At 40.4% G+C, this 67015-nt stretch overlaps 2 protein-coding genes across 2 annotated transcripts in view; both read right to left on the bottom strand.

Moving 5' to 3' along the window:
- The window catches only part of ALDH4A1 (aldehyde dehydrogenase 4 family member A1), a 27393-nt gene extending 27262 nt beyond the window's left edge, over window positions 1–131 (bottom strand). The window contains exon 1 of the mRNA XM_032787557.2: window positions 14–131. Coding sequence (XP_032643448.1) covers window positions 14–63 — 50 coding nt within the window. The 5' untranslated portion in view covers window positions 64–131. The remainder of the gene's footprint in view (window positions 1–13) is intronic.
- A 10392-nt stretch (window positions 132–10523) lies between these two features.
- On the bottom strand, window positions 10524–56665 carry IFFO2 (intermediate filament family orphan 2). The gene is given in 13 exon segments (XM_032787540.2): window positions 10524–11419; window positions 11866–11996; window positions 12768–12860; window positions 16535–16655; window positions 20168–20310; window positions 22243–22383; window positions 24833–24928; window positions 25763–25823; window positions 56069–56329; window positions 56331–56383; window positions 56385–56399; window positions 56401–56517; window positions 56519–56665. Coding segments are annotated over 13 exon segments (1485 nt in total). The 3' UTR covers window positions 10524–11313.
- Between the last annotated feature and the right edge of the window lie 10350 nt (window positions 56666–67015).

Raw genomic sequence — 67015 nt, 5'->3', positions numbered from 1 at the left:
CGCCCGCACTCACCCAGCGCGGGGGCCGCCCAGCAGCGCTCTCCGCAGCGGGGGCAGCAGCATCGCCTCGGGGGCAGCGCGGACTCGGAGCCGACGGGCCGGACCCGGCGCAGCGCACGCTAAGTAGGGGACCCCCTGGGCGGGCTGTACCATCTCGGGGGGGGGGACCGGCTGCAGATTCCGGGAGGGGACCCAGCTGCTGCCCCTCCCAAGGCTAGTGCATCCAGCGGAGCGCCCCACGCAGCCGCCGGGTGGGGCTTGTCCCAACCCCCGTCCCCCGCGCCCATTCCCCACGGGGCGCATACTGTGCCGCTAACCCGTTCCCCCCTCTCCAGCACATGGTGCAGTCCGTTCTGTCCTAGGGCGGTGCTGTATCAGCCAATCAAATCATAACTTGGGGGCCTTCTGACCAATCGGCTGCTGCTTCATGGTACCACCCGATACAAAAAGAGGGAGGTGTCGGTAAAGTTCTTTAAAGGGTCACCCAGGGGTGGGGAAGGAGGGAGTTTGGATAGACCAATAGGGGGAGGGGTGGGCTCAGGCCTCTCAGCTTCACCCTGTACCCGCTCCACACACCCCCGAGGGTCCCCATGGGGGGGAACAATTAGAGAATAAAATAAATTGATATATGGAAATGAGAACTAGGATGGGTAACTAGAAACTGACCAAACTAGTGGCATGGGTACACCTCCAGATTCCCATGAGTTACCTGGGCACAGCACCAGGCTTGGATCTTCAAACATTTATATGAAAACTGTATCCTCTGTCTGGAGAATATAAACAGGCAGATGTTGGTCCAGGACAAATGCTTCCTGGCCCACATTTGAATAGTTAGCTAGCTATTGGGACAAATCCATGGATCTGAAGAAGTGAGGTCTTTTACCCACAAAAGCTTATGCCCAAATAAATGTGTTAGTCTTTCAGGTGCCAGCAGACTCCTTGTTGTTTTTGTGGCTACAGACTAACATAGCTACCCCCTGATATTTGTGCCCCAAAGCCACTCAGAACTCTTGCAGTTGCAGGGGGAACCCCTGTCTTCCCACTCCAAAAACACAGGGCTCAGCTGGATGAGCTGAAGCAGAAATCTCTTCACACTAGGAGTGTAAATGAGATGTGATTCATGGGGGCTTCAGGATGGACTGTGAAACAAAAAATACACAGCCCAGCATAGCAGCAGAACTGCAAGGCCTATTTGAGATTCACCCACTAACCTTCCTGAAATCTGTGAAGAGGGCAAATAAGCTACACCATTTAAAAAAAATAAGTGCAAAGATTTTCAAAAGAAACTACTCATTTTGGGAACCTATCTTGATATATCTGAAAGGGGTGTGATTTTTAAGAAATGCTAAGCCTTCACCCTTTGAAAATCAGGCCCTTTTGACATGTCTCAAGCCAGGCAGCCACAATCACTATGTGTTTGGAAAATCTTGGCTTCTGAATCTAGAAAGCCCAGTTAACCATGTATATATCATTAGTTCCTGTGTAAATACAAAAGCAGGCAGCAGAGAAAGTTACGCTGTTTGTTTCATGTTTAAGGGGAGCACTGTCTAAAGTTTAGAGAGCAGCTCTCAACTGGCCTCATGCAAAAGAATGAGAAAAATCTCTTCCTCTGACAGAGGAATGTTGACAAGCCCCTGCTTGCTTGTCTCCCCCTCAAAAAAGGTGAAACAAAGCAATGTCTTCTGGGCTTAACACAAAGCCTGTTTTTCCATTGAGCTTTTGTAGGGGGAAGGAGGAGAGGTCTGCTGAAGACTTTTTCCTTTTTCAGCTGCTGCTTTCAGTTTGATTGTTTTTCGTAACTGTAAAGGAACCTAGAGCAGTTTGTTATAAATCTAAATACAATCTTGGTACTCCTTTACTGTTAAGTTACAAACTTGGCTTTGAAGTATTCCCTCCCCTTTGTGGACACTTAAAATTGAGACATGCACCTGAAAACAAGGGAGCTCTGAGTGTTCCTGCAATCTTTGCTATTGCTCTTAATCCACACGAGAGTAGATGAAACAATGGAGAAGTGAAATAATTCACCATCAGTGCTACTGTTGTCTCTTTTGAATGAAAAGGGACCATGGGCAAAACACACAAAAAAAAAAAAAAAAAAGGAGGGGGAGAGAGAGAACGGAGAGCTTGTGGTAGATAGTTGGAACAATTTATAACGGTTTGTTTAAACAAATGTTGTCCTACTTACAAACTAGAGCTTTGTGTAATTCATCAGTTTACATAATTTTGAAGCACAATGATGGACTTTTGACCTAAAGTAGAAATTTTGTCCTAGAGCAGGCTCAGTTACATTCCACAGAACACAGGTGGCTTAATTTTCATGCACTGTGACCAGTATGATCCATATAGTTTCAAGGGGTGAAGAGGATCTTGCCCACTCTTTTAGATAGGTCTGTTGTCTTTTAGAAAGATGAGGACATGTTTCCAAAAAGTGAAGTTCAGTCTTGCCAACTTCCAGCAGTAAACAGCAGCAGAGCCACCAGGAGGAATGTAGTAGAAGTACTTCAGAAACTATGGCTCTGTTTCTTTAAGTCAGTGGGATTTTTGTTTAGTTCCAAGAGTATTTAAAATTCAGAGACTATTTTCTAGGACAGTATAAGATGCAAGTTATCCCCAGCCTTGGACCAATGTCCTTTGGTGAGCTTAGTGTAGAAGGAAAGAACATAAAAGAGAAAGGTATTCAGACATATCAGCCAGTTGTGTGCAGGCATGTTCCTTTTTCTGCCACTATTCAAATTTTTAAAAAAAAGTTTCTCATTCATAGATAGGGCCCTACCAAATTCACAGCCAGGAAAAACATGTCACAGACCATGAAATGTGGTCTCCCAGCGTGAAAATCTTTTCTTGTGTGTGGTTTTACCCTATACTATACAGATTTCATGAGGGAGACCAGTGTTTCTCAAACTGGGGGTTCTGACCTAAAAGGGAGCTGGGGGGTCACAAGGTTATTTTAGGGGGGCCACCCTTACTTCTGCCCTACCTTCAGTGCTGGGTGGCTGGTGGCCAGGCATTCAGCTCTAAAGGCAGCACCCCACCAGCAGCAGCACAGAAGGCAGGCTGGCAATACCATACCATGCCACTCTTCTATGCTGCTGCTGGTGGTGGCTCTGCTCTCCATCTCTGAAAGCAGCACCGCCACTGCCACCAACAGCAGCATAAAAGTAAGGGTTGCAGTATTGCAACCGCCCTTACAATAGCCTTGCGGAACACCACCCCCCACTGCTCTTTTTTGGTTCAGGACTTCTACAAATACAATACTGTTAAATTTCAGATTTAAATAGTAAATTTCATGATTTCAGCTATTTTAAAAATCCCATGACCATGAAATTGACCAAAACGGACCATGAATGTGGTAGGGCCCTATTCATAGCAGAGGCTGCCATTGTCCTGCACTGCATGAAGCCTGATATTAAGTGACAAGACAAAGCAAGCATTATTCTTCATTTCAGCACAAAGACATTCTAAATTAAAAGTTCAGTGCATGGGACGGGCCATCAGAGCTCCTGCAGTCTAATCCTAGCTTTGCCACTGTTTGGGATCATTAGCCAAGATCACACAATTCCTGCCTCATTTTCCCCATAGGTAACATTGATATATCACCTTCATTACAGGGCTGTTGGGAAAACTAATAGTTGTAAGGAGCTTTGAAGCCAGTGAATTGCTATAAAGTGCAAACATTGAGAGGCTGCAGGAGGAACCTTTCACCTTCAGAGAACTGAACTGTTTAGCAAACATTTTATAGCATTTTTTGCTCTCACACATCACTGAATGGTAAACAGACTTGGGTTTAGGTACAGTATATTCGAATGGCTTAGCTCAGTAGGACAGCCCTATCTGCTTTGCGCCTTTGGATTTGATCTGTGAGCGTGAGTTAGCAGTTAGTCTTACCTCTATAAAATGCTGCTAGCTTATGCTTCTCAGGTTAGTTGGTGTGCCTAGATTTTAGAAAATGGGGAAGGGGACCATTAAGAACATTGAGGGGCTCTTTCTTTTGAAGGTTGGAGGGCTGGATGAGTGACTCAATGCTGATGAGCTTCTATTCCAGGGAAATGTTTACTGCATTTATGTCAGGTGTTATGGAAAAACAGTGTTGGAAGACCAGAACTGATGCACACAAAAACAGACAACCAGGAAGTTTGGCATTTATTTTAAGGGGTTTTTCCTCGTAACCAGACAATAACCCGTTTTCATCAACGAGCTTCAGAACAGCCTCTTTTCACAGAGAAGCCCATTTGGTACATGACTTGGAAATCAACATTCATAGTTAGAATTTTTATAGATCAAGAGCACAAAGATGAACCAATATCCCAGTGCTTCTCGGAAGAGCAGTACCACAGCACAGGATGGCTGAGAATGATGGAGGCGGGTAGGTGCTTGGACTTTTGCCCTTTCAAGACAGAACAAGAAAAAAAAAAAAAAAAAAACAGTATACAGGCAGCTAGATCAGATCTACAGTCGCTAGTTTTTGGCACAAATAGGGGAATTGTGAGTTCCAGTGCATTAGCTCACATTCCAATGCTTCAGGTTCTTGCTGTGCATGTTTCCAGTGCTCCTTCCAAAATGGGTAATTCAAAAATCGTGGACAGTTTATAAACCAACTGGTCTGCTTTTGAACTGAAGGACAGACTCCCAAACAGAGGAGCAATCCACTTAAATCTGAACTCAGGGCAAGAAACCATGGCCCTTCTGGAGCAAGCTTAGGAATTGGTTCATCCTTGGATCTTTCCTTACTGGAGATCAAATAGCATCATCACTCAAGTCATTTTTCCCTTTAAAATAAGCTAATATACAGAATATAAAGCACAATATTTACAACAATACAGTAAACAGTTTCATTTCCACTCTGAACAGTAGTCTGTTTTAATGAGTATTAAAATAAAACTCTTACATGATCCAAAAAACCCTAACAGACACAAAGTGACATGGCATGGAAAGGAGTTAATTAATGTCTCCCATTTAAACACTTTAAAAAATAAATACCATTTTTGGCAAAACTTAGCTAAAAAATATTTTAATCCTAGGGACAGATGACTTTGTATATTCCTTTCGGTGAAACCATATTATAAAGGAAGTGTGGTTAAGTGCCCAAGCTTTTAACCATCTTAAACATTTATTTCTAGAACAAGATTTAAGATTAAATCTTTGTATGGGTTGTCACTTCAGGAAGCCAACAAACTAAACATGGCCCAGATTTGCAGCACAGGGGTACATGTATGTTCCACCATGGGAATAATTTGGACTGTCAGTTTCAAAACATTTGGACAAGAACTGCAATGAAGTCAAACACCTAACTATTTCTTAAGCAGTTTTTCTGATGTTAGCATCACTACCTGCCTGAAAAGACAGACCTATTCCAATTTAAGACCATATCTTGTTTGTGAAAGTGCTTCATTATTGAAATGCCACAAGTCACAGATAAGGAGACCTGACATGCTCTTTTAAAGAGTTGAGGGCCTCATCAGCATCCAACTTCATCCAGCCTCTCAAAATCTCTGCTACTTCAAAAGATGAGCTTTTTGAAAGGCTGCTTTAAATACAAAAGATCAAGACCCCAAAGCTACGCATAAATGCATGTGAAGACATTTTAAAAGGAAAATTTAAGCTCAAATAAGAAGCTAAGTTCAAAGCTTGACAAGTACGTCTTTCAAGTACACTTTTAAAAATGGTATTTGATACAAACCTACATGTGTAAAATTTGCTTGATGATTTGGGATCTTGGTATTATCTGTTAGTGCCCCACGCCTCTGGTGTAAAAACCTATTAGGCCAAAGTTTGTCTAAAATTTAGGTTTTGTGAAAATGAGATCTGACAAAAAACTTAAGGCCAAATGTTTCAGTGATTTTTATATAATTTCAAAGGAAAATTTTTCAAGTATCCCTTTACTGTATCTGCAATCCAAATACTGCATCTTTGTGCTAGTGCACCAGCATCTTTAAATGAACGTCTCGAAACAAAATGTGAAAGAAACGATCTGAGTATTACCTTGGATCCTTGGTCAGCCTTATTATCCAAGCAGAGTTTAAATTCCAATAAAACAACTTAGGTGAAAGACCTTTTTAAAGTTTTCCTCTATTATAAGCATTAAGAGTTTAGTCAGCAGCATTCCCTTTCAAACATTACGCTGCTCAAAGATGTAGCATTCACAAAAATGAAGCACAGTCAGACGCCCTTCATTAAGATGTTCTTCACTACATGTTCCAGGTACAAACATTCTTCCATCAATATCAGCTTCCCACAGTTTAGAAATAAGGAAAACATAAGCAAATATCTGCTTCATTTCAACAGGTTTATGGGTGTTCCTGGTATGGCTGTAAGCACTCCTATGCCACCAATGCCATCACTCATCCTAAGGGCCCGTCTCCACTTACCAGTAGGTGCAGATCCACCGAGGGTCGATTTAGCGGGTCTAGTGAAGACTCACTAAATCAACTGTCGATCACTTTCCCATCAACTCCAGTACTCCATCAGAACAAGCAGCATAAGGTAAGTCAACATGAGTTTCTCCCGTCGAACCAATGCGGGAAACATCGCAATAAGTCAGCCTAAGGTACATCGACTCCAGCTACGTTATTCACATATCAGAGTGGTAGTCGTGTTAGTCTGTATCAGCAAAAAAACAAAACGAGGCATTCTTGTGGCACCTCAGAGACTAAACAAAGTTATCTGGGCATAAGCTTTCGTGGGCTAGAACCCACTTCATCAGATGCATCTGATGAAATGGGTTCTAGCCTACAAAAGCTTATGCCCAAATAAATTTATTAGTCTCTAAGGTGCCAAAAGGACTCCTCGTCGTTATTCACATAGTTGGAGTTACGTAACTCAGGTCAACTTAACCCTGTAACGTAGACCTGCCCTGAGTCTGGACTGACAATGGGAATTTCAATTTTTGATAGCAAGTATTTTATGTTAATATTGCCTTTACCATATCGAAATTGCAACAATTCTAAAAAGCCTTCCTACATACAGAAAGATTCTGATCTCCAACTGGTATAATTCCATGAAGTTACTCCCCATTTATACCGGGGTAAGGAAATTAGCAATCAGGACCCTCAAGTCTGAATTGCAGTCCAAATATATTCTACCCTGCTAGAGGGTAAAATACAAATCTTATTCTAGGTCAAGTTTAAAAAATACCTCTGCAGTATTATTTGTGGTGAGCAGAAATGATGCCAGTCCATGGTCACCCTCTAGTTGAAGGCATTGGAATCAGTGAAGATGGGGAAAAATAATTCTGCAGTTACAGTAACGTTCACAACATACGTTTTTCTTGCTATGAGGAAGAGATAGGAGGAGTGTTTCACAGCCAGCCACACCTGTTACATTTGTTTCTCATGCTGATACTTGAAAATGTTGAGAATTTGGAGTCCCATCAAAGAGAATACTTTACAGAGGAAGACCTGTATTTGCTGACTTCTGTTTGCACGTTTAAAAAAATCCAGAAAATATACTGTTATTTATAACTAGATTACACATTTCTCTGAGTTGCATTTAATGTTTTTCCAACCCATCCTTTAAAAAAAAATGTTTTCATTCCTTGTTTCTTGCCTGACCTAGTGTGGTATTTGTTAAATCCTTGAAAAATGTTTGTACCACATGATTCTTTGGACTTTTTGAAGAACATGCATCCACAAAAGCACTGAGATTTATTTACTGAAAACACTGTTTTTGTACAAATCCATTTTAGGAATTTGATCTACCTTATTACACTGCTAACAAGCAAAAAAAGTTTGTTTTCTTGAAATCCTCTTAAAAAAATGAGTAAAAAACAATGAGGATTTACTGATTATAAGTCTAAAAAAGTGTCAATATGACACTGCATTTAGAATAGAAAATAAAAAAAGTATTTACAGCTTTACAAAGGAAAAAAAAGAGGTCATCAAAATGATTTCCAGCATTTTCACAATTTTTCTTCTGGCAAGCTTTTGATCTGGTCACTACAGATGTGTTAAATACAGACAAAATGGACCACTGTCAGCTAAATCAGCAGCATCATTTGAAACAAAACTAAACAAAAAACCTCATGGGATCGACTCAGTAACTACAAAGGGGCTGACCCTGCTAGCTATCAAGTTCACTGCCTTGACTAAGATATAACCCCAAGCCCAAGTATGAAGATAAATTTAAAAAATGGATTACATATGGTTATAGAAAAAACAGACAAACAACAACCACCATAGTCATTGCTATTACCATCATATACATTTCATCATACACACACATTATTTCTTATTCTTTACTATACAGGTATCCCTCCTCCACTTGAAAACAATGCAACCTCATTACAGATGGTCCTCATAATTATGGCTATGAGATGAACTGTAGGTTACAGATTACTTGTATCAACAACTAAGTTTTGCTTCCTCAAGCGGTTCACTCTATTAACGCAGGATACTCTCTTCTCTTTCCCTGCCTCGACATGCCAAACATTAAAAGGTACAACACTGACCCAGTCTCCTTGCAAAGCACTGCATTTTACAAAGAAAGCAGCCGCAGCTAAGTAGGACGGCTGTTTAAACTGTTCCACTTCTCCACTACAAAAGAGGTTTTCATAATCAGAGGACAGCTGACTGAAAGTCTCTAGGAAGGCTGTCTCACTACAGGAGCAAACTCCTGTTATAAACAATGTTTCTTCCAGAGTCACTAGAGTACTCACTACAAACATTCAGCTTTGGCAGGTGGTCTCTCAACCTTTTGAGAAACCTAATATATTTAGCAGCTGAGGTTCAAAGAGACTTGGTAACCTTAAAAATACTTGAATTGAAAACATGGAGTCCTACTCCCTTATCAAAAGGGCATGACTGACACGTATTTTTCATTCCACCATACAAAGCCCACTCCTAGTGAACAACTTACTGCTTTGGCCAGATAAGAGATGCTAGGAATGAGCACTTTGGAATACAGGTTTCTTTAAAAAGAGACCTAAACACAAAATTACACATGTAAATGAAACATTTTGAAAAGGCCACTGAGGTACAGTATGATTGATAAGACAGCTCCTAACAAGAGATTATGCACAAGTGGCTTGAATGTTTCAAACAGCAAGAAAACTAAAATTAATAGCGTGTCCTTGCATTACAGTTCTTTTCATGGACGGGAATAATTTAAACTCACATTGTGGATCCAGAAAGGTCTCATCACAGTAGTTCTTCCCACCTGGAAAGATATGGGGGGCCATATGTTTCAGATGGCCCACACAATTCAGTCTGGGGCTAAGTAGTCAGCTACAGGACACTCAACAGAAAGAGCGACAAAAGAACTACAGGTAGCAGTGCATGGAACCAGAGTCAATAAGATTGGTCCTGTACACAAAGCTACTCTACAAGCAAGGATCTGTCAGGGTTACACTGCCCCCAAAGTGAAGCAAGTTGTGCAAAATTCAAAGAGGCATTCTCTGCCTAATACAGACACTACTTTAGTGAGGCTCGTGCTCTGTTATGGAGAAAGCAGCACTCTGATGTGTACTAGGTTTTGTTTGCTCACAATGCCATCCCCCTGATCTTATTTCAAGTTGATGGGTACAGAACAGCCATCTTAGCACCACTTAACACTGAGAGGATGCTAAAACCTGACATTTCTCTGTCCAATCTATATGGGAAGAAAACCACTCCCACTCCCAGTATTTTTAACCCCGCTGTGGGAGGAGTTTCATAGGGGGAAGAGGGAGATAATTTGAAATTTAGTCTCAATCTTAAAATGGTCATTAGCTACACAGTTACTTCTAAGAGCTATTATGTCTTCAACAGTGGCCTGTAAAACAAAAACAATCTGGTACTGTCTTCCGCTTGCTTAAAGTCAGAGATTTCCATTCCCCTTCTCTTGGCTCAGTTGTGACAATTCTTAATGATAACCAAGAACAGCCCATCTCATGCCACCAGCTCCCTGAATAGGAAGTAAATAAATTTGCTGCTGCTTTCTCTGATTTCAAATACAGAGGAACAGACACGTAAGGCCTAGGTCTACATGCTCTCTCACAGAGAGAGCACATGGCTGTTATTCCCTAATTCCAGAGCAGCAGTAGTTTAGGGTTTGTTTTTACTGTGCCCTAAAAAGGATTACAGTATTTTCTGATTTTCAGGTTTTCCAAAGAATAGTGGTCTAATGTCACATCTCAAGCCTACATCTACAGCACGGTGTGTCAGTTTACCCTGATGCTTTGACTACGCTGCTCATGAAACTGCATTTTATGCTGCTTATCTCCCAGGCAATAAAGTAAGACCTGGAACTATTATGGTTTAAAAAAACAAAAAAACAAAACAAAACAAAAAAACCCACAGTATTGTGGAAAAAAATTCAGGAACTGAAGGGCTGATCCCCCTCCTAATCCCATCCCAGAAAACAAGGGCATTATAACAGACATTCCTCCACAAAGGAAGCTCTACAGATAACTAATATGTGCAACTGTTTTTAGTTTTCTTTCCACCAAGAGATAACTCTAGCCCAGCAGGGACCAAACATTCCATATAAATAAGGCAAGCTTTTTTTTTTTTTTTTTTTTTCCTGTGTTGTCAGCTCCTCTTTACTTCCCCTTGTTCTCTTTTTTTTTTTTTTTTTTTTTTTTTTTGCATAGTAGTTTAACGGTGATATTCCCACCCCCGTGCATCCTGTCCATCTGCTTTGCCACCGAGCTGAGAACTGCTTCTTGGGATTCTAGACTCAGCCAAAAAGCTTGTGCAGATTCCAAAGGTCCCTCCACCCAGACACATGGCATAAAGAGATTCCTTTGGATACTTTACAATTGCATGAGCCTAAAGTCTGCCTCTAACCCACTGCTATTTTTAAATGGGGTTAAGAGCTACGTTTGGAGGTGTTTACTTTTTTTTTTTTTTTCTTTGCGCCAGAGAACTATGGTCGTCAGATTGTAATTGTGTTGCGGTCCATGCTCATTTTGCCACAGTGTTCCCTCTGCCAAACAGTGCAGCCCTTCAGTAAGTCATAAGCCTACTGAAACACCTAAACATTTGCAGCACCATTCTCTGCTGCAGCCAGATTTCCCACCCCCCCCCTTTTTTTTTTTTTTTTCTTATAAAAAACAACACTTGCTATTAATATTCCATTAGAGTCAAAGTGGCTCAGCTTGGGGCAAAGGCACCATTAAAACACCATGTTTTCTTACAGAATTCTGCATTTGTAACTGGTAGAACAGTAGAAATATACAGCACCAATCCTCAGGTGGGGTGGGGACGCGTATCGGAATGAGTCCTCAGGAACACCCTGTGCCAGGGCCTTTTAGTCTGTTCGGTCAGTTTTCTATTTTTTCCACCTTTTTTTTTTCCCCTTTCTGTATTTTCCCTTTCACTGGAATGCTCTGATTATGTATCAGCTGACCATAGGCTCCACGTCCGCCTCTCTGTCAAACTCATCTTGAATCTCGTCTGTGTTTCCTGAGTCACTGCTGGCTACAGAGCTGGGGGATGGAGAATTTCTGCAGAGAAAGATTTAGATAAAGTTCAGCAAGTGATGCTGTTAAACACAGCTCTCTGTTCATTTTAAGAAAAAAAAGGTCCCTTTCCATCCTCAAGTAAGGTAAAGTGTCCTATGTCACTATCTGGACTTACGTTTTCTAATTAGTATTAATAGTGATATCTAGCACTTCTCATCCATAGAATCTCAGTGTTGTACAAAGGTGAGTATCACTAGCCTCGTTTTACTGATGGAGATGCGGAAGCTGAGCGCGCAAATGACATACAAGTCTTCCAACACAGCAGTGAGTATCAAGCCTCTTTGGAAGGTGCGTAAAACTTCCTTTCCGAACTGAAGAAAGTACCAACAGGAAGTATTTTCCTTAACTGCTTTTTAATGGACTGTTAGGCAACGTGTCTGCAGGAAGAATTTAGAGAACAGCAGAGAACCAAGGAACATCCTATTTACCTGTCAGCCGAGCCTTTGATAAGTCTACGACAAGTTTCCATCTGTACATCCAGGCCCCTCTTCATGCTGCACATTTCCATGTATTCATGGAGGTGGCGATTCATGTCACTCTTGGCTGTGGCTAGCTCCAGCTGTCCAGAACAAGAGACAATGGTCAGCATATAACAAGGAGACTTGCTAAATCCCCGTCCTGTCCAGTTTTACGGGTTGTTGCCATGCTTAAGGTCATGCAAGCACTCCAGTAACCTATTCTTTACACATTCATGAGGTCCACAGGGCATCTTTACTTTCCATCTTATCTGAGGTTGCCATATTTATCAGCTTCTACCCAATACTGCAATCCTGTTTAGTTTTGCTGCTTTCAACAGCTCTCTGCTACTAATTGTTTGCATCCTGTTTTTCAATGAATAGTGATTCCTTAAAACTGCAAACTGCCTGTGAGATGCTATTTATATTTTATGGCTCATGGATGGAGCATAAATATCTTGAGAAGCTATACTAGTACAGCCTGACATTCTCTGAAATCATTCCTTAGCAACTAGAGGGATTTCCCAAAGAGACACAGAAAGGATGTTGTTGAAAACTAGCAAAATCTCCATGTATTTTTATTTATATCCATCTGAGCTGTCCTTTACCCATTAGTTACAACATTACATTCACTCTATATAGTAGTCTCAAGTAGGTTATTGCGCTATGGAGGAAGGATGTGCCCTACTGTGTATGATGCTGAGGGTCAAGTTCCACAATTACATATATACAATCCATCATCTTCAGTGGTTTGCAAGAGAGCCCACAGTCTGGGCCAGGGAGTGTACCCACAGTACTGAAGTTCATAACAGATTTTTAGGCTGGTGAATAAATCCTTATGCAGAGTATTTTTCTTTCACAGGGCACTTTCTCACCTCGATCTGTCCTATTGTTTCCTGATATTCTTGGTCTCTCGTTTTGAAGAAAGATTCTGTTTCATGGATCAAGTTTCCCAGATTCTCCTCCTGCTACAGAAGAACATTACAGGCCAATTAGTGAGGACACATTAAAATGGTTTATGAAATAGCTCATTTAGGTCCCAATCATGTAGCCCTTTAATTACACAACTAGCTCCCTACTCCACCCTTAATCCACCATGACTGCTTGTGGATAACAGCTTCAGGATTTGTCCCATAGGAAGTCACATTTTTCAAGGTGTTTAGGCACCAGTGGGATTTTCAAACACCCTTCGGCATCCAAAACTCATTAATTTCAATGGGTGTGGGTGCTTAAATACTTTTGAAAATCCCACTAGGCACTTAAAGAACTAAAAATCTGGCTTTTAATGACTTTGTGACTAATAAAGACCTCGATGACTTCAGCCCTGGCAGCTCGGAGCTGCAGGGTCCCGCCGCCTCCCACAGTGGCAGAGAGCTGTGAGGTACCCCTGCTGCCTCAGGTAGTGGGCCCTCGAGCTCTCAGCTGCCATGGGCAGCAGGGGTACCCTGCAGCTTCCCACCAACTACAGAGGACAAGGGGATCCCTGGCAGCTCCCCAGCCACTGTTGGGGACTGGGAGACTCTGGAGCTCTGAGCCTCAGAGCTCCTAGCCACCCCACAGCTGCCCAGTCCTTTCCCATTTTATCACGGATATTTTTACTAAAAGTCAGGGACAGGTCATGAGCATCCATGAATTTTACTTATTGCCCATTGCCATGGCAAAAGCTTAGCCTTAATTATGATTTGAAATAATTGTTCACAAGTGTTACTTGATTTGTAAACACGGAACACTGCTTTGGAAATCTGGCTTATAGATTAAGTTATTTACTTGAGACTCCATGATTTTGGCACTGTACAGACAGGAGAGACATCCACAGCTCCAAAAAGTTTGCACTGAATAAACACTAGCAGTATAGCCAGTCCCAGACAAGCCAACCATGATATACTGGAGATATTCTGGTAGATTACTGGAAGGCTTCATGGAAGCCACATGGGGCTTTTTTTTTTTTTTTTTTTTTTTTTTTTTTTTAAGTTTGAGTATACAGGAAGTAGTCTGATTCATGAACTGAGGAAAGCTCCACAAATGAAGGGATTAGCACAAAAAGATGAAAGATTATTATGCAGTATTGTATTTCCATAGCATCTATGAACTGCAGTCCTGGGCCAGGACCCCAGTGTGCTAAGTGTTGTACAAAGAAGTAGTAACAGATTTTAAAACCAAGAGAGACAATTTTGATCATCTCATTTGATGACCCGCATAACACAGGCCAGAGAACCTCTGCCAGCAAATTTCTGTACAAAGCCCACAACTTCTGTTTGAGCTAGGTTTGTTTAAGAAAACATCTAGCCTTTAAACAAACATTTTAAATGACTGAGTATATCACATCTCTAGGTAAGTTGTGCTAATAGTTAATTCCCCTCACACTTACTTTGTGTAGTTTTAGCTTCCAAGCATTTAATTCCATTATACTCTTTCTGCTAGATCAGAAAGCCATCTAGCATCAAAAATCTCTTCCCCATATAGGAAGGCCATTATCAAGTCACCTCTTAATCTTCTCTTGGATAAACAAACTAAATGGAGCTTCATAAGTTTCTCACAAAACGGCATATTTTTCAGACCTTGAATCATTCTTTTAGCTCTTTAATAACCCTTCCCAGTTTCTCTACATTCTTTTTGAAGTGTGACACCAGAAATGGACACAGTAGACTCCAGTAATGGTCTATTAACACATTGTTCAAAGGAGCCCACCTCAACAAGCAGTTCAAACCAGTCTGTACAACTGACCTGTTCATCATTATTTACCACTCCAATCTGTGTATTATCTGCAATTTTCTTCCAGAACATTGCGCAAGGTTTTATATCTTTATCAATGAACAGATCGCTATAAGACACTCTAGAAACAACCCTACTCGATAACAATTACCCATTTATAATTACTTTGAGACCTATCAGTTAACCAGTTTTTTAATCCATTTAATATGAACAACATTGATTTCAGTATAATGCCCTTTTCTTAAAAAAAAAAAAAAATCAATGTCAAAAGGGACTAAATCAAATGCCCTACAGAAGGCTAAGTAAACCATCACGGTTAAATTTTGTTTGACGAAACCTATTTTCCATAAAACTATGATGATGATTGGCATTAATTATGCCACCATCCTTTAATTCTTTAACTATTACATCCATATCAGTCTTTCCATGAGTTTGCCTGGGATTGATGTCAGGCTAGTGGGCCTATGATTTACCAGAGTTCTCATTTTCTTTTTTTCTCCCATGCAAAAGGGTTTTAAGGAAGGCAGCCATAAATGAAGGTGGCTGGGGTGTGGAATAAGAATTCCACTGGTGGAGACTCAGGCACGTAAACCACTGTGATGCTAACGCCCAGGCACATACTCAAACAGTCCGTCTTAATTCAGAATCTCCATCTACAAGGCAAATCTACCCTTTCCTTGTGTAATATTTTCATTCAGAAGGATTTAAGCCTCTTAAAACCTTTAGAGTTACACCACAGAAGGTCTGAGTTCTGTAATATGCCACTGATAACTGAGCTTATACATGCACACATGGCTATATGCAAATAATCTGTCACTAATTCCAGCACACAGCTATATTACTTTATCATTCTGGCACTCTCCCGGCTCACCAGAAGACATATAGCTAAATATGCAGTATTCTGCAGTCTCAGCTCTTTTAAGTAATCTCTGCAGTTTCAGCATGTGCCATATGATACACAAATGGAAAGATGTAAATTAACACACTCCTGGCAGTCAACAAAAGACAATATTCAGGAGACAGCTGCCTCAGCATCTTTATATTCTAGTGGTGACGGGGTGGGGGAAGGCAGAATTCCTACTCACTCAGAGCTGTCATGCTATTCAGTAATGGAGTAAGTGTATACATCTCCAGGATCCCCCTGTTTAAATCTTCTCTCTCAAAGCCTGTCTTAAACACCCAAAATTTTCTAAAAGAGGAAGCTTGTAGCAATCAGATTTATTTCAAACAGACTAAGACTTTGAAAGCAGCTGTGTATTAACAGCAAACTCCATGAGATTCTTGCCAGGTGCCCTTAATCAAAAGGGGAGACGGAAACACAGGGACCATTGTTTCAGAAGATCTCTGAGACTTTATCCAGCCCAGTAATTCAGGTCTTTTGGCTTTCCATGGACTACACATAAAGACATTTTATAAAAATACCTGGATGGCCAAGGTCCTCAAGCTCATCACATCTGTGGCATGTGGATACTATTCTATACAGATTATCTAAATAGATATTTCCACAGAGGTACATAGCACTTTACACAGAAAGTGAGAACAGCCCCTAAGTGGAGGCGCTTACAGCCAAAGGTACTTAAACAACTTCAAGGGATGATGAGCAAGTGAGAGTATGGGAAGGATAAGATTTAAAGTAATAGATCATGAGATGCATTAGTTTTAAAAAGTATCTTTTTAGTTCCTTTTGCCTTGTATTTTATTTTTAATGTTATATTTAAGTTTTGAGGGAGCAAAGAGACAAGACTGATGGAGGACAGATCAGTATCAGAAAGCAAGCCAAAACTGTTAGAGGAGCAAGTTTTCATGGCAAACTGGATCACCAGCCAAAGATCCAAAGGCTGAGAGTGGCTATACATGATAAGCTGCAGTATGCCATCCCCTGAAGGAAAGAAATGGGAAACAAGTGAAAAAACAGAAAAACTCAGCTCACTTCTCCTTGCAGGTCAATTGAAGGATTGCAGTTTGTGAAGTCTTCCCAGAGAAGCAGGGTGTCTTCATTCTCCTCCCATGTTAAACTGTCACAGTCATCATCAAAATCAAATGTCTCACGCCTGTTAAAAGAGCAGTAAAAAGAAAAAAAGGGTAGAAATTATTTCAAACCATGTATTTCCACAGTCTTGGAAACACCTCCAAAAAGAACAGAAACACTACATTAAAACTATAGGAGGAAAGGAAGAGAAACAGCAATGCAACAGCTGAAAAACCTAAAGGCTACCAAAAACAGGCTTGCTGCTCTGTCTGCAAGGTTCTGATACCTGGGCTTCTCCCCACCTGCAACAGAGTACTGGAATCTTGTCAACATTCATTCTACTTTAAACAGACAATTCCAGTTTTGGCCTCTAGATGGTGCTTTAAGTTTCCTATTTCAGCACTGAACAGTTGCTAAACCACAAGAATGCTGTAAACTATTCTGTTACGCAGGAGTAAATCAAGTTTTACTGAAAATGCAGTTTTAAATGTTCCCAAAAGCAAAAGGCCAACAGAATGTTATGTTTCCCATGGTTTTTTTTTTTTTTTTTAAAGTGTCAGCTGGAAAGTTTTTACACAAACATTCCTCCTGCAGTACTTGCAAATCAAATGTTGCAGTTCCAAGAAAGAGACCAACTGAACAAATTAAATAGACTTCACTGATTTTCATTCGCCAAACAGTGGCACAAAAGTGCATGAGTAAACAATCCTGTTTATTTTCTTATTTAAATTCCATTTTGAGTAACAGTTTCATTAACATAGGTTAAAAATAGCCTGCAATTATTTTTAATCTGATAAGAGTCCCTTCAATTTGGGCAGTTACTAAGTAAATTAAAGTTACAAGAAGAGACTTGAGACACTTGAACAGAGCAGAATGGAAATTCTACTCTAGCTACTTTGTTTCTTTTCTTTGATAAAGCAGGGCCTGAAAAAAAGGGCTTCTTGTTTTATAGTCCCTCTCTTGTTTCAGGCTTAGACATACTTTTGTTTCCTCAGTTCATTTCCTTTTAAGATGATCGCATCAAGCCGGAAGTTGAGTCCAACTCTATCTTATGAAAAAGTTAAAGAACTTGGCAAGAGGACACACAGGGAATGTACGTCTACTGATGACCAGCCTTGCTTATTTTTAAAACTTCCAGTTTAATGCACCCGCCCTTCAAAGGCTGTTCAATCATAGTTCTTTTCACTCTAAGAGCTCACTGTTTGAAAAGACAAAAGCCACCCAATTTAGAACTGCTCCCTGTTTTAGCTGTATTCATTGTTCAAAGATGGTTATTAGTTTTATTTGAACACTCAGGACCTTTCACTAACAGTGCTTTAATGATCCACCTCATTAATTACAGCTCAAAAAACAAATTATTTTCATCTCTGGTGTTGGTATGAGTCAGATTATTTGGTGGTGTATATCCCCCACACCTCCCACCCACAAATCCATCATCACAAAACCCAAAGGGATGCAAGTTTGAAATATCTTTGTTTATCACAGGTCACTTAGATGAACCTATGACCAGTGTTATTTAGATCAACGACATTTGAAGTTAATGACAGGATTTCTAGGTGCTGCTGCTGATACAAGAGTTTTTTCTTATTAAAATCACGTTTACAAAAACAACCATTGTAGAAGCCTGTTGCATTTTAATTAAGACATAAATTACTGCAAAGCTTGTGTCAGTAATTCATTGAAAGGAAAAAGGAAAGCAAAACACACACCAGAAGCATGACTGGCTGCGTGGGAAGAGATAAGAAAGACACAATGAAGACGGGTTAGCGTCATACCCAAGGATCCTCAGAATGATGTCACAAATGAGTCCCCCCCCAGTAGAAAGTTTTGTAAAGTGTGTGTGTTGTGGACTTGGAAGATTTATTTGCTAATTAGGAGAGTATTAGAGAAACAGTATTAGGAGGACTTCACCATACAAATCAAATCTTAAGTTCCTTGTTTTTTAAACTAGTGTTGGAATTAGTGTTTGTATCGTGTTTTCAGTACAATACTGTAAATGTTAAATACTAAAAAACTCCACAAAAATAATCTGTTGGTTTGCAGTTAAGTACACTGAATTTCAGCAATGAAAGAAGTAAAGAAACCTAAAATGCATTTCTATTACACTATGAAAGAACTGCAGTTGGCTGAACGTTGACAAGGAGAAGAGGGCCAGAGGGAAGTGATAGTGAGCATCTAAGGTCCATGTTTAGAGTGGTATTAATAAGGGAGCCACCAACAGCTCTCCAGCTCAGGGAGTTCCCATTATGTAAGACTTGAAAAGCCTTATAGTGACTATTTCGGTAGCATTCAACCAGGGCAGAAAGCAACAAGCCTGAACTCTAGCGATTATGAAATTTACTACCTAGGACAGGGGTGGCCAACCTGTGGCTCTGAAGCCACATGCAGCTCCTCAGATGTTAATATGTGGCTCCTTGTCTAGGCACCAACTCTGGGGCTGGAGCTACAGGTGCCAACTTTCCAATGTGCCCGGGGGTGCTCACTGCTCAACCCCTGGCTCTACCACAGGCCGTCCCCCCACTCCACCCCTTCCTGCCCCCTCCCCCTCCCCTGAGCCTGCCATGCCCTCACTCCTCTCCCTCCCACCCAGAGCCTCCTGCACACCACGAAACAGCTCATCGGGAGGTGCGGGGAGCACATGACAAAGCACCCAGAGCATGCTTGCCACAGTTGGTGGCAGATGCCAGAGAAGCACATGCCAATCCTCTCTGGAGAGGCAGTAAGGAGCACTGCAGAGCTCATAGCCCCCAGACTACCTGAACTACCTTGTCCTACACCAGCAAGATGGTTCTGGAGTTTCTGATGGTAGCAGAGAGCTCTGCTACCACCACCCCAACTTTTTTTTTTTATTTTGGGAGAGGGAGGTGTTTAAAGCAGGAATTTTCCCTACTAATTCTAATCCGCAAGAACACACCAGTCATGAGCAAATTTGTTCCAGCATCAGTGTCCTTCAAAACCAGAATACCTAGTTATGGATGTTGAGTTCCTAGACATGATCACCATGACTGTTGACTAAAGTTAATTCCAAACCTTCCTGCCAAAATTCTGTATTCATAGCATGAACTGTGCATTTAGCAAACAAGTTATGGAAAAACAATTACATCAATTCAAATCTCACACTCTCACACTCCACTCAAAGAGGCAGATGCAGGAAAAAAATCTCACAACTCTGGAAATCCTTAACATTTACGCCAGACCATATAAATAAGGACAGAGTTTCATTCTTGAGCATGCTACACATTAGCGAAAAGCAGGGCAATTATTAAATAAAAGCTTAGTCTAATTTCACCATTTATTGCTACTTGCTTTCTGCATTCTACTCGGTGAGGACAGTGAAAATAAACTGTTCAGTTACACTTTTGTTTATATCTAAATTTCACTGAGAGAGTCTTATGTACTACCAAAATTCTCCAGTCTGAGTTCAACTAATGCTGAATATTTGGTGAAAAACTATTTTTACTGGAAGTTTAGAAAGTTTGTGGAAACCCCCCAAGTTTGTGGGGTCTTGGATTGCAACAACAAAAATCTGAATTTGGCATCTCAGTTGACCTGAAAGTCCCACAATAAAGACATCATACTCTACAGAATACTCACAGCTGATTAAACATTCGCTTCATTTCATCTGTAATGTTCAGAGAACAGCTGACTTCGTCATCTGATAATCTGCTGTTGTCTCCATCCTGCTCAGACAGGTCTTCGTCAGATGTTAGCTTGCGTTCTTTCTTTTTCGAAGCCACCTTAATCAGAAAGAAGGGCAGTGACTGGAAGGTTCAATTGAGGTGCTGCACCAAAGGGTGCAGAGATAAGAAAGGAGAGGTGTTAGGTTGGGTGGAAGATAATGGTTCATCAGTACTCAGTGATTCAGGTGCATGAGTGACTGAACGCACTAAGGACAGGAATTGCATCTGTTAAGTGGTGAACGTAGAGCAAAAGGAAGCAGTTCGAAATGGCACAGAGCAAAGCAAGCTGCAGACTGCCAGAGCTCTACGTACAGGATGTACTCGCTGGCAACATTATATGGCTTACAGAAGAGCATGCGAAGACTATAACGATACAGGGACCAAGCATAAGCTGGCAAGAATGTCCAGGCAGCAGGCTTGAGAGCAATGACACACTCTCCCTTTCTTGCCACTACCATCACAAGCCTGGTGTTTTCAGAGCTGAATACTCACAGAAAGTACACAATACTCAAAGGCAATCTTGATTCCTTTGCTATTCCCACCCCACTATCACAAGCACAGATTGCTAATCATCACTTTGACAGTACAAGAGATGTGGGAACTGAACTGTGAAAATATTTGAACAAACCCAAATAAATGCAGTTGATAGATGTGCAAAGAGACCCAAAAGCTAACCCTGCAAAGTGAAGGATCATTCTTTTGCCCCGTGGGACTTCAGCACAAATATTCATGAGTATTTACAGATGGTGTGATATAGTCTCACACACTTAAAGCACAAAATAAATGCCAAATCTCCTCTTTAATTTTCACTAATTTGCCGTTGTTGCTCTTTGTGTTGATGATTTTAACCACTGCATATTTGATCAAAACCATGTACTCAATTTAGAGCAGTAGCACAGTTTTACCACTTATCAAAGTTAAAAGACAAGATTTCTTTAGAAAAATGGAATAGTGATGAACACAGGGGAGCTACAATTTTCTCCCCCATCAAGTAGGAAATTTGAATCAATTTCTGTCCAGATTACCCCTCACCCAAAAATAAATAAATAAATAAATGCTAATGAAAACTCACATTTACCTTAGCTAAGCATTTTATAAGACACATTAAAAAGTTGATTCGGAATAGAGGAGAGTTTACTGTTCATCACATTTAAGACATATCCATGTGAAAGGCTCAAGAGAAGGGCAAGGACTTTTTTTTTTTTAAATGTACAGTGCAGCCCTAAGTAGCTACTGTACTAGAAAGATTAAAAGAGTCAGACCTATTTATTCGAAGACAGAACAGGAAGTTGAGGTAAGTTGGAAGGGCCAGTGATCAATTTAAAATGCAGTTATGATAAAAAAGACTGTGCTAAAGGCACTCGATCACTCAGTAGCTCTGTTTTTTGAGCTATAACTGCTTACTTTTGGAGCAAAATAAGTTACTCTTTTTCCACTGTTAGTATTACACAGCCAATATAGCTGTGGGAAAGTAAACTGTATTCTATTCACCCTCACATATCAGAGTAATTGTAGTTTACTAACCAACCATCAGTCACAGAATTTATTTATTTCTCATCATGGTCTATGAGCCAAAAATAAGGGCTCAACTTGGAGATCACAGGATGCAAGTATACCGCATGAAGTTAAAATCCTCTTACTTGGAGAGCAAATCTGATGTAACTGTTTAGACGAACATGGAATCCCAGGATGCTCTTTTGTACAGTTACTTGTAAACTATCACCAAACTTTAAGAGTATTTTTCAGAGGACATTTTGAGCTCTCTTTGGAAGGTTTTCTATAAACTCTCAAGTCTTAATATCTGGATCATTGCTACAACTGGAGACAGATTCAGGAAGAAAAGAAGTCTACTGAGGATAAATTTCAAAAGAAGTTGAGAATATTAGATGAAGTTTGAGCCTGAACTAAACTCCCCAATATTCCATCGCTTCCACCCCCACTCATACTGCCATCTTGTCCTGCCCTACAGAAAATTCAGGGCCTAATCACCTGGAATATCTTGGAAACGTCTTCAGAGTTGCGCTGCTGTGCTACATCGCACAGCTTAGCTGTAATATCGATTCGACGGCAGATGTCCATGTCCACCTTCATGGCCTTTTCTTGGATCTTTGTATCCAGGTCTGTCATGGGCTGCAGGAAGGACAGTAGTTGATTATCTTCTATTGTTACAGTTCAGGAGAGAAGAGATACCCACTGTATCTCTATAAACCCAGAGCACACCATTCTTACATCACATGGAGCCTGTTCTCCAGGGAAAGGCAGCACAAGGATAGTCTAGATTAGACAACTACTGGAATTAACACTTTCAAATCTGATTCCAATAAATACAAGTGTTTGAGAATGAACACTAGCTACTGAGATACTCATTCCCACAGCAGAGAGACTCCTAGACCTAGCAAAAGTCAACCCTTATGGACTCAGTGAAGCTATGAAATGGAGGGAAAAAGACTTAAATCTGTTAAGCAAGCAAAGAACAAGATGGGGGATTTGATGATACTTCATTTTTGCCCACTTCAGATAGGAAGTTAGCACTTCATTGTAAAGAAAAGTTAGTCAGATTCTGCTCTGAAAAAATTGTGCACCAACTTCATATATATCACCAAAAAAGTTAAAACAGGGCTAGGTCTATAGAAGTCCATGTGAGTGTGATACAGAGCAAAAGTAATACCCACATTAATCTATCTTCTGTCCCAGCAGAAAACTATGCCACTCCATCATATCGTGCTGCACATTAGATAGAAGTTATATATATATTATTTTTAAGTAGCTACTCCTCCTTCCCCATTGGCAATGTTGCTGCATGACTGAGGAGATTTTCTCCGTTTACAACTGTAGAGTTTCTGTGCTAGAAAATATTATGCTGTGTTGAGAAGGACTGGCCTGAATGCAAGTGATACTATCTGGGAAAACACCAGTCAGAGACATGTATTACTCTGTAAGCACTACTTTCGCTAACAATCAGAAAGGTTTGTTTTGTTTTTAATTTCCTCCGTCCGGGGTAATCTGAAAAGTAAGTAGACTAGAGAAGATGGTTTTTTATCAAAGTGTTTGTGTTCAGAAAAAAAAGTTTACACAAACATGAAAACTTTTGTCAAATGTTTTCATAAAGAGTATTTATATCTGTGCAGTTTGTCAACAGGACAAAAAACGTAACCTGCAAGTCATTTAGTTAGGCTGTTTTTCCTGAATATCATTGGGTAACAATGCAAAAACAGTTACAGCCTTCCACACAGCTTTGTGGCACTCTCTACCACTCTGTTTAGCTCCACTTTGCAGAGTTCAGAAAGCCTGGAGGAAGTACCTGTACTTCAAATATAACAGGATGTTGTATTCACTGCCTCCCTCAGTATGCACAGTAGAAAATTACAGTGGAAGGATGCAGCTGTAACAAATAGCTCACATTCCAGGTAACTTTCCCAGACATGAAGAAGAGCTCTGGCATAAGCTTGTCTCTTTCACCAACAGATGTTGGGCCAATAAAATATATTACCTCACCTACCTTGTCCCTCTAAATTGCTCTCCTTCAGACTGTATTTAACTCAGCAAGTATTTCTATTTTTGATAAACCACCCAAAGAGGGAGCCATTGAATGGCTGCATTTTTTTTTAAGGAGGAGCAGGCCTAGCAGTCCTGAGAGAATGGATGCAACTTCAGGGAGCAGGTTCTGCAGCTCTGCATCAGACTTGGGGGCAGGAGGGGGCAGAGATGATAAAATTCTAATAAAATGACAGACTAGATATGCATCATGAATGATCTTAGCTACACTGCTGGCATCAGCAACTCTTCAGTAAAAGAAGCCAGGTGAACCTTAAAATCCTGCTCTTTCATCTTACTTATGCATTTTCCTCTCACCTATATTTGCACACTAGCCCTACACACCCTACACATTGACAGTCAGACAATATGCTATGACTATAGCCAGACTGTAAGATAAAGTTCTCAAAACTGCCAGTCATAACAATACCAGATCCCACAGCTTTGGGGGAAACTGTAGACTCAAAGAGGACAATGGTAGAACTCAGATATACACAGTTTATAAGTTTTCTAAAAGGAGATAGCAGCACAGCAGACAAAGCCATATCCTGGAACCAATGACACAGAAATTACGATAGTCTTGATAAGAGCCTTTCACAAAGGTAGAATTGGGACTGCCGTTTTAGATTTCCTTTCTGACAATAACTGCTTGTAGGACTCAAAACAAAATCACCCTGTATTAGAAGAGTACCAATGGCTGCGTAATGGTTGAACTTTTACTCTAATAGCATATGGATTCTCCAATGCATCACTTCAAAGGCTGCAAATTTGAATGAGTTCGTTGCTAGCTGGTGAGAAGGGAATGGGAAGTCAGGGTTACGGGCTAAGCAGCAAGTTTAATGCATCTCTACACAGACCAGACAGGAAGCGGGGGTGGGAGGGGGTGATCTGTCTGATGCATTAGATCATAAAGGCAGCCATAATACTAACTACAAAGCAGCACTCATTAAAACCATAACCTTTTTATGAATGAAGCCATTTGCATGACAGATAGATTTCACAAAAGCAGGTGGGGATGGGCCACTCTACTTCCCAGGGTACTTACATCACTCATCAGACCCTTAAAGACAACAAGCTCTGCTTTCAGCCGCTCAATCTTTTCATTTAACTCTTCCTGGACAGCTTCAGCTTCTTGAGCCTCCTATGAGAGAGAAAATAAGGAAAGAGCTAAATATCTGGAAGCATTTACTTAACTGCTAAGCTTCACAAAGGTGGAAAATAGCTGGCAGCACTGAAAGCCTGCCTGTACCACCTGCACCAAGCTCAATAGCCCCACTGCTACTCTGCTACAAATGCAAGTGGTGGAGGGAGCATGGGTGAGTGTCAGGACTGGCCTACCTTGCTGCTCAACCAAGAGAATAGTGGGAGTGAAGGAGAGGAGAGGAGAATATTTAGATGAAGTGTGGTCTGGGGGTTGCATCATATCAGCATATTTTCCCCTACTTCAATCTGACCAATAGGAACTTCCGATGTTAAGAGAACCCCAATTCAAGGATTGGTTTTGTTCTATTAAGAAGGGTTCTCATGATGATGAGAGGCTAACGGCTTGGACTACTGTAGCTCAACACTCCAAAGAAGCAACCCTTTACCTTCATTAAGTTAAGAGATTGCCTTCTGTAAAAGAACTGATACAGGATTAACATCCCATTCATTGCATATACTGAAGAATAAAGATGCATTGCTTGAAGACTGAACTAGATGAATCAAGGCACTCCTCCTGCTACAGTCATAAAATTCAACATCAAGCAGCCTAAGGTTTCAAATATTTAACAGCTCTATCCAGCAGGAGGTAATTCAGCTGCCATAACTACAAGGGCTCAAGACTCTTAGGATCAAAGAGTAATTAATCAAAACAAAATATTAATTTTAAATTACCAGATTAAAGGGGAAACCCTATACTATGAAGTATTCTAGCTCAAGAGTTGGACGAATAGTGGTCAGTACTAAGGAAGTCCAGATCCCACTCAAAACCCACCTCTTGCAGGGTTTCCACCATAGACTCCAGACTCATTCTCTTTGCCAGTTCCTCCTCCCATCTGAAAGAAAAAAAGATTTGCAGACAGAGATTAGATCAACATTTCTGATTCAGTTTATTCCAGCCAAAGATCTTACCTTACCATTTGTAATAAAAAGATTAGATAGTTATTGTAGATGTCGAGTGGAAAGTTTCCTTTAGTCTCAGCCACATGTGCGCACACATACTCAAACTGCCAATTTTCAAAGTAGCAATTAGAGTTTAAATTAGTTTACCTGCTAACACTATTTTCATTCTTTGTAGCATGTCGACACATAAAAATGGGAAACTTCCACTGAAGCAGAAATAGGTTGAAAATCTAGACAAGTTAGCAAATTTGCTACTTCTGGTATTTAGCCCTATAAACTCCAGGGACTAGTTATAAGTCTTCTTCATGACAATATCTTCAAATGCCTATATTTATTCCAGTCGTATCATAGTAGTACAGTTCCAAGCAGAGTATCTATCCTGCACGGGTGTCCTTGAATGCTGTATGAATGCATGACATATATGCCTGGTTACTGGCACATACAAGCGGCACAACCATAGTGGGAACCAGGATGGCATTAAGGGAGGGTAAAAAACTTTCCATAAGTCTCAGACTGCAGGGCACACACTATTTCTAAAAACACTGCATCTTAAGGAGGGACAGTCCCAAATGATTTTCACATTCCATCTCATCAGTGCACCTCATGCTTATGACTCAAAACTCAAGTCTCCAAGCACAGAAAATGGGGAGCTGGTAAACGACAACAGGGCATTTGGTCCACCAGGAGAGAAGAGGAGATGAAGATTGTTTAACATTATCACATGTGGAAAATGCTAAAATCATGGACCAACTTACGCAAAAATAGACTAAGATGCTTAAGCTACCTCTTACCAGCTAATATTTTAAATAGGCATTAATCCCAGTGAATAGGACCAATTTAGGATGAGCGACATTGAGCGTAAATATATACAAAATGAATATTTCTTCATGTACATTTATAGATCTGATCTGTCAAACTTCGGGCCTGTTCAATAAAAGCAGCAGTTCATAAGTCTGAAAATACTGCCGTTTGCTGACATATCTGACAAAAATAATTGAACATGAGACGCGAGGGAGGTCAGCAAGAAAAAATAGAGCAGAATCACTGAAATAGAAGAAAGAAAGGATGCCAAGAAGTCTGTCATCAGGCCCAGATCCAACCCTTTCCATTAGCGGATTTGAAGAAAATCTTGTGGGGCTGTTTCATTTCTTTTTAAAAGGTTTATTGGTGCTAGTTTAATATTCACTGTCCTTTGAGCTGACGTCCACCATAAACCAAAGGAGGTATGAACGGAGTTAGATAGCTTTTTAGCACCTGTCTCCCGTTTGAGTGTTCTGGACTTCAATGTTCCCCTCATGTCTTTTCCAAGATTTCCCCTCATCTTCCATCTCTTTTGATTAAGATTATTCTCCTTTAAGCCCCTGCATCATTCTTGATGGCCACCAACAGTTTTCCCATATTTATCATATAGCAGAAGTATGATATTGGTGGTAAGCACTCCACCAACAGGCTTACCATCAGAATTTCCAGGTTTTCTCATTTATCCTTGCCACACATCTACATTGTGTTCCTATTCTATTCAAATCACTCTGAATTATCCTCCTCAATTTTCTTAAGTCTTAAGGTTCATCACTTAACTGCATGGTTTTATGTTCTTTCTTCCAGGTTGCCAGCAAACAAGTCTGGTCTAATACTGACAGGAACACAGGCCAGGAGAAACAGTTACTCCATCAGTGACCAATACCCATCAGTCCAGAAATAGAATCTCATCTTCTCCAAAAAAAACCATAATGCATATCTGCAGCATTACATGATTTGCTATACCTTCCTTGCAATATATGCAACCCTTACTCTAACACTGGACTACCTAGAAGAACCAGGAATTGAAATTAACTAAACATTGTTTATATTTCCTCCGATCAACGAGAGATAAGTAAAAAAAATTCTGTAATCCGTTTTATTAAACGTTATTACGTTATGCTCTTTGAACAGTCTTTTTAAATTAAGAATTTATTTTTAAACAGAGTACCTACTAAACTTTCAAATGCTCTATGATAATGTTTATAAATAGCACATCAAAATAAGATGTGCTATTTATAAACATTAAGACATTTTAAAAAATTATTAAAGACCGTGCCCCTTTAAGAATATGCGCCAAAATATGGTAATAGATTTAATCTGGCAATTCATAATTGACACTTTAGTTTAACATTGTTCAGTTATGAATCCATCATTGGATTAGCGTGAAAATATCTGGCAATCATCTTCCCTTCACACATGGAAAGCTATATGTGGTGAACAAACTATTGTAGAATTATGCAAGGTAAATTCTAAAGAGGATGGTGACAAGGTTTCTTCAGTGGATTTTTAACATGTACATGTACAAGATTGTTGTCCATCACCTTGCTTAGGCCAAGCTTGTGCAACTATTCTTGAAGAGAAACATTCCTACAGACACTCATTCACTCAAGTTTAGTAAAAGCCAAAGCTTTATCCCTGGAAAAAACAGATGCATTCCCAGCTCACTAAAGCCAACTGAACCCCAAGAAACAGTAGCTTCATCAGGCAACAAGGGATTCTCCCATTTAGAATAAATCTTCTTTTTATAGTTTAACAGAAGTTTGGCTTCTGGCAACAGCAGTTAAAAGGAACCAGGGTCCACTGACTCAGTCAGCTAAACAGCCAACAGAAAGTTTCCGTTATGTAAACCTTTGGAATGCAGCAGGTCACAAAATCTGCACAGATCTTTCACTCAACAAATCCCCTGACAGAGCCTGGGAATTTGAAAGGCTAGTTACAGAGTATGACTGATCACTGCCATTAAGAAATTTGCCTGCACTAATCCAGTAAATACAGTCTACCAAATGACAATTAAAAGCCCTCTTATAATCCCTAATTATAAGAAGGTATGTTATTTTTGTTCACACTCAAACAAATAGTTTTACAGCTAAAATTAGAAGATGCAAGTCACGGATATGGAGGTCTACCCCCAAAAAATATTTATTTATTTTAATCCAAATATGATAGGATTAAGAATGTTGAAAGGAGAGGAAAGAGTGCATTTTCTGGATCAATTTCATAATCTTGCCAGCACAGTGTTAAATCTTGCAATAGGAATAATTTCACCATATTTTCAAGTTTATAAAAGAAACCTAGTAAAGTGACTGGATTTTATGGGACGATTGTGACACATTAAACAATTCTAAATTCACAGAGTGTATCATAAGCCCCAACACCCTACCTCACAGACCGCAATAGGTTTGCATTTCAAATGCAGTTGAATGCCAAAGGATCATTGCAGCAGGGAAGAACAAAGGCAGCTGTGGATATGCTGCAATTCTCCATCTTAATCCAGCACCTGAATTTATCATATCCTAATACAGTAGCAGCAGCATTGACTAGGCCCTGCACTAGTGCATTACAATATGACAGGCTGAGCTCATTTACTCTTCCCCTGCCACTGCAGGGCAGGGATGCTTGGCATGGTAGCATTACGTCAATTCTCCAATATGTAACTGAATGCTAAAGTGGTACGGAAAAATATTACCAGTGTCTTTTCTCTGCCAATTATTTACTGCCAAACAATCTAAAATATTTAGGCTGAAATTTGTATTTGCCACAAATATTTTAGCTTTCATTTCCAATGTCCTATCTGCATTTAGGCTGCTAGTCATAAGTACAAGTAGCATCCTTATTTTTCAGACCTCATTTGGCCATCTCACCTTCTGGACTGTAATTGACTGCTTAATATTAAATTCACTACATGCAATATGGTCCCCTTCTGCTACACTGAGGACATGTCATATGGTTTTAGTCATTCATACTGCACTGCTGCCAGCACGCTGTCAGTTGTGAATGCAAGATAGCGAAACTAGATATTAGGAAAACTGCAGTGCGCGTCTCAAGAGAGCTCTGAAATGTATTACTTAAATGCTGAAATGTTGAATACTAATTCTATTTAGGTGAAGAGATTTAACCCATTATTTGCATTCATGCTCAAACACACAATACAGCTCTGTGGGAAAATTTTTAGTAAATATTACATCCATATATTTTTACTAGTTGTAAGTCAAAAGCAAACAAAATGCTTCAGCTTCCATCCCAAACACTTCAGTCACTCTGGAAAACTCAAAATTATCACTCAATCTATGCACAGCCTATGCGGTAACAGCATTAACTTGCATCATTCCACTCAGTTCCACTCGTTTAGTTTTTCCATCCTTATGTCATAATTTAACTGCATTTCATAGAAAAGAAGCATAAAGCACCGGTTCCTTTAAGTAGAAAGCACAGATACTTTTTGTGGAGAGTGGAAGAAGGGTGCCATCTTTTAAATAATAGATTAAAATTATGTTCTCAACATATATTTCTTCATTTCTCCAATGGAAAAAGAAACCTGGGCCTTTTAAATATGGTGGTAATTTTAATCTAAAATTAAGTTTTCTTCTGAAAGTAAGCCAGGAATGACATTAGACTGATAATAAATCAGGGTTCCCATCATAAATCACTGATCAATAAAGTCAACTTGTTCTCAGTTTCAGAATGCATTCCCTACTGCCAGGCTGACTTGTCTCATGTAACACCTGGAAAAATGAAGTCACCAAGTTGACATCTGGAGAAAAAAAACAAAAAAAACAAACTAACAAAATCAGTCTTCATTTTCCCCACCACTCTTAACACAAACCTCTGGAGATTTTTTCAGGCGGGGGAAGAGGGAGAAAAAATGGAAGGAGTGGGGAGAGAAGAATGATGATTGAATTGAAGACCGAATCTTCCCTTAATGCTTCCAAGCAAATTAGATAGATTGTTTTTTGACACTATCATCCTGTATTTGCAGTAACACAAGTATTTTAAAGGCAATTGCTGCTACTATACATTCGAGTATTGCAATAAGCAAAGAGACAGCATACCCTTGGGAAGTTGCTAACTACTGTGCATTGGCACAGACATATGAAACATGTACTAAGCAAGACTACAGAATTTTAGGCTAGCCAATTTCTGCCCACTCAATTTTTCTTCCAAGAGCTGACCTGCAAGTCAACCACAGCACGTTTCAGATGCCCTTAAAAATCCTCTGCTTCTAAGCAACCTGATAAGCTCTGCATGTAAGTGGTGCTGCTGTTAGAGACCTATGAAGATGCTTCTGTAGCACTTCAATGCATATGTTGCTTCCTTCCCTCTCCTCCAAGAAAAGAGAAAGCCAGCCTGCTTAATCAGCATCACCCCTGCAGCATAAATGGAGGCCTGTAGTTTCCTGGCAGGACTATAATGGGAAACCAGATCAGCTCTTCCCATTGGAGCAGTGATGTTTGCTGCTCTGAAGAAACAGAGGTGACAGGAATTACCAGAACAATAATGCACTGAAGGGAAGTGAACGTACAGGCTACCAGGCTGAAAACAGCAGTCCTCATATTTGTGCTGCAGGATATTAACTAGACAGCTGCTTCTACTAGTCTCAGATATAGCTATTTCTGGGCTCAAACATCAATTCCTACAATTTCCAGATGCAGCCAAAGTAGCTTTCAGAGCTGGAGACGCAGATATTGCCAGCCTGAATGAACAGACTGAGAAAAGGCTATTGCTAGCCTACACCAAGGTTACTTGGATTGTTTTTAAAAATAAAATTCAGAAAGGGCAATTTCAGCACTGACTATTTATATGTTATGACTACCTTCTAAATTCACAGATTTACAGGCTTATATTATAGTTATTAGAACATGAAAGGCCAGTCAAGATAAAACTCAGAATACATTTCCATTTTTCCAGATGCAACATTACATTCCAACTGTATTCAATCACTGCAGTTTCAGGCCTCAATCTGCCTCTGCAATCATGTGATTAAGTATTTTACATAGCTTGGCACAAAGGGAAGAGCTGTGTACCTTTTAAAGAGAGAAAGTAGCTATCGTATGAGACATTGAACTAACAAGATAGAAGGATGCTGAATAGCCTTGCAAGGACTAACACTGCTTTTATAGTACAGCTGAATCACATTTCCAACTCCCATGTTTCCTTAGAAAATGGAACAGTACACAAGAGGTCACCACTTAGATGAGTTGCTATTCAAAAGAAAATGGGTGGAGATTACAAGAAAATTTGATAGTACCCAGGTGTCAATTTCTTTAAGCTTCCACTACTGATAACATTCAATGGACTCAACTGAATCATCTATACTGAATTCTTATCGACAGATAATTCACAACTAAACCAGCTTCCTGCTCCATGGATCACCAAGGCTAAGCAACATGATCTTGCACCATCTCTTTACCAGTATGAGCATTTAAAGTTTAGATATGATTGAGTGGTGTGGGAAATTGCCATTTAGAGCCAGACTATCAAAAGAACTCAGCACGTTGATAAGCCAAAAGTTGTGTCTGAACCACATTATCAACTTCTTAACTGCCAAAAAAGATAACCAAGTACTCTTCATACACCATTAAATGAGGATTCCTCTTTTGTCAAAAGAATTTCAAAGAAAAAATATTAGATATGAAAAAATGTAGCAAAGAAACACTGCTGTAGATGTCGTGAAGACAAAAAGAAACTCTTCCCATGGTACTGTTGAGGTTTTCCCTCCATCCTTCCATCTCTATGGGGTACCACACGAGAGGCTTGCTTAAGTTTGATTATTGCTATGCTTTCTTGTTGTCATTGTACATGGGAACACACAAAAGAACATCTCTTTGAAGCACGAGAGTTCACCTGAACACTATCAATATGCTACCAGTGGAAATACTGGCTGCAAAAGCCGGTTAACCCTAACTTAAGTGTCAAACCATTTCACAGTACAGGAAGCATACAAAAAGACTCAAAAAAAACTAAAACTCAAAAGATGTCAATATTTCATTTGGGTATGTGAGACACACCTAGTACTGCTCATCCTTTGTATGTGAAGCATCTAAGATGCATTCTCTGTGATATGCCCTACCTGTAAGGACAAAGATGGGAAAATATGTGCATTCTATGCCAGGCTCAGTTAATTATACCTTAGATGTTCCGCAATCACGGGTTAGAGACACGTTTTTTTGCTCTTATAGCAACATCACTTGTTCTTTTGTGGTTTGACGCCTTTTGACACCCATATTTTGTTTAGGTATATTCTGATGGGCAGGGCGTGCCCCATCATTCACTAACGCTGGCATGAGATTTGATGTTTTGCATGTTCAAGCCCAACCAATTTAATAGTTTGAGATTACTCATAGTAATCTCATGTTTGGGTCTGTAGTAACATGCCCATTAATCTAGTCTCCCCACATCTATCCAGTGATATCTAGATATCGCCATTATGGTTTATAATTGTGGTTATGATGCACTGATTTCATTCTAATTGGCATATTGCCCCAGGAGTAGCATCCATGCTGCCATACAAAGAATCCAGTTTCAAATCTCACATTTGGTCAGAGAAAGACCATTGATGATACTACTTCTGGTAGAGGATACCCCTGCCTATGAGGAGGATACCCCTGCTTATGAGGAGGAATGTACTTCAGCAAGTGGAAAGATCAAGATCTCTTGGTCAAATTTTCTAACGTGGAAGTGTATAAATTCTTCCCCCTGCCCCTTTAAGAGTTGGCAGCATCCTAGTTCCCTTGTAACACAAATCCTGCCCCATACTGAACCCCATATTTGTGGGCAGGTCAGGGGAAGAACCTGTGTATAAGATGAACACCAGAATCCCACCAATTCATTGACGGTGACTAAGGACATACATTGCAGGAAAGTCTGAATTAGCAATTGGCAAACAATATTGAGGACTCAAGGATGTTGCAACAAAAGATGCATTTTGTCAAAACACCACAAGTATTTGTTGTTTACAAAGCCACACCAAGTCTTTTGTTAAAATAAGATTGAGGTATAATATTACACCTCAGAGTGCTGTCTGTTATTAAACCCTTACTTATATTGCAAGATCCTCAGGACAGGAAACTGACCCATTCCATGGTCTGCACAGCACTGAGCACATAGTACTCCGATTATGTTGGGATGTGGGACAAGAGCTGGGATTTGTGAAAAAGCTAGGTGAGCATTAATGAGGTTCTGCTCTACTGTATAGCGATTCTCCAGATTTTTCTCAGAGACTGACCAATTTCAGGCCCAAGAGCCCTGGTTTCTTACTGAAATACAAATTAAATGCTATCTAATGAATACATTTTACATTGAGCCAATTTTATCTGAATGTCTGATTCCATGAAGCCTGGCTCTAACAACTTCATTCAAGAATGCTGTGCTGTTATCTGTGGCTTACTATTTCTCAATTGCATCTTTCCCACCCAAACAACAAACCTGTTAGCCAAAGAATTGATCATCTCAACAACATATTCCCCAAACATCAGACTGTTGTGGCCAGCATTCATGTGTAATTGGTTTCTGTGTTGAAAAGAGAGATTAATTTATATCCTCAGAGCTAAAACACAGTAAATGTGTTTTGGTACAAATGCAGACACCCCTTTTCTAAATGGGAGCAATCGTTAAGAGATTCCTTTGCTCATTCAGGACCCATTTCCCTTTGCCCAGATTCACCAGTATCTGTTGATACTTCTTTAGTTTAAGTCAACTTTACTAGTCCATATTCAGTTTGGACATGCAGCACTAAATGCTTATTGCTGCTCTCCACTGAAAGACTGTACAGGAGGTTGTAGCAAATCAGAGCAACTCAGAACAGAGCAGAACCCTCTGCATTTTGTTCCCATGTAAGCGAAGAAAGGACATCCTATTTTTGGTGAAAATGTTAACAAGTACTGGCAATAAGGGCTTTCTCCATACTTAAACCATGCAATTTCTTAGTCTATCAGGTTTTAGAAATCATCTGGCCTTGTTTTAACATATTAAGAGTCCAGAGAGCAGTTGTGGAGTAAGCTCAGTAGATAAGACACAGGATGTTGTGTGGTAAGAGTTCACTGTGGTGTAAAAAAAAAACACACCTACTAAAGACCAATATAAAAGCATGTTTGAGACGTGCTCTGTTTATACTAGAATGCAGACCTTTCAACACCAGGAATTCCTTGGGCATGAGGTGTTAAATATAAACTTCCCCCTTTGCAAAACATTGTGCAAATATGTATTGATTAAATTTACGTGGAAAAATGCTTCCAAACCTTGTCATTGGAGCAATAAAAATCTCTTCCAGTGAAGCTGTCAGGTTTTGCTTCTGCTTGTTCCTGAGAAGAACCCTAGCATAAGGTTGAAACGAGTTCAGTCACCCTTGGGACTGTTACCTGATATGCTGAAATTACCTCGGAGCCATTTTCCCTGCCAGCTTGGGACTCTAGAACCCTCCCTGGTTCAGCTAGACACACTAGCCTGCTGTAACACAGACCCAGGGTCTGGTCCATGCCCCCAAAGCTCCAGACTTAACAGGTAACCTGCTGAGCTGTTTTCAATCTTCAGCACCCAGACACTCAGTTCCCAATGGGTTCCAAACACCAAAACAAAAAACAGTTTTACTCTGGATAAAGCTTATACAGGGCAAATTCGTAAATTGTCCACCCTCTATAACAGAGAGAGAGAGAGAGAGAGAGATGGAGATGCACAGCTGTTTGCTCTTCCAGGTATTAATCCCTTACTCTGGGTTTATCAATAAACAAAAGTGATTTTATTAAGTATAAAAAGTAGGATTTAAGTGGTTTCAAGTAATGACAGACAGAACAAAGTCACCAAGCAAAATAAAGCAAAACACGCAAGTCTAAGCCTAATACATTAGGAAACTGATTACAAATAATCTCACCCTCAGATGTTTCAATAAGTTTCTTTCACAGACTAGGCTCCTTCCTAGTCTGGGCCCAACCCTCTACCAGGTACAGTCCTTGTTAATTCTAGTAGACATCTCAGGTGGTAAGCAGGGGGTTTCTTATGACTGGCAGCCCCCTTTGTCCTGCTCCACCCCCTTTTATAGCTTTGGCACAAGGTGGGAATCTTTTGTCTCTCTGAATCCCCACCCCTCCTTCTGAACGGAAAAGTACCAGATTTAAGATAAATTCCAGTATCATGTGACATGGTCATGTCAATGTAAACCCCTAGACTCTGTTCTTCCTGGGTTGGCCCACACATATGCAGGAAGGCTTGCAGGTAAATAAACCATTTACAACCACCTTGTCCTAGTCAATGGGAGCCATCAAGATTCTAAACCACCATTAATGGCCCACTTTTTCCATCATTACAGTAGGATCTCAGAGTTATACTTCATATTTCTAGCTTCAGATACAAGAATGATACATGCATACAAATAAGAGGAATATATTCAGTAGTTTATAACCTTTGTTATACCACGTTACAAGAGATCTTTTGCATAAAGCATATTTCAGTTACATCATATTCATAAGCGTACTTCCATAAAGAATATGGAGAGCAATGTCACAAAGGTTATCAGAGCTTTAATGTCACATAGAAGCAGAAGTCTTGGGTGCATTCTTTAAAATAAAACATTGATGCTTTTAACAAGCAAAACACACCCATCAATGGCTTATGGGTAAGGTTCATAACTAATTAAATTATTTCAAGCTATTTTAAACTACATGAATGTCTCATGCATGATAAGCTCTTTCCAACAGCTTTAATAGGTATAACAGACATTCAGGTATGAAAACAAAGGAACTTTATAGTAATCCAATGAAGTAACATCAGGGATGATCTGTCCCTTTCCATACAGAAAGGAACCTGGATTCTTCCAGCACAAGAGGGAAGTGAATCCAGTCATTTAAGAGGTAACTGCTTACTCAAGAAGGCTTTTTGGTACAACGTAGGACAGTTGGTTTGTTGTATGTGCTACAGGGTCTCAGCAATATTTTTGACAATTTTTTAAAGAAAAAAAGAAGTGGAGAGACAACCTGCTGAAAAGGAGTTTGCACTGTTCAAGTTTAAGACTGATATCTGAAATAAGTCAAGTTATATTCAGCTTTGTGACAAAGTCAGCTGAGAAAACTGAAAAGTCTTAATTTACCAACAAATTCATGATTGTTACCATTTATGATAGATACTCACAGCAGGAGAAAAAAGCAATAGCAATTTAATTTGAAAACAATAGTGTTTTCTAGAATGAAGGTCATGAAATCAATCCCTTATGCTGGCTGAGGATCATACTGTAGTAATGGGTAACTTATGAAGCCGTCAAGCAGTCTATATTGCTGGCCTCTAGTTTCAGCAAGGGACCAAATTCACAGATCCTAGTCTCCTTTATTTTCTAACTACTTAGTTCAGGGATTCTATGTCAACTTGCATTCAGATCATGACTGTAAACGCCTCAACTACCAACTGACTTAAAGCAAACTCTTGTTCTCAGGGAAAGCTTTTATTTTCTCAAAATTGTATAACTTGTGTATTGGGAATAATTGTTCTTAATTATTCTATAAGAATGAGCACAGAACCTCTGCAAACAGATTTTTTGCAGACTAATACACCAGACTAATTTACTGGTGGATTAGAGAAAGAAGGTATGCGAAGTATTATCTTTTATTGAATCAACTTCTGTTGGTAAAAGACAAACTTTCAAGCTTACACAGAGTTCTTCTTCAGGTCTGGGAAAGATACTCAGAGTGTACTGAATTTCTTTCCTTTCCCCCTCTTCCTACCATTTCACAGGATTCTCTGTAGCAAAACGGAGACAAAGCTAGGTGAGTTCCTTAGCTAGTAAGTATGCTATCCGAAGAAGTGAGCTGTAGCCCACGAAAGCTTATGCTGAAATAAATTTGTTAGTCTCTAAGGTGCCACAAGTACTCCTGTTCTTTCTACAGGAAAGAATTACCATTAAGACTTTATCATATACCTGGGGCAAAAATACATGCTACATTGTTCCTATAGCATTTTAACGGTCATAACTGGACATTAAAATGAGCCAAAATAATTCTGTTTGTAATTGGTAATCTATCTGAAAAGCAGAAGATTAAGTTACTGTAAACATCCAGGATGCACGTTAGGTATTTATAGAGCACTTTCTTGCATAAGCAACACTAAGGGTATGGCTACACTTGGAATTCCAAAGCGCTGCTGCAGCAGCGCTTTGAAGTGTGAGTGTTGTCGGAGCAGCAGCGCTGGGAGAGAGTTCTCCCAGCACTGCACATAAACCACATCCTTTACAGGTGTAGCGTGCAATGCTGGGAGCCGTGCTCCCAGCGCTGCTGCCCTGATTACACTGACGCTTTACAGCGCTGTATCTTGCAGCACTCAGAGGGGTGTTTTTTCACACCCCTGAGTGCGAAAGTTGCAGCGCTGTAAAGTGTGAGTGTAGCCAGACCCTAAGATAAATTTTGCCTGCTAACCCAGCTGCTTTTAATACGTGTATCAAAATACATTTTCCTACTTGTCCATCAGCTGACTATTTTAGAAATATTTCAGTATGTCAGTAGAATGGTGTTCTTGAGACAGTTTCCAATAATTTGGCCTTGGAGTGGTAGTATAAGATCACATAGATGCAGGACTGCTGTTTATTAAATGGACTGGCTTGGCCATTATTTCAAATGGGAAAGTCTCAGAAGGAACACAACAGGTGCTATACAACCTTAATGAGAGGTTAAACAGAAAATAGACATTCAAGACCCCAAAGAAATGCATTTTTACGTTTATTTGTAAAGTTACATCACCTGCAAAGAAGGGGGTGCGGGAGGGTGAAGTGTCATCTGCACTCAAATCTTTCTTTCTGAGTAGAATGGTGATGCCACCCCAAATGTTTATCTAGATAAGGACTGCAAGGCCTCTGGGGACAAACATACCTCTGAATAATATAATTAAGTATCTTTATACTAAACTGGTTCAGCTTCATTTTCTGGGAGGAAAAAGAAGGAAGTTAAATCTGAGTGATCGAGACAAATTATCAATACAATCCTATTGTAATAAATAGAATTAATATCAAATTTAAATATTTTGATAGATATCACACTGTTCATGTACAAACATTACGTATTTGGAGAAACTGAGGAGCACAAGTGAAGTGTTTTGGAACACATGCATGTTGCTCAGTCAATTTCCAGGCCTCTAATATTATTCAAAGACGAGAAACTTAGCCCAGTGTTTCTAAACCTATTTTGCAGTTAGCATTTGTGCAGATGAACACCCAACATCTGAAATCCCTTGGAACATCCAACATATGGAAATGATCTGCCTGCAAGTGTTAATGTATGAGATTTCTGAATTAAGACCTCCTAAACTGAAAATGTCACTTGAAACAAGCTTTTAGAGGCCCAGCATAGGCAGAAAGGAAGCTGCTACTGTATTTTCCACTCCATGCATCTGATGAAGTGGGTTTTAACCCATAGAAGCTTATGCCCAAATAAATTTGTTAGTCTCTAAGGTGTCACAAGGACTCCTCATTGTTTTTGCTTGATTAGTGTGTACTGTGGAATACAGTAGGCTATTATCATAGTTCCCTGGTAATGCCATGTGATTCACATTGACAGCTCATCTCTGGTATCCTCATCATTGCTGGAAAAAACTATAGGGTACAGCTTAACAGAGCAGGAAAAATAAGCACATTTTTAAATTTTCTGAAATATTTAAACAAATTAGAAGTGAATAAAAATTAAGATGCTTACATGAGTTATCAACAGTGAATATTTCCATGCTCAGTTTATCAGTGACAAAACAACAAACAGAAGATACAGTTGTGACAGATATTCCAATCCCATGCAATATCTTTGGAGACCATACTGTATTAAGTTTATGAATGGTTTATGTATCAATGTAAGCCAGGGACTGTATGCAACTCCGGGTGGAGGGTCATCATAATCCTCCAGGAACTGTTCAGAAGTAAGAAATCGCATGAGCTTCTGTGGCTCAAGTACTACCTTAGGGGTAGTAAGATTAACAAACAATGCCAGTTGTGACTTGAACATCTACAATTCTATCATTATGCAGATACCAACTAGGAAAGAGTCTTTCAGCAGTCCTCTTAAGTATACCACAATTGGATAAGATTTTCAGCTCCTATCAGCCTAAACTACAATTAAAACTAAACTAATGACCTGCCCTAAGAATACTTTTGCTTTTTAAAAAGTTTGATTTTCCTTGAAATTCAACATTCTAAGCTCTCAAGTTGTCCATGGGAGTTAACTTTCAAAGACTGTGGCTTTTCCTCAAATACCAAAGGGAAGCATAGTAGTTTAAAGAATCTGATTTAGGGTTAAATTTTTTACTATAGGAATAAAAACTGAGAAGAGAGTCTTCACAGCCATTAAAGATAGTTAGTGCTTTTTCATCCATTCACCTCCAAATAAGAGGGTTTTGCTTTCACTACAAATATGTTTTTAAATATGCTTTGCTATCTCGCTTCCTTTATTTAAGAATGTACAAAAGCTAAGTGACATCTCATTTGATTCCAATTCAACATTTCCCCACACACAAGTCTGAGATATCCTAAAAGTCATTGTTTCTGTGACAGCTAATCTTGATGTATGGAGTTCTGATGGACAATAGCTCAAACTGAGATACCAAGACACCTGGGCTCTGTTATACTAGGATGAAAAGCACTATAAAACTTTTCGGTTACAATCTCTTATAACACTTTGCATTCTTGTCACTGCCAACTCCAGGTATTTTACAAAAGCATTAGTTGTTCCACCAGCGATGATGATATTTAGCTTGACTATATTTGTTTTGCTGGGTCTTACAAAGGTTTATCCATATCTTGGTTAAAGTGCAGTTTCAATAATTCTGTTCCCCTAACTCTCCCTCAATTGAGTGCCCTGCATTTGAAGTTATCTAAAAGACCCTACTCACAACAATGCTAGGTGCTGTGTAGCAGAGTTGCTTTAGGATCTCAAAATATGCTGGTACCATCACTGTTGTAAAGTGCTTGGGCATGGATGCACCAAAATGATTGACAGACAACATTCCCGCATGAGGACTCAAAAATGTTTTCAAGGAACAGCAAGGGCTCGTCTACTCTGGCACTTTACAGTGCTGCAACTTTCTCGCTCGGGGGTGTGAAAACACCCCGCCCCACCCCACCGCTGCAAGTTTCAGCACTGTAAAGTGCCAGTGTAGATTCACTGGGAGACCCTTGTGGAGGTGGTTTTTCTATAGCACAGGGAGAAAGTTCCCATTCCAATATGAAATCTAATTGGAAGACTACAACGGTGGTACCTGAAAAGGAAGTTAGCAACAGAGCCCACGCAGGGAAGCTGGATACTAAACTGACACTTTCTGGAGAACTATAAGGGGTAATAAATTACCTCCTCACCAATCTATTGTTTTTCAAGATATCTTAAGGAATCATTAAGTTTTTTCATTGCAACTGTGTGTCATTAACAATATAGGAGACTCTTTAATAGCCAGTAGGCTTCCAGGTTGAAGTAAGGAAAGAAATGCAAACCAAAACAAAAAATTAGTATAAAGGTATTCTGCAATTTTTAAAATGTAATTAATATTTCCTGCATTTTTACAGCACTCATTTAAAACAGTCCATTTATCACGATCTCAACAGATCATTTCAACACTGAATCTTACCAATTCCTCACCACCTGATTGCTGCAAGGAGCTCTTGGGAAAATAAGGGTACTTAGCATTGAAATTTGGCTGCCGGGGAGACAATGATTGCAGAAGAGACTTAAAACCATAAGACTACTGAAGTATAAACAACTGGGAAATACAAGGAGACAGACAGTCAAATTAGGTCTCTGAGCCCCCAAATGAAGGTTTAGGATTTCAGCATATTGGTACAGATGCAAGTCAGTCCCAAGGTAACATTCTATCCTCGTGGTTGTTTTTTCTGCAGCAATTTTATAAATTCCAGATTAACCTCACAACACTTCATTTACAAACAAAATCCAGTATCCACTAATTGAAGATACAACAGCAGAATTAGGAGCAAATAATCAAAGTCTCACAACTGGAATACAGCACAGAGATATCTTCCTGTTAAAGAAGCTAGCAACATCAGGTTATGTGAGCGGCCCTGACTATTCTCTGGTGGGGAGAGCTGCAGTTTGCTTGTTGCTAGAAATTGTAGCTGCAAATAAACATTGCTGATTTTTCAAGTTTCCAACATGGTGAAAGCAAGTTTAACAAGTACAGTATCTCTAAATCTATGGCAGCCAGAAATACTGCAAATCACAGATTCCAGACAAGTTTTCCACATCTCTCTGCACTAAACATACCGATGAAGAGGACAGGTCACCCCTACCTGAAACAAACACATTTAAGACAGTTAAGTTAGCAAAAGCCTCTTATACTGGAAAATGTTTGTACAGTCTGCTCTTTTCCAGTACCAAATACCTAAACTGGGGTTCTCAAACTGAGCGTTGCATCCCCTCAGGGGGTCACAAGGTTATTACATGAGGGGTCCTGAGCTCTCAGTGTTAAATACATTTTTTAAAGTGTTTTTAATTTGTAAGGGGAGAGGGGCTCGCACACAGAGGATTGCTATGTGAAATGGGTCACCAGTACAAAAGTTTGAGAACCACTGACCTAGATTGTATTAACCCCATTATGCTGTTCCATGCACACACTGACAAAAGCCAAAACTGCTCATCAATAAATGTAATCTGTTGCAAGGAACAAGCACGTGAAGTACATGTGCAAGAATTATGCATTTCTATTTCTAAAGTTATCAAGAACACCCAGATATTAGTGTGATATTAATTGAGTTCAACTAAAGTTCCAACCCTAAGGAAGACAAATGCAACGCTGCAAGGGTTACAATCTGAGATTCTTTTTGTTTTAATGCACAGACAGACAAGGAGAACAGTGACTGAGAAAAATCACCTCATTCCCTTCCTTGTGTTTAGAACACCACACAATTACAAGAGTCCTATGCTTTGAGTCATGTGTCAAAACCCACAGAAAATCAGAGTCCAGTAAGCAGGAAAGCCGCACATGCATGGCACAGGGAATAAATCCTATCCAATCAGCTAAAGCTGCTAGTCAGTTTGGGGCAATGGGGAAAGAGTAACACAGTAAATGTTTCATGCATTTCTTGGAAATAAAGTTGACTTGTGTATTTGAAACCAGAACTAAAAAGGTGTATCTCTCTACAGCAGTGACACCAATATACAGCTAATTCTGCACATGTGCACTTATTTTATAGCAGCAAGAGCCTACCCTTACAATATCTTGTGGTGATCTTGGAATCTCAGGGAAATAATCTTGTATGTGTTAACCAAATAAAAACAAAAGGTCAAAGAGGTTGTATCAAATTTCAATAACTACATGGAATTTATCAACTAAAAACTTCCCACAATACGCTGTACAAAGGGATAGACTAATCCAGTACCAAGAAAGAGGGAAGAGAAGCAGAGGAGCTTATGGAGCAGAATTTTGATATCTGCATATTAAGATACTACCATTGAGAGTTTGTTACATTTCAGTACTAATTAGGGAGACAACTAGCTTATTTCAGCCACAAAACATACCTCTTTAAAAGGACAAAAGCCAAGCAGCATCCCTGAAAATGATATTTAACTTCAGCGTACCTGTGTCCCTTTAATAAGGGCTCAACAGTCACCGACAACTAGCAGCTGTTGCATTGTGGATAAGAATACAAATTAGCAGAAAGGGTGTTTTACTGCGTATTATAATATACCTCTACCCTGATATAACACAAGTTTGGATATAACATGGTAAAGCAATGCTCCGGGGGCCGGGGCTGCGCACTCCAGCGGATCAAAGCAAGTTCGATATAATGCGGTTTCACCTATAACGCGGTTAAGATTTTTTGGCTCCTAAGGACAGCATTACATCGGGGTAGAGGTGTACTTGTACTTAACTGCTTTTCATTTAAGAATCTCACCTTCTTTTATAAGAAGTGTTTTTAAGTATTATCCCCATTCTACACATGAGGAAACAGACAGAAGTTAAGTGACTTACCCATTATCACACAGACGCAGCAGCAGAGCCAAGAACAAAGCCCAGCTTGCCTGACTCCTCCAGGATACTGTCAACTGGCCAATACTTCCTCTCCCTCCACCAAAATAAAAAAAAAATTTAAGACGTTCTGCATATGAGTAGCTCTTTGTGATTTCATTTGTGCCAGCAGTTAGTTTTTGAAACCAACAAAGTATGCCAACAACTGCTCGATATCATGTATAGATATGATTCACTGGAATCACACTACGTTGCCAATCAGTAAAAATACTAAGCACTGACAATTTGATTTCCCAAGATTTGCCATCTATAGTTGAGAACAAAATTGAGCAGGTGATTTAACACCTGTTATGGAGAAGACAATTATTTCCTCTTTTTAAAAAGAAAAGAAACAGGAGATCTTGAATATTTTAAAAGACTATTTTAACAATTATGCCCCATTTGTAATAGAGGGACACCTATTTTGAGTTTTAACATAAGGCCTGAGTGGGATGAAATTGTCTTGGATCCAACTTCTGTTTAATGATGCTTTAGGTGTGAGAAAACAGTGTTAACCTTCAGTTATGAATATAAACAATGTACGTTAAAAACCTTAATGAAAACTATTCTATGCTAATACAACAAGCATCAAAATATAACTTGCATTTTACAAAATACTGGGGCGAGCTGCATCCCAAGTTATGTTTGATAGTTTACAGTAACTCTGCATGTTGAACTCCCTATCTGAAAAACAATTTAAACTGGGGAGCCAAAAAATTATCTATCTTGTCTGGGTAACAACCAAAGAAAAAATTAAATTACATTTTTCAGACTGTCCATAATGCCAAGCTTTACTTTCAGTTATAATTTTAATACATATCCAAAGCAACTCCATGAACATTCCATCAGATTAAAGACTAACTAAATTTGGAACCACATTACGAACAGTAATGATGCAAACTATGTTAGATCCCATGCGTCTGGCCCCTTTATTAAGGCAATATACCTTGGAAATTTCCAGGATGATAGAAGCCAAGGCTGGAAAGACTGCTTTTGGAGAGAACTCTAATCCACAAAAGAGTACTGAGTTTCATCAATCTAACCAGAAATTTGATCCAAACCCAAACGCTTATTTTCAAGCTTTAGTTCATAAAACTTTAAATAGAAACAGCCATCCTAACAGATGCAACTAATTTTCCTTCACCAGACTGTGTTAATTTGAACTCTTTTCCAAGCAGTAATCGCTGGTGCGCGTTGGATACGTGAACTCCAGCAGGATGTTTCAGATTTAGAGTTCTGTGTCCAGTCATTGTCAGTCACATGGTTATGAATTATGCAGGGATGGAAGTGCCCAAACAAAAAGACTCAAGACATGCATCATCTGTGATTCAACTTCACATAGTAACAATTCAACTAGATTGGAGTTCTGTGGTCACTAACAAGCAGGACACATTGTTAATGGGCACAGAGCACCATTCTTTCTGGACTCTCTATGTTCTTGTTATTGAAGTAGACCCAGGGGCAGGATTGATGTAATGTTTTGTATACAGATCAACAACTCAATGAATACATACAAGGCAAACAGAGAGACTTAAATACATTTTCAATATTACAGCCAGATATGAGAGTAGTTTTATTAAAAATTATTTTAACCAGATGCCATATTAATGTCACGATTGTGAAAACAGTTACAAATTGGAGGATCTTGCTACTGAAGACTCCACTCTCCATAGCAGAAAGTAGCATACCTAGTCCTCCAACACAACATTTCAGAAGATTCTATCTGCTTGCACACCAAATCTCAACATGTGCATGCGTAAAGAAGCTGAAAAATCTGATAAACCGCTGGATTTCTAGACACTGGCATTTGATGACATAGCCAGGTGCAACAAGAAAACCTGTATAAAGTTCAGTCTGAAAAGCAGCCAAAGCATTATCCCTCCCTTCATTTTGGAAAGAAACCCCACACTCCTTCCTATAGCACTTCTCCAGAGCGGACATGAATACTGATTTCTGGGTCACTAGCCAATCACTTTCACCAATGGATCCCAAACAATGCAGTAGAGTTCAGATATATTGTGAAACTATCATGTGCTCATCTGACATGCCATCATACATTATAATAATCTTACATTGTTCTGCTAGTCAAAACTGAGGTTAAAAAGAAGTTTTTTTCCTTAAACTTCACAAGTCAAAAATAAAGAAGCTTCCATACTTGTGAGATACACAGAAGAGGATGAGACTTAATTGATGCTAAAAATCTTAAGAATTATACATATATATATACATACACACACACACACACACACACACACACACACACAGCGCACATGTGAGAGTGGGGATTCTGAGTGACAGATCCTTTTCTCCCTCTCATATCAGAGCATTTGTTTGGGGGAAGAACCAAGTTCATGACTGTTACAAGCATAGCCTTGGGATATGCTGGTTCTTTGCCTTGCTTACTAAGCCAAATCCCAGTTGAAGCCGGCTGATCTGTTTGTTACCACAAACTAAGTTCACAGAACAGTGTTAGATAACCTTTTACTAAGCAAAGGAGGCATGTCTGGGGGAACACTTTAATGGAATTCCAAGTTGCAAAATGGCTTCAGTTAATGGCCCCAATTTTAGCACACACAATTTAGATTTTAACCCAATGGGTAATAAACATCTCCAATTATTGTATTAATGGAAAAAATTGGTTTCTCCACCCCTTTGAATTTAGTGTCATCTAGACACACAAATATACACACACAAAAGCTTTAAAAACAGAACCCTGAGAAGATTTCAGCAAGCAGTCAACAGGACAAAAAAAAAATTTATATATATATATATATGCAGGAAGCTAATGCAAAATCCTGGCAGAGTATCACCACAAAAGTCTGAACCACAAAAAAGCAGCTGCTGAGCTCTGCACCGGTCTCATTCCTTCCTTAGCTACAGACAGCCAAGCACTTGAAATGCATTACTATACAGCAATTTAAACCTATGATTACACATAATGAATAGCTAGAAATATCTTGTTCCTAGGTTTTGTTTTTGCTTGACTCCTAAATTGCATGTCTTCAGAGACAATTTGGGTTTAAGATTTTTAAAAGAGCTTGTTTTTGCTCTATCAAGTGTACTTCAGAATCTGGTTTTTCAGTCTTTGGAAGACCTGAGCTTACTTTCATATGGACTCACAAAATATTGAAAAGGTGTATTAAAAGCTATAAACTAGAGGGCAAGTACGGTAGTCTTTTCCATGGATGTAGCCATCCTTTGAAAGGCACAGAAGTCTCCCTCAACCACCCTAACCGGAATATAAGGGAGATTTCCTTCCATTTCAGAGCCCTAGAATTCCACCCCTGTCCTAGCCTCATGGGGTGACAGGGAAAGCACAGCTCCGAAAAGCTCAAAGCACCTCATTAACAGGGAGAATGAAACCCCAGGCACCAGTGTGGAGCCCAGCTAGAACTTTCTTTGTCCACTTCCTCAGAGGGAGGCATCATGGTGAGGGAAGATAAACCCCTTCTATGGAACAATACCCCAGCTGCCACACCTCAAGCAGCCAGCTGTGTTGGAGAGGTACCCCTTTCATCTCCCAGAGGCAGAACTACCCCACGATATAACAAGGACTCCAGAGAGCACCTCCGTAACCCCAGACCACAGTGGCCAAGCATATGCTCCATAATTCATCAATTTACTTTTCTTTTTTGTACCTGACAGCTGCAGGGACCTACTCGATAGCAACAACAAGTAGAGAACTCTGGAACCCCTATCCCCTCCTATCCCTTTATGGGAGGGACACCTCAGGGAAGGGACAGTTATCCAAGTCGAAAAGCTAGCTTACACTTAAACAATAATTAAAAAAGAACCAATAGTAGCAGATAAAGGGGTGGTTGGGGACAATAAACTGCAAACCCAGCCTGACTTTTTCTAGGGGGCAAACATTAAAGGGCCATAGAGAAGTTGTAATGCAATAGGGAATTTTAAGTAATGTGATTCAGACTTCACACTGTTAGTTCTATATATTTACATAGGCTGTTATTGTCACCCTTGTAATAAACTAGGTCAAATTTGAGGGAGGACAATCAAATTTAAACACGACACATGAGTAAACTCTTCAGAGCAAGGGACCCAACCCTGACTGGGTCTCTGTGGCCGTACTGCAATGTAAATAAGGAAGAACTGAAAGGGAACAGTACCTTGCCTTCTTCCCAAAAGCATAAGCACCCTCACTCCTTGGCCAATTACTCTAATTTCTACTTGTATTAGAATTCAGAATCTGAAAGATTTGATACAGATTTTTCCAAAAAAAAAAAAAAAAAAAAAACCACACTAGTCACAAACACGGGACAATGATGCATCATCAACATTAAGGATAGCACAGTAGCACAATTCAGAGACAAACACATTTCTGACACCCAGACTACAAAAAGTCTAAGTCAGTGGTTTTCAACCCACAGACTCTTGAGGGTCCACTTAAATTTGTTTAGGGGTCCACAAATGAAAAAAGGCTGAAAATCACTGGTTTAAAGTAATGAAAGAGAGTTATGGAACCAAAAAAAACCTGCTTCTCTAATTTCTGGTAATAATCATTAACATATTCTATAGCACAGCTATTGTTTTTAGCATTAATCAGATAATTTTCTCCCTTCCTCAAGCAGAAATTATCCCTTGCTGCTAACAGCTAGAATTCCTTTAACATTAACATTCAATTTCAGAAGCATAAGCATTTATTTCAGAGTTTTCCTTCAACAAGGGTGGGTAAGAAGTACACCTCTACCCCAATATAATGCAACTCGATAGAACACGAATGCTGATATAACATGGTAAAGGAGCGCTCCCGGGGGGCAGGGCTGCGCACTCTGGAGGATCAAAGCAAGTTCTATAAAACGTGATTTCACCTATAATGCGGTAAGATTTTTTGGCTCCTGAGGACAGCATTATAGCGAGGTAGAGGTGTATCTGAATTTGGTTTGTCCCACTGGTAATAAAATCTCTACTAAACACTTTTACTGAAAAGCCAACTGTATAAAGGAGAACAAAAATACACTGGAATTACAAATTAGAGGGAAAAACATTAATTTACAGGTAGAAAGCATTACTAGCTCTGTAACAAACAAACAAGGAAGGGAGAAAAATCTAGTACCTTAAAGAAATTCTTCTGTTCACCTCACAAGCCATGTTATAATACATGGAGACCCAATAAAAAATATCATATTTTAAGTTAAAAGTTTACTTAGACATTCCTACAGAGTTTGTCCTAAGCATGATTTTATTAAGTTAAAAAAACAACAAAAAAAACACAGATCTAGTTTGTTCTGACATACTTTGCCTTTGACAATGGAAAACTCTGTCCAGCTGCAGCAAATTTGAGATAATCTCTTGTTCTTCAACTGGATTTTATTAATCTTCAAAATGAAAAGACCATCCTGAGGAAAAACAACTACAGTTAAACCTCGCAATAACGCGCCCCGCCATAAAGCAAAATCACATATAATGTGATTATAAGTTGGCTCCCCTTTAAGTCCTAACACCAGCGGTCCCCAAGCTATTCGGACAGAAGAATATGGAATGACTGCAGGAGGGTTTTCACAACTCAGCAGACTTGCTGGGTACGTACAGGAATATTTGGACAGTCAAAATACACAGCAATGCATCCAGATCTTAATGGGAGATACACACACACACACACACACACACACACACACACACACCCCCCTCAGAACCTAAGAAGGTGAGAAGCTGAACTATAACCTAGTTCAAAACAAAAAACAATCTCAACGTGTGCATTTTTGCCTTTTATACCATATTAGAAACCAAATTCTATGCAGAGCACATTTTGGTATATTTCATAAACTGGTCTGGGGTGTCACTCTCCTATGTTTAGCCTTGATTTATAACACTGCCTCTTCAAATAGTCAAGAAAAGTTCTCCTACAGTCTGGGAGAATACAATTCAATGTGTGGGTACGTGGTTAAGCTCATCTCTTCGAATTGCATTGGATTAGATCCCAGCTACACTACTTCACTTTCTAAAACCTAACAAGAATCCTAGAGTGTTAACATACTAAGGCGGTGATTATGTAACACAATAACTAGACTAAACTATGACAACATTGTTTACAGTTTTGCATCATTAACCATTCTTCTGAAACAGGATTCTTCTTATAACGAGCTATGCTGATCAGAGCAGCCAGAGCTCCCTTGTAGCTCTACAGCAATCTTATCACTGCAATTAAACCTGCTGATCATCCTTTGTGTAACCAGGCAAATGGTTATACATATGCAAAACGGCTGTATTGATCCAATACATATTTTTTTTTTTAAATCACATTCATATAACATCTATAGATCCATTGTGTCTCAAAGAAAATGTTGAAGATTTTTTTCTTCTCATGTCTCCTAAGTTTTTCTTCCTATGATAAAGGACACATGCATGAACAGTTTTATTTCTAATGTTTAGCAGTAACATTTAAGATACCGGGTAACACCTAATGAAAGACTGGAAAAGTGATACTTTGCATGCAGTCAATCTAAGTTACCCTAGGGCTAGTTTCTCCTGCTTGCATATGGGTCTTTCAAATAGCAACAGAAAAGGCTTTAAAGTGTTATCAGATGTCAAAAACTGACCAAAGGACTTGTGAGCAGATCTAGAATCTAGAAACTACTTTTATTGATTATCCATAAATTAATAATTCAGAATGATAAAGAGAAACAGAAAAAGGTTTAGTGAAGTGGCTGTTTTCATATATCCTTGAATAAAATAGTAGCAAGAAAAAATAATTAGTTCTACACAGCCTATTTCTTAGTCAGCTGATTCCTCATGGGAACTTTTGCTCATTTCTGCTCCAGATTTTACTCACATTTGTTATTTTAAAACAAATCACAACATTCTATTGACAATAAAATATTAGCTAAAGGTTATGTATGTTTTAATGTTATATCACAATAAGCTGCTGCTGCACTTCCAAGAAAATCTAGACTTTCGTGGGTGGAAAAAAGGCATGGGGAATTAAGTAGTCTGTTTTTAGAAGGAAGCCATTTGTAATTTCAAAATTTGCTTGTGGAGCCTCATCTGATAAAGAATCTTTGATGACCTCCAGATTTTTTAGACAGTTTTACCTCCTCTTTACCAAAAGCTGGTCTCAATCCGACTGCTGCGTTTTTCAGCTTGTGACTATGGCATGATTTTCATATTTGTGCAAAAGGAAGTTTAAATTTAAAAGAAAATAATAATTTTGAACATGATTTTTTCCTATTAGCATTAAACAGGCTACACATGAACTACAAGACGTTGACATTCAAGAGGAAATTGTGCTAGCCACACCTTGCAATCCAGTCATGGAGATTATTGCAGACAGTCAACTAATTCAACAGGGGACAATATTTTTGTCACTAAAACTCAGAAGACTTATGTGAACTGGTTGCTTGGTACAGAGACTGTATAACCACTGTATAACAAACAAACAAAACATGACTACTAGCAATGGTATTTGCACAACTCAGTAATGTAGTCATTTGTCACTCTTCTTGGTATCAGTGTGTTTTCCTATAAGATGTATACTTAAGGGCTGATACTTTTTACAAGTGCTACTTTGAAATGTGTATTTGTTATCAGTAGGATTAATTTTACTTGTTTTGTAGTTAAAAAAGGAAGACCACTAGAAAAAATAGTTTACAAATTTATTGTTCATTCACAGTATCTCCTTGAGAATTTTCAAAAGCAAGGTGACTGGGCAACAAAATGGCAGAACTTTGATAAGCGTGAAGTAATGCACATTGGAAACCATAATCCCAGCTATATTTACAAAATGATAGGGTCTAAATAAGCTGTTACCACTCAAAGTTTTTGGAATCATCCTGGATAGTTCTCTGAAAACATCCACTCAATGTGCAGTGACAGTCAAAAAGGTAACAATGTTAGGAACTGCTATGAAAGGGACAGATAAGACTGCAAATATAATGTTACTATATAAATGTCTGGTATGCTCACACCTTGAATACCGGGTGAAATTCTGATCACCCCATCTCAAAAAAAGATATATTAGAACTGGAAAAGATGCAGAGAAGGGTTACTAAAATTATTAGGGATATGGAACAGCTTCCATCTGAGGAGGAAATAAAAAGACTGGGATTGTTCATCTTAGAAAAATGGGAGGATATGGTAGAGGACTATAAAATCATGAATGGTGTAGAGAAAGTGAACTGGGAAGTGTTATTTACCCCTTCGTGAAATGAACAGGCAGCAGGTTTAAAAACAAACATAAGGAAGTACTTCTTCACATAACACACAGTCAACCTGTGGAATCACTCCCAGGGGAATGCTGAGAAGTCCAAAACTATAACAAGAGGCACGAAAGAAAGAATTAGATTAACTCATGGAAGATATGTCCATCAATGGCTATTAGACAAGATGGTCAGGGACAACTCCATGCTTTCAGATGCTGGGAGTGGACAACAGGGGATGAATCACTCAATGATTGCCCTCTTCTGTTAATTTCTTTTAAAGCATCTGGCATTGGCCACTGTTGGAAGACAGGATACCGGACCAGAGGGACCACTGGTCTGACCACGTAGAACCATTCTGATGTTCTTACGGTTAAGCTCACTCCTGGAATATTAGCATGTTATCATAAATCCACCAGTGCATTATTAGCTCTCCAAGTTAAAAAGAGCATGGTCCAAAATTTAAATATCTTACCAACAACATGAATAGTAAGTCACTTCAAAACAGATTTTCCAAAGTACTCCATACTGGAAAGGCAAACATGCTATAAGAAACTGCAGGAATTTATTTCTGAATCTCAGAATTCATATTCACCACCTATTCAGTGTTTGACAATTGTGCCCAGACTGATTAGATGGTCACACCCACCAGAGCATAAATATACTGCTTTGGATAAAAATGTATTAACATACTGAATCCTACTTTCAGAATCACATTCTGCATAGGAAAGCAGTATCTTACAGCCCGTAAGACAACAGATCCCTTCAAAAAGGCTTAGAATCAACCACTGCCATTGGTGCAAGGCACCCCTTTTCAAGATATCTACCATCTTGACCTAAGAGGAAAGCCTCTAAGAGCACTGTAACACATCTGCTAACTATAATATTAGTTCTCTTCCTCCAAGGAAACTGAAGTTTGCTAACTGTAGTTTAGAGCACCCATGTAATGATTCTCCATCTCGCCACCTCAAGATAGTAGCCCTTCCAAAGTATTGCACACAAGTCTGTTTTCCAAGTTAACAGTAAGCAAGCTAGCCAGATTCCTCTTACATCTTTGCAGAGCAAGACCTAGAGGCACAGAGACTGACACATGTTTAACTCTTTGCTGACAATGTTTTTTCCAAAAGTGATAGAAACAAAAATCACTGGCTTCTTTATTTGGAGACCACTGTGCTAGGAGTAATTCAGTCATCAGGGGGCACAATCAGGTACTTTAAACCCAAAATGTGTGGCTTTTTTTTTGTTGTTGTTTTGTAAAATCACAACAGAAGTGTTGGCAATGACAGCTAGCTCAGCAGGCAAAGCATCAGGCTCTTAATCTGAGGGGACAAGATTCTAACCTGTCTGGGCAGCCAACTTTTTATTAAAAATAGTCCTGCCCTGAGTGCAGAAGACTGTACCAGATGACCTCTTGAGGTCCCTTCCTGTCCTAACACCTCTATGATTCTAAGTGTTTTCATTTTAAAAAAAACAGATAGTGGTTTTGGAAGTAAGAAGTCCCTATGGTGTTTGCAATGCAAGCATTTCCATACTGTGGTAGTGCATGGAAAAGTAAAACTGAAATCTATTATTACTGCTAGAGCTGAGTGAAAGAGTAAACAGTATAAATATTTTCTAAATCATACAAAATTGGCTTGATGTCTCACAAGAAAAAGACAATCAACATCAAAGAGCAGGTCACATAAAATCTAAGTTTGATTATTGTAGGGCATAAACAGACAAGGATGGTGGGCAGCGGGGTGGGGAGCGGGAAAGGCAAACAAGAATTGTAATTATCAGTTACTTAGTAATGGACATACACATACTGAACAAGACATTAAAATGCAAGTTTGATATTTTATTTTACTTTCAGCCTGACTGTTGCCTTTTTAAGCTTTTCATTCTGACATATTACAAAAAAAGCCTTTCCAAGGGGACACAGAATGTTAACACAATTGTACACACTAAGCACTTACTGCTTTGACTTCTCAGTTTAGAAACAGATCTAGTTAAAGCAGTAAGACCTGCTAGTGTGGATGCAGTTATGCTGGTATAAAGGTGATTAGATCGCAAGCAGCTATATTGGTATAAGCACTTTTATACAAGTATAACTACATCCACACTTTAACTTCATCAATTTCTAAAACACAAAGTTAAAGCAGTGCAAAACTATGCGCAGACTATACCTTGGCCTTTTCCTCTAGAAGAAATCACCATTCATCCAGAGGGTTGGACTAGATCAGGAGGTTGGATTAGATGACCTCCTGAGGTCCCTTTCAACCCTCATTCTATGATTCTATTTAAAAAAAAAGAAAAGTAGCACTAGACACTGATGACACAACCTACACCCTAGGGATAACCTTCTTAAATGAAGTGTGGCTGAATACATATTCTCCCAAATGTCACCATCCAGCTTCTTAGTACAGAGAATGAAAACAAAACAACCCCATGGCATAATGTGACTACTATTGCAGACAAAAAATACAGCCCAACTTCGCTTTAATCAAATCAAATTTGACATCAACTCTTGCCAATGGAAGCTTAGTGCTGTAACATTTCTAAAGGCCTATTGCCAGGCCCAGTTTAAAAATGTGTTATCAAACAGGAGAGTAGTTTCATAGTGTACAAACATCCACATCACATAACCAGCATAACTGGTACGATTTTTTGGGACTTGAGAATTGAATCGATAAGACTGAGTTACTCAGATATGAGCCCTTAAAGGAAAAAAAAAGAAAGAGTTGCTTTGCCAAATGAGAGATGTCCCTGGAATAAAAGCGATCAACTACTTTTCAGTATTACATTAGAGTTCCCACCCACAGTAGTCATACTACTGAAAGCTACTTAATAGAAATCCATTGGAACTGAGATTTCCCAGATTATTTTATTTTCATGGTTCACACAGCTAGATGCAAGGAAATATCAGGAATGGAAGGGTATTTTTAAAAGTAGTTAAAGAAAGATTGCATCTGTCACATCTACAAGTGATTTTACTGTGTTGTTTCCATTTAAGCCAACACATTTAAAATAGAGGAAATATATTTTAGACATATTCCAGCTTCAACAGTCTATTCAACATGACACACAGGGACAAACTAGAGCAACCCCAAAAGATACATGAATGTATCATACACCTTCCAAATGTAAAGTTTTTTTTAGACAAGTAATTTGCAAAGACGTAACCATAAATGTGACAAACTAACAGACAAGGAACACAATGTTTTCATCCATGCAGAGCATTGCAATCAGAATGTGCTGTATGCCACATGGCCCAGACCCTGGCTGTTTCACAAAAGGGTTGTCTGAATTTCCCCTCCTACAAAACCAAACTGCCAGAGACAGACCCCATTTAAGCCAAAAAGGCAACAGAATTTAGCAGCAGTTGCCCAGGTCTGTCCTCCAGGATGCCCTGGGCACTCACTGCATATAGAAATCTGTTTCCAGGATCCCAGTTACCGACTTTTACTGGCCTCCCACCCTCAGCGCACTTAGACTTGTCTCTGTATGGCTAGTGCATTTAGACAGGTTTAATTTTGCATAAAAATCTCCCAAGGCTTAAGAAATATTTAAGATGAATGTAAATTTTTCAAGCTGTATGTATTTGGTGAGGTTTTTTTTTTTTAAAACATTTCAATGAAACTGCTTTTGTTTGGATGCAAACCTTTCCCTGCAGTGTTCGCAACCCAAGTATTGCAGCACTGACCTCATTCACAAGAGCCAGAAAGTGAAATTGACTATGAAAATGATGAACCTGTTCTCATCTCCCAAGCTAAATTTCGGGCTAATTATGTAAACAAACATTAATAGTAGATCGCTTCCCTCTCCAAGAACGGTTTAAAAAAAAAATCTGTTAAGCTTGCAACGCTCCTTTTGAGACAGAAATGTACACAATGCTTGAAAGTGGCCCTTCAACCTGCAAAGGGCCTCTAGGTTTTCCGAATATCACCCACCGTTCCCCAGGAAAACCAACCAGGTTGGTGGGAGGGACAAATTCTCTCGAGGAGGATCCCCCAAGTTTTCCAAATCCATCGGCCGCCTCTCCATAGACAGGAAGTCTGGGGGAAGGGAAGCCACGTTCCCGCATGGGTCTCAGATTCCTTAGCCTAGCTCCCCCTTCCTCAGCCTGGGACGGCTGCCCGGGGGGGTCCCCAAACCTTCTCCCTCCATCAACTCCCCCATGCGAAAAAACAAACAAGCAAGCGAGCTGGACGGGGGAGCCAGGCATCTCCCGACTTCATCTCCTCCCTCCAATGCTCATCTCAGGCCTCTCCCCCCGCACTCACTTTCGCTTGTACTCGTCCCTCTCCCGCTTGACTTTGGCCAGCACGTTGTAGAGGGCCCGGATCTCGGGGGTGATGGTGTCGATCTGCACCCCAACGCCGTCCGGGTGGACCCAGGAGACGCCGGGCCCCTGCAGGGTCTCCAGGCCGCCGCCGCCGGTGCGGCGCACCTGGGTGTAGCTCCAGATGGTGCCGGGCAGGCGGCCGTAGTGCTGCGGCGGCGGGGAGGCGGCGGCGCGGCGCGCTGGCGCGGGCGCCCGGTGCGGCAGCCGGGGGGCCCGAGTCAGTCTGCACGCCCTGGTCCGGTGAGAAGGTCTTTGTAGCGGAAGCGGCGGATCGCGCTCGCTCTGCTGCGCCTTGCAAAGCTGCTTCTCCAGCAGCCGGTTGCGCCGGTCCAGTCGTGCACTGGCCAGGAAGCAGCGAACCGGCACGTTCAGCCCCTTCAGCAGGTGGCATGTTGGAGCCCAGGTCGTTCCGCAGCGCCGGTGCGTCACCGGGCGGGGAGGCGCGCGGCGGGGCTGCCGGCGGCCCAAGGCGCGCGGGGGCTGTCCGCGGAGAGGCTCGCGCATCGCACCGAAAGAGGAGCGAGTCTGCTATCATCCTGCTCCTGCCAGGGCGCGCTCGCAGCGGGGAGGGGCGGGTATTTACCCGGTCGATGGGGAATTCAAGCGGAAGGGCGGTTAGACGGGGAGGGGAGGCTGTCTGTTCTAGGTAAAAAAAAAACCCGCCGAGGGTCGCTTCCACTCCCGCAGTCCGGCTGTCTCCAAGCGAGGGCCGCCCGGCCTCGGCTGCCCGCTCCTGCGCCAGCCGCCACTGCCGCATCCAGCGCCGCTGCCCGGCCACTGACTGACTGAGGCCGGCGGCGCGGGGCGGAACTCGGCGTCACCACCCGCGCGAGACACGCCCCTTCCCCTCCCGGCGACAGGTCAGGCCCCGCCCCCTTTCCACCGTAGCCCCGCCCTCTGCCTCGCACGCAATGCCCAACTGGCCCCGCCCACTCAGAGCGGCCGCACGCCTCGGCCATCGCCGTCTTTTTCGAAACGGCCCCGCCCCTAGAGTTTTAGCCCCGCCCACACGCGATGGCTCCTCCCCTCCCCGTGCCCTGTCATGTGCACGCGCTAACTCCCTCCCACTTCCCTTCCGGGGGGCCGGCGCAGCGCTACGTCCGGGGGGACGTCCCAGCTGGTGCCTCCTGCAGCGTGTTGACTTGAGGCGGGTTCTCCCGTGATCGTGGGGGGAATCTGCACTATAAGCCCCTGCCCGCAGCCTAGGCTGTGCATGGCCAGGGTACACAGCCGGTTGGGGTTCACAAGGGGCAACCAGCACCTGCTTTAAAGAGGAGGGTCCAGAGCTCGGGCATTGCCATTGGTTCTGCTTATGAACAGCTGCGGGGAACACTGACCACGTCCTTGATCCCAGCAAAGCCCGAGATCCAATGAGGAAGCCATCCAAGCCATGTGTGAGGAACCATCAAACATCCCTTCCCCAGGAGACATCTAGCATGCTGAGCACAACTGCCATTCTTGGCTAGAAAGATGTTACTAGGGTTTCCTTACTTACTGGCACTGCCCTTAGGTTGGCTAGGGGTACATCTCCACCCCATGTGGAAGGGGGGATCAGGCCACTAAGTTCCTCCCACTCAAAGGTTGCTGATGTGAATCCCAGGGGAATCAGGGATGCTGGAACAATTTGTACAGTGGGGATGCTGAGAGCCATTGAACCAAAGTGCCTCAGTCACCAATTAAATATGAGAGAGACAGCTGAGGAACCTAGGTATTGTGAAGCCTGCATGGGCTTCAGGGCCTTGAAAAACCTCTTGTTTTCCTTGTGTTTTCCTGCCCTGCTTGTAAGGTTCACTAGAAACAGCTAGAGTTTCCCTGGCAGATGTAAACAGAGCTTCAAGAACTAGGCTTTGATTCTGCATAGGGCATAATTAAAATCCAGGCAGCCTATTTTCTAGCTGCAAAAACTGGCCTAGCTTATGAAATAGACATTTCCCCCATTATTTGCCTTCTGCAGTGCCAACATGCAGTTGTATTAGTAATTGTCTCCTTTACAGTTCCCTTGTGCTCGGTCTTATGCTATAAGAATACTTAACAGGACATGAATTCTTTTATGGTACTTCACTGTTACAATTTTTAAATAGGAGGAGTGTTTGAAATTCTCACACACCAATATATTCTAATAATACACACTGAATTGCTCTTTATTGCTTTAATTTAGTATTTGCTGTTTTGTGGCATTGCCTTCCGGATCCAGTTTTGGATTAGACATTAGGGCGCACCTGCCTAGATTAACAATAGGAACGGCATGTTTGCTTTCAAATAGGCCACTGACATGACCCTGTTCCCAATAAAGTTAATGGGACATTTTGCCTCTGAGACTGGAAAAAAATGCTTCATGCTGCAAACAGGCCACATTGGGAGTTGCCAGTGGTCAGGAGGCATTCAGCATTTCACCCTGGAAGGGTTGGTTTACATAAGTCACATAATAGGACTGTGGTCTATGAAAGATTTATCATACTGCTCTATTTAAGTGTTAGACTTTCTACAATTATTTAATTAATAAGATTAGATTATATAACGACATATTTAGTTAATATTTGTATAATGCTTTGAGAGTGAAGCCTTATTTGCAAACTAATATTGATATTATACGGTTACAATTATGTTATTATTAAATAAACATTCCCTACTGCTGCAGATTTGTTATTTCCACATGATCATCTGAGCTGCTCAAAAATCAGAGGGATATTGTTTAATTGTATTATACATGTAGTACCATAGGTGTGCTTGACATTTTACAGGAAAATAAAAACCTTGGGAGCCAGGTTTTGATCTCACACTAGTGTCAATTTGGATTTACTTCATTATCTTTAACAGCGTTAGCAAACTTAATCCAGATTTACTCCCTTGTAAATAAAAGCAGATATTTAACTTGGTTTACCTATTTATTTTTACTTCATTTAAGAAAAATTTGGTGGCAATATTAATATTTTTATTCAGCATCTTGTTTATGAAAAATATATTGCACTAAAGAACTACGTATATAAAATATAGTTTCTTTATGTGGTAGGAAAGGTATGTTTCAAATATTACTCGTTCAAAAGCTCTTAAACAAAATATTTTTTTGAGAAATCAATCAAACCACATATCATGTTGACAAGAAGACATGCTAGGTGAGAGGTTTCAAAATGGAACACATCCTCTCAGGTGGACAGACACACTCACACACATGCAGTTTTGCCTTATGCCTCACAATGCACCTTAGACGTGCAAACATTTGTCATAAAATAAAACTTGTTCTGTCTGTTTGCTTAAATAATGATTTAGGGTGGATATGCTAAATCTGCCTAATAGGCAAAAATTACATAGCGCTGTGTAGGCATTAATAGTCACATGAGTTCTCTTAAGCGTAATGTAAAAGAGCATTAGATGGGATAAGTTTATCATTTTAAAATATTTTTTTTCTTTCTTGGCCCCTTATTTCACAAGCATTTTACTGATTTTTCAGTAAGCCTAGTGCTGTCTGCCACATAGTAACATGACAATGGACTCTACACAAAGCAATATTTACACACTAAAGCCCATTCCTGCAACTCTCTCATAGGGAAAGCTCCCAGTGAAATCAGGAGCCCACAGAAATCAGTGGGACTGCATAAGCAAGTGCAGAATTTGCCACTAAATGATTAAATCCTATAGCTCATTGAAGGCACTGATTGCTGTGATTCTGCTGCATGAGAAGTAGTACAGCATGTGGGGAACCTGCTCAGATGCATCGCTTTCCTCCTTCCTGATGTACTGCAGACTAGCGCTCCTTACAGCTTTCTTGCATTTAGCATGGAGGAGGCACAGAGGGAAGGTGGCGGTATGTTTCACATCATATGCAGCAAGAAGTTAGATAAAAACATATAATGCTCTTGCTGGAAAGTTGCACCCTAACTACTTTATTTCTTAGAATTCAGAATGACAACACACAAGAACAGAGAGAGAAAATTAGCCCGTAGACAGAGCCACAACTCACCCCACCTTATTCTTACTGACTGCTGCAAGGACCGGATCACAGTTTCCATACAGAGCCCTTAACTGGCAAGTAGGACCAGGCAACCCCCCAGGAATTTAAAGTGACAGCCTACAATTCTAACACACCACAGCTGGGACCAACACTAGGTCACCTCTAAACAGATCTGCTATTCAGCCCTTGCAGAAATGGTAGGGGCACAGCAGCTGTAGAATTGAGGGGTTACTGCAACATTGGGGAAGGGCTCCATGGCTGCTCTATTACCTTGCAAGTGGGGAGAAGGATTTGAGTCCCTTTCAAACTCACACAGACCTCACAGTGCACAACCTCACAATACACAGGGAAGGCAGTATGGGTTAGTGCATCAAACACTGAAGTGGAATTCATAAGAAATCCTGGCCCTAATGAAATCAATGGAGTGTTCCCATTGATTTCAGTAGGGCTAGGATTTGCAAACAGGTTGTTTTACAAACCGATGGGGAGGCATTCTAGGAGTGCAATGTTGTTATTGTTATTATTCCATGTTTTCTCTGCAGCTGGCCTCATGCCCTGGGAAAAAAATGTGAAATTTTGTGGATCTAATTGCGCTGGGTGGAAGCGCTGTGCTAAAGAGATGGCTGAAAGACACACTTTCACTCGAATATCTCTCATCAAACATAAAACCCAGTTGATGTATGTTGAAGTCTTGTTCATTTTTGAGGCTACAATAAAGGCTACCTTTGAGGCTACCTTTCACCATTTGATATTTAAACTACCCTTACCTAGAACTAATGATGTTGAGTAGCAGTGAACCCATCAAACTAATTTACCTTTGTATTTGATTTTTTTATGCATATGGTTATTTTCTGTGTTATAATCTAGGGCTGATGATCCCCTCCGTGGGGGGGTTGAAAGGAGCCAAAAATCCATTGCTGCAATCAACATTTTGTTGGAGGGAGGAGGGTTGAGCCAATGTGACAGCCCCCAGCTCTTCTCTCTAAACTCAGTGAAGTCAGTTGATGCAAATTCCCGGACTATGCGGCTCTGTGGTTGCCAGAGGACATGGCTGTGTGAATGAAGCTGGAGAAGAGCCACTCTCCATAGCAACATCAAACTTGTGGGGATTTTGCCCCTGTAAGATCATGCTGACCCTGTTGGCATTATGTTAGTGAACTTCCACTCTGTGATGTGAAATCGGGGATGATTGTCCCAGGCGTAAGTGGGAAGTCTGAAGAAACCATACTGAGCTCCTAAGGGATAGCACATACATATGAGACTTCCTCATTAATGTCTTGGTCCTCCATAGACGTTCAAAGATCTGGAAATAAATATTAGAAGGTTTGCAGGTTCAGAGGTTCCTCTCCATTCGATGGGGAGGCAACACCACCACCACAGTGTAGCAAAATCTCCAAAGGTTCTGACTGACTTGTGGCCCTCCTGTGCATATTCCCCATGATCTGGGCTCTAATCTCTAGTACTTCCGGGTGCTCTTCAGTTGCCAATTTGTGTGAATGCAGGAGATAGCATGGGAGCTTCTTGTCTTCATGCCTCTGAGGTATTTCAGGAGGAGAATACATGTTAGGGGACAACAAGCAAAGGAAATAGCTCACCAGGGAACTTTTCCATCCTCAGCATACATTGCACTGTAAATTTCCTACAATTGTTACAAAATATGAAAATTTAGTAAAGCTGCAAGTGATAAGTTTCGGGTTATTAGCAGGGACAATCAAAACCCATTAATTTGGAAGATTGAGGCTTTTCTCATGATCTGGGTAATTCCCCAGAATCTAAGCTTTCATTACAGAAGAAGGAGTTTTTAGCCTTTCTGCATATCTAAGGGCTGAATTTGATCCTTTGAGAAATACATAGCTACCTCCCAACTTCGTCCCAGGTCTCCTCTATGCTATCTGTGGAGACTGTGGTGTACACTGTACTAGAGAGAGAGGAGTGATCTCAGGAGAAAATGTAGACAGCAAAACATTCCTATGAACAACCTAGGAAATTCCTGTTGAAAATTGGCATTTTTTTCAAGGAGGCAGGAAACCATTAGACAGCAAGAATGTCCCCATGTTTGGGAGGGTGGCAAAATGAGTAACTAATCAATGTAATTAATGGTGATCTTTGGTACCTGTCCTGTGAGATTTTGTGCACTATTGCTGTTTATTAGGTACATTTATGCAGCAACCATCACTGTAGAATCCGGGTGAACAGATGGACTGGGGCTGGATCCAAAGCCCATTGAGTCGCTCAATATCTTTCCATTCATTTAGTGGACTTTGGATCAGGCCCTTCTTCCTGCATAATGTCGCTTCTCGTAATAGACGTCAGCCCAGTTCGTGGACAATCACTGGATGTACCATAGAACAATTCAACAGGAGAATGGGATGCCTTCCCCAAACAGTAACAGTGCTCATGTAAGATGCGGCTCACAAATTGGACTCGGTTCCCAAACCGCTCTTTATCTGGCAAGTTCAATTCAAAGGGTCTTGGAGGCAGAGAGACAATTAAGCCCATTCAGTAAGAGGGTAGTATTAAGCTGCTGCTAACTGGGCTACTGTTTCATTTTGTCTCCTGAAAGTGAATCATTTTGAATTAACGACCCTAGGAACAATTAATTAGGATTAGGTTCAGATTCTTCCAAGAAACAGAAAGCTTTGTTCCATAAGGATTTGCGCAACCACAGACCTAACTTGCTGCCACAGAATTTCTGTCAAGCAGCCACAGTTCGCGAGGGGCTATTCTCTAAAAACTCTTTGCAGTGCAGAATTAGCAGCTCCCGGAATACCCCATTACTGCCGAGGACATTCCTTTAGGGATTCCATTAATTCTTTCAGTTATAAGGATCTCCACTGCCTGACAATAGCAGATTTAAATAATGGTGTTCTGAGTAGCATTTATTTAACTGGAGCAAGAGGAAAATAAATAGGAAAGAGTTTTGCTTTTAAATAACTATCTAGCTGCACCTGTGCTTATCTAAAAAGTAAATAAAAATAAAATAATAAGAATTAATACAAAGCCAGTCATACTACAGTTGTTTTATCCAAAGAAGGAAGTGGTCCAATGGTTCCAACAGGGACTGTCACTCAGGACTCACCCTACACCACAGAGTGTTATCATTTTAATTCACTTTGCCCTGGTCGTGGCAGCACAAGGCGCAGTGCAATGGACAATCAGATCCCCCCGTCCTATATCTGATGTTGCCACAGGCTTGCTGCTTAATCTTTAGTGTGCCACTTTCCCTTTCTGTACCTTAGTTTCTCCAGCTGTAAAATGGAGCTAATATTTACCTACTTCACAGGACATCGTGAGGCTTCTTTCAAATAGCTTTGCAGGCCACTAATAATGACATATAATACTTTGTGTTTATCCAGCATATCAGAAACACTTTAAAAATGATAATCAAAGCTCTTGTCACCCTCTGTAGGGAACAGGAGATAATTACACTAATTATACAGATGGGGAAACTGAGGCACACAGTGAGGAAAGTGACTTGCTTAAAATTACAAAGTGGCCGAGCTGGGAACAGAGCCCAGGAGTCCTGTACTAATTACTAATGGACACTCCTTTAATTGTATGTAATTATATATCACAGTATTGCGGCATCAGCTACTATTTATTTATTTCAGTTCCTAAAGCTCTAGGTGCTAAAGTCACAGACAAAAATTCCATTGGATTAACATCCATAAAACTCTCCAATTCACCCTCTCAGAAATGTTCCCTCTCTGCTCCATCCCGTATCTGCAAATATGTTACCTACACCACAAATTAGGTTCTCCCTCCCAAATCCAGTCCGTAGATCAGTCATCTCACCCTCTCAAGAGAAAGCCTGGGAGAACACACAGGCCTTGAAAGACAACAAGTCCAGGCTCTGCCAGATCAAGGGAATGTGGTAGAAATAAATGCCAGTGCACTGAAAAGTTCCTCCCATTTAACCCTGCCCCCAGCAGTTTGGGCGTCTCAATTGATCTCAGCTGTCGTGGTATTACACTAAGAAAGAAGCAACCTCCGAAGAAATGTATATATTTATTATAATTTATTGCTACCTTTTGTTTCCTATCTTTTAACCAGTTACTGATCCATGAGAGGACTTTTCCTCTTATCCCATGACAGCTTACTTTGCTTAAAAGTTTTTGGTGAGGGACTTTGTCAAAGACTTTCTGAAAATCTAAGTACCCTATATCCACTAGATCCCTCTTGACAACATGCTTGTTGATCCCCTCAAAGAATTCTAGTAGATTGGTGAGGCATGATTTCCCTTTACAAAAACCATGTTGACTCTTCCCCAACAAATTATAAGAGGGGTAGCTGTGTTAGTCTGTATCCACAAAAACAACAAGGAGTCCGGTGGCACCTTAAAGACTGACAGATTTATTTGGGCATAAACTTCCACCGGACTGCTCGTTGTTTTTCCAACAAATTACGTTCATCTATGTGTCTGACAAATGCCTGGTACTGAAGTCAGGCTTACCGGCCTATAATTGGATCCCTTTTTAAAAATTGGCATCATATTAGCTATCCTCCAGTCGTTTGGTGCAGAAGCTGATTTAAATGATAAGTTACATACCACAGTTAGCAGTTCTGCAATTTCACATTTGAGTTCCTTCAGAATTCTTGGGTGAATACCATCTAGTTCTGGTGACTTATTACTGTTCAGTTTATCAATTTGTTCCAAAACTTCCCTCTAATGACACCTCAATCTGGGACAATTCCTCGTATTTGTCAGCTAAAAAGAATGGCTCAGGTTTAGTAATCTCCCTCACATCCTCAGCTGTAAAGATCGATACAAATAATTCATTTCCTTTTTCCGCACTGGCCTTATCATCCTTGAGTGCCGATTTAGCATTTAAATCGTCCAGTGGCCCCACTGGTTGTTTAGCAGGCTTCCTGCTTCTGATGTACATAAAAAAAAAAATGCAAATACTTTTTGAGTCTTTGGCTAGCTGTTCTTCAAATTCTTTTTTGGCCTTCCTAATTATATTTCCTAATTATATTTTAAAACTTCATTTGCAAGAGTTTATGCTCCTTTCTTTTTTCCTCACTAGGATTCAACTTCCACTTTTTACAGGAAGTCTTTTTATCTCTCACTGCTTCTTTTACATTGTTGTTTAGCCACGGTAGCACTTTTTTGGTTTTCTTACTATGATTTTAAATTTGGGGTATACCTTTAAGTTGAACCTCTATTATGGTGTCTTTTAAAAGTTTCCATGCAGCTTGAAGGGTTTTCACTTTTGGTGCTGTACCTTTTAATGTCTGTTTATCTAACTTCCTCATTTTTGTGTAGTTCCCCTTTCTGAAATTAAATGCTACAGTGTTGGGCTGCTGTGGCATTTCCCCCACCACAGGGATATTAAATTTGATTATATTATGGTCACCCTTACCAAGCGGTCCAGCTATATTCACCGTTTGGACCAGATCCTGTTAACTATTTAGGACTAAATCTAGAATTGCTTCTCCTCTTGTGGGTTCCAGGACTAGCTGCTCCAAGAAGCCGTCAGTTAAGGTGTTAACTCTGCATCTCGTCCTGAGGTGGCATGTACCCAGTCAATATGGGGATAGTTGAAATCCCCTATTATTATTGGGGGTTTTTATTTTTATAGCCTCTGTAATCTCCCTGAGCATTTCACAGAAACTATCACCATCCCAGTCTGGTAGTCAGTAATATATCCCTCCTGCGATATTCTTATTATTAGAGGATGGAATTACTATCCATAGAGATTCTATGGTACAGTTTGGTTCATTTAAGATTTTCACTTCATTTGATTCTACGCTTTCTTTCACATATAGTGCCACTCCCCCACCAGCACGACCTGTTCTGTCCTTCCAATATATTTTGCACCCTGGAATTACTCTGTTTTATTGATTATCCTCATTCCACCAAGTTTCTGTGATGCCTATTATATCACTAGCCTCATTTAATACTAGGCACTAGTTCACTCATCTTATTATTTAGACTTCTAGCATTTGTATATAAGCACTTTAAAAACTTGTCACTTTTTACCTCTCTGTCATTACATGATGCAATTGAAAGGAATTCTTTTTCATTTGACTGCTTCTTATCAGATCTTACCCGTATTTTATCATCTTCTGTCCTCTCCTCCTTATTAGGACATAGAGAATCTCCAGTAATAGAGCCTCCTCTAAGAGATGTCTCTGTCCGAACCACATGTTCCTCCACACCTGTTGGCCTTCCCCCGGCCTTTAGTTTAAAAACTGCTCTACGACCTTTTTAATTTTCAGTGCCAGCAATCTGGTTCTATTTTGGTTTAGATGGAGCCCATCCTTCCCCTTTCTCAAAGGTTTCCCCATTTCCTAATAAATCTAAACCCCGTCTCCCTACACCATCATCTCATCCACGCATTGAGACCCTGCAGTTCTGCCTGTCTACCTGGCCCTGTGCGTGGAACTGGAAGCGTTTCAGAGAATGCTACCATTGAGGTCCTGGACTTCAACCTCTTACCTAGCAGCCTAAATTTGGCCTCCAGGACCTTTCCTATCCCTCCCTATGTCACTGGTACCCACATGTACCACGACCACCAGCTCTTCCCCAGCACTACACATAAGTATATCTAGATGTCTCGAGAGATCCACAATCTTCGCACCAGGCAGGCAAGTCAACATGCGGTTCTCCCGGTCATTGCAAACCCAGCTATCTATGTTTCTAATGATCAAATCCCCCATAACTATTACCTGTCTCTTCCTAATGACTGGAGTTCCCTCCCCAGGAGAGGTATCCTCAGTGCAAGAGGATACCATGACATCATCTGGTAGAAGGGTTCCAACTATAGGATCATTTTCCTCTACTTCAGTTGGATGTTCTCCTTCCCTGAGACTTTCATCCTCTTCAGCAGCACAGAGGCTGTCAGACTGGGCATGAGGCCATTCCACTGTGTCCCGGAAAGTCTCATCTGTGTCCCTCTCTGTCTCTCTTAGCTCTTCCAGCTCAGTCACCCT

This window comes from Chelonoidis abingdonii, chromosome 23 (assembly GCF_003597395.2).
Source record: "Chelonoidis abingdonii isolate Lonesome George chromosome 23, CheloAbing_2.0, whole genome shotgun sequence".
Lineage (NCBI taxonomy): Eukaryota > Metazoa > Chordata > Testudines > Testudinidae > Chelonoidis > Chelonoidis abingdonii.
The sequence above is the reverse complement of the archived record's forward strand: the minus strand, read 5'-3'. Positions and strand labels throughout refer to the sequence as shown.